This window comes from Indicator indicator, chromosome 8, assembly GCF_027791375.1.
Source record: "Indicator indicator isolate 239-I01 chromosome 8, UM_Iind_1.1, whole genome shotgun sequence".
NCBI classification, from domain to species: Eukaryota; Metazoa; Chordata; class Aves; order Piciformes; family Indicatoridae; genus Indicator; species Indicator indicator.
The window spans coordinates 5599901-5671989 of NC_072017.1; the positions used below are offsets into that span (position 1 = coordinate 5599901).

Below are 72089 nucleotides of genomic sequence, written 5' to 3' on the forward strand. Positions count from 1 at the left end.
CAAAGGAAAACTCTTGGCAATGGTTATCACCACCCACAAACAATGCTGCTGCGTGTGGGAGAGGAGTTTGTGACACGCAGCCTTTTGCAGCTGAACACCACACATGACTCTCCAGTGGCCCTGCAAGAAAAATCCTTTCTGAAAGGGAGTCTCTTGTGACTATGAAATGAAGCATCTTTAGGAATGGAGACATATTCTGCATATCCAAAAATCTTCCCTCAAACATGGTGCTTGACCACCTTATTTCTGATCCCTAATGCCATACAAAAAACACCACAGGTTTTCAAGTTCCTCCACTTTATCCCCATGCTTCTTGCATTTTTGTCTTATCTTTCCAAACATAAATGTGTTGTTTTGGGGTTTTTTTTCCCCAATTAGAACTAGCTCTTTCCATAACTGGATAAATCACCAGTTTTCATCAATATTAGTGATATAAAGCAGGACTTCAGTCAACCAGACAGTAAGTTAAATCCTTTCTAAATTAAAGTGAATGATACCTTGCTGGGATTGTCAAGCTACAGTTATCAGCATCTGAGGGAAGTGGGATGGTTTAGTCTGGGGAACAGGAGGCTGAAGGGAGACCTTATTGCTCTCTACAACTCCCTGAAAGGAGGCTGCAGTGAGATGGGTGTTGGTCTCTTCTCCCTAGTAAAAAGTGATGGAAGGAGAAGAAATGGCCTCAAGTTGCACCAAGGGAGGTTTAAGTTGGATACTAGAAGAAACTTCTTGACTGAAAGGGTTCTCCAACACTAGAATGGGCTCCCCAGGGAGGGGGTTGAATCCCCATCCCTGAAGGTGTTTAAAAGCCAGAGATGTGGTGCTAAGGGCCATGGTTTAGCACCAGACATGGTAAATAATGGTTGGACTCAATGATCTTAAAGGTCTTTTCTAAACAAAATGATTCTATGACTCTATTATGCAAGTCTAATACATAAACCCAGGAAATTCTCCATACTCTTGGCTATACACAGCTATGCAACCCACCTGTCTTTCTTTCACAGAATCACAGAATCAGCCAGGTTGGAAGAGACCTCCAAGATCATCAAGTCCAACCCATCACCCAACCCTATCTAATCAACCAGACCATGGCACTAAGTGCCTCATCCAGGCTTTGCTTAAACACCTCCAGGGACACTGACCCCACCACCTCCCTGGGCAGCCCATTCCAATGTGCAATCTCTCTTTCTGTGAAGAACTTCTTTCTAAGCTCAAGCCTAAACTTCCCCCTTGCACAGCTTGAGCCTGTGTCCTCTTGTTCTGTTGCTGGTTGCCTGGAGGAAGAGACCAATCCCCACCTGGCTGCAACCTCCCTTTAGGTAGGTGTAGACAGCAATGAGGTCTCCCCTGAGCCTCCTCTTCTCCAAGCTTAACACCCCCAGCTCCCTCAGACTCTCCTCATAAGGTTTGTGCTCCAGATGCCTCACCAGCTTTGTTGCCCTCTCTGGGCACACTCGAGCAACTCAACATCTTTCTTCATGTCATCCTTAGAACTGGATCAGGACTCATAACCCAAACTGGTGACAGTGCCAGTGGTGCCTCTGAGCCAGGCAGGAGCAGCACATACCCTGTACTGAGGAAGGAACTGCACTCTTTGGGAGTGGCAGGTGATGGGATGAAAGGCACCACTGCCAGTGGAGGATGGAGTATCAAAAAACCCAGCCTGGCTATCCTAGATGAGTGCCTGCCTCTGCACAGAACCTGTGCTGTCAGCATCACAGTGAGTGGTACAAACAGATGGACACAACCTTTGCTTTGCATCCATAAAACACTCTTAGATGCACTTGAATTCAGAAACATAGCAAACCAACTGCCTAACACCAGTGTTGCTGCTTACCTTTACAGCAGACATGAAATTGCTTGAATTAACAGAACACAACCTTTGCCAGCTATGTAACATTTTACTGAATAATTACAACTTCCAGACATTTTACAGCAAGTGCAATCACAAAAGGAAAGAACACAGGCAGAAAACTATTTAAATGCCTACACCTCCCAAATCAAATTACTTTCCCCCATACTAATATGAAGCGAAGCAAGACAGAGAAGGAAAAAGCCAATAAACCACAGAGTAAGGAGGGGAAATACATTAAAAGGATGCATGAAAAAAAAAATGTATTTCAACTTTCAGACTCTTCTTTCAAAGTTCTACCACCACTGAAAACACTCACAGCTGACTTTCAAGGTTTAGGACAATTTTTGGCAATAGCCAAAATGCCTTCTAAATGCTTTAGGTATTTTCAAATGCTTCCTCTCTCAAATAGTTCTTCAGGATCTTTAATTTGAAGAGAAACTTAACAATTAAAAGAAAAAAAAAAAAAAAACAAAAAACAACAACCCTGTATATTATATCATTTATGCAACTTTTTTTTTCCTCCTGTCTTCCGATTTGAAACAGCTGGGGTTAAAATCAGGGCCTTCAAAATCAGGGCCTTTCAGATCTTGAAACCTCTAAACTTGTCAACACGGTCTAAATTTAAGTTAAAAAGAAAAAAAAAATTACCCTACACTGTGGGGCTGTATTCCACTATTTTAACATAAGACACCTTCTCCATGTAACAGCACTCTGAACGTTGGCAACACTAAAATTTGACCAAGCTTACTGCAAGTAGAACACTTAAAAATTAACCAAGACCTTTTATTTTCATTGGTGGCTTTGATTTACACAGAAAAGGAAAACAAAACAAACCAAAACAAAGAGATTGTCCCAAAAAGCCTCATGTAATATGTATTAATAACAGGCTCACAGGATGTTAGGGGTTAGAAGGGACCTCTGAAGACCTTCCAGTCTAACCCCCCTGCCAGAGCAGGACCAGAGAATCCAGCACAGGTCACACAGGAACACATCCAGATGGGGCTGGAAAGTCTCCACAGAAGAAGACTCCACAACCTCTCTGGGGAGCCTGTTCCAGTGCTCTGGGACCCTCCCAGTGAAGAAGTTCCTCCTCATGTTGAGGTGGAACCTCCTATGCTGGAGTTGATATCCATATTAACTGCAAAGAAGCAGTGTCTGGGTGGAGCTGGCAGCAGCAAAGTGCCAGTGTGGTGCAGAGCTGGTGACCAAAGGCTCTGCAGAGCCCTTTGGGAGCACAAGAGGGTCCCCCACAGGCAAGGCTCTCCTGATGCACAACCCACCCCCGTGCCCGCTGGGGCTGCCTTACATCTGTCCGTGGCATGTTTTAAAAGTGCACATCCTTTGCACATCACATTTTTCATGTTTTCTTTGCCTCCTCTTCAGAATGTGAAGGTCTGACCAGAAATCTCACTTAGCCACAGGCATTTTAAGCAGCTTGAAAAATATGGACTAACATTCATCAAAGATGAATGGCAATAATTCTGCAGACCTTCAACATCACATCTCTTTGGGTTTTTTTTTCCCACTCCTAACACCTTCAGTATGCAGCCTCAAATAATTTCCTGGCTGAAAGGATCAATTAATATTCCCTTTAATTCACTCTAGCTCCCGTTTACCATAATTAAAATTACTCACTCTCCACTCACCAAATACATACTTCCCCCACCAAAGCCCCAGGCTGAGATTACACCATCACCCTTAGCCTACAAGATTAGGTTTTCAGAGGGCACACGGGTTTATACCTGCAAGACTGAATATTGCATTAGCAAAGGGTTAAATGGAGGCACTGATTTTCATTACAGGGAAAGAAAGATGAGATTGTCCTGGGAGGGGGAGGGAGGAATCACTTATCTGAATATTCCTAGCAGAATGTCATACTACACAGTTTTATGCCTTGTAATTGAGTATCATTCCTTACTGTTCTTTTCCCTTCCCAACGATCACTTCTTATCTCTGGCCACATTTTTTAGACTGTGTTCATCTTTTCCCATTCCCAAGTCCTCAAGGATTTTTTTTCCTTGTCTTTTCTTTTTACCACACACTTTGTGATAGTTTCCTTTCTTCTGCTTCAGCAAATCCTGATTGACTGCACTTTCTATGGCCCATACAACTGTTTCAAGCTCCTGAGACACTTCATCTCCCTCAAAGAACATGCATTTCAAAAATCTGACTGGTGTGCTTTTCCAAGCCTGGATTCCAATTTCTTTTCACAAGTTAATAAAGATATAGTCCACTTCTGATCTTAATTATTTGTCTATCACTAACAAGAAAGGAAAAATTACTTAAGCTAAGCAACCCCTCCACAATAAAAAACAAACCAACAAAAAATAAAGTCTTTTGGGTACCCCTTGACTTCTCATTTACATTAAGCAAGTAAACTGCAAGAGAGATGTTAGTTGTACTCTCTATTCAGAGCTAACAATGAGAGCAGAAGCAGCACAATACTTCAGCTAGGAGAGGGGGGGGGGGAATGAGCACATTGTCATTTTCCATTCACTGCTGCGATGTAAGCCTTGAGGCATGCACAGAAGTTCAGGTTTTGTACAGGAGTCAATATTAATCAATTGTTCTATTCTACCAAGCCCAAATGCCTGAAGAACACATGACCGTGAAATGAAATACTTTTCTTTCAAATCTTAAACAATACGCTTCTGGGGACTCTTTTGTGAGAAACACATCTAAAATCAACTTTAGAAAAAGGATTGCTTAATTGAGGACTTGCAAAAAACTGCCACACTCTTGATACACAAAAGCCTAAGAAAACCTCTTTGCAGGAAGTCTGTGTTCAATGCTCTCGTCATTAGCAGAGGTACTTCCATAATGCAGCATTTCTGCTTTGCTACAGAAAAAAAGGTAAGTCAGCTAAAATCATCACAAAGTAAGGAGAACACAGAACTGCAATCAGTGTATTGTCTAGACAAAACATATCTAAACCTCTTCCCTGTACTCCCCCCTTATCAAGCTGGGGCCAGTAGAAATCTTTCAATAAAAACCCCAGTCTCCAGACACAGCTAAAACTCAGCAACTGCCAGAATCAGAAGACTCTGGTAGTTTTGGCTGACAGGATTTGTAACATTCAAACCAGCAAACACTCTTGTCACCTATCAATGAACAAAGCAGTGGAAAATCCAGAGACCCAGAGTAGCCCTCCTGTTGAAAACCTAAGATGCTCATAATGGCTTTCTCCTCTAGAAGTAAGAGTTACTAGAAAAGTATTAAATATCTGTGTGCTCATTCAAGAAAGAAGAAAAGTAGAGGCTAAAAAGCCTTCAGCCTGAGTAAGAATTACTGAGGATAAAGGATGCAACTTGTCCTTAAAAAAAAAAAAAAAAAAAACAAAACAAGTTTTTTTTTCCTGTTCCCCAAGTCCATGCTGCTTCTAGACCAGAATGCAGAGCAAACAGCCCACAAAAATATTTACCACTATAATATGCTTAATAAATGCTTTACAAAGTGGAGGGGGAGAGGAAGGGGAAACCACATCAAATACTGAATCCCACAGTCTATAAAGGAGACAATTTAGACTTGAAATGGGTTCATTGGGGGGAAAAAAAAGATCATCACTTGAGAATTTTATCTTTCCCAGAAAACCAAATTCTACAGGAAAACAAAGATGATTAGTACACAGCCAGCTTTGACTTAAAAACACAAAGAGCACTCAGTACATTGGAATACTAAGAGAATTTTTTCTTTTTCCAAACATGGGATATTTTACAGAATTGTGAGACACTGTGCAACACATCAGCAAACTTTCACAAAGCAGAGGGCAGCAGTACTTTGGAGAACACCATCTGAAAAAAATAAAACCAGCAAGGCCAGCTTACAAAAATAAATTATTTTAAAAGATCACATCTTAATGGGGGAAAAAAAATAAAAATAAAAATCCTAGAATATAACTTTGTTAGCTAAATCCTCACTCCTTCAAATTGATCTAAAAGAAACATCATGTAATTGCATTTGTGATAAAGACCAAAAAAAATAAGTAATAAATCCACTCCTCCACACTTCAGTAAGTTTTTGGGGTTTTAATTCAGAGAATTCTATCATGTGAATGTATCTGCTAAACAGTTTTCCCCCCAAAATCCTGAAACAAAAGTAAACTAAGTACTGGACCCACATCACCTCAAGTTTTAAGAAAAAAAGAAGCAGTAAAACTTTCCAAATTGTTCAAAGCAAACTGTAACAGGTATTAAAATGGAACAGCTTGGAATCACTTTTCATTTCCAGCCTGACAGGCTCAATGAAGCAATATTCTCATCCAACTTACAAGGTGCTGCCCAAACCAGTCTGCCTGCCTTTTGGTGATGCATCACCATCCAGGGTGTTTGTAAAATTGGAACTGAGTCCTCAGACTGTGTACCCAAAAACCATTCAAGTTCTGGCTTCTTCAATTTACCATCCTTTGATGCTATTATCAATAATGTAGCTGGGAGACAAGAATCTGAATCTTGTCCTGGAAGACAAACAAAAGGTGTGTGGATGAGTGTGCTGCTGACTCAATAAGGAAATTAAAACTCATAGGAATTACATCTTTGATGAAGAAGAAAACATTTTTACAGGCTTATGGAGCAGATGTCCTGTAAGAATATAAACTCAGGCCTCCTCTTACCAAGACATGGGAACACTTTGGTGTTGAGGTAACATTTACTAACCTCTCAGTGGAGTTTCTGCCCTGCAAAGTGCATGTTAATACTGCTCATTCATCAGTAACTCCAGCATACAAACCCCTTGGATCACACTGGCTGTCTCCACTAACCTCTCCAGTAAGAACATTCTCCCAGTTTCACATCTCTCCAGGTTTGTAAGATTTTTTTGGAATAATGTGTTTGTTAAAGTGTTTATCCAAATTCAGAATCCATATAAATGTCCCAAGAAGGAGGGAAAAGGTTAGGCATTAACAGATTCCAGTGCTCTGAAGAAGACTAACAGCAGAGATGAGATGAAGTTTACATGGAGGGAAGAGGTGGAAGGTAAATGACTCATAATGTGCTAAAATATGTCTTATTTACTTGGTACAGCACACCTCCAAATTACCTGTAAACTGCATTTTGAATCATCAAGCTTAAATACACTAGTTCTAGGAGAAAAGCAGCTGAAGTAAGCCTTCTCTTGGATTACCCATAAAAAGCTAATGTGCTATGAAGAAGCCACCAGTGAACAGGGATGATGGACCAAGGTGGGTGAGGAGGTCTCTTCAGTACAACTACTGTCTGTGAAGTCCATCTGTAACTAAACTCTGGAATGTTTTTCTACTTAAAATGACCACCACAGTCATAGAATGCTATGGGTAGGAAGGGGCCTCTAGAGGTCATCTAGTCCAACCCCCTGCAGTCATCAGGGACATCCCCAACTAGATTAGGTTGCTCAGAGCCCCATCAAGCCTGACCTTGAATGTCTCCAGGGATGGGGCCTCCACCACCTCCCTGGGCAACCTGTTCCAGCGTTCCACCACCCTCAGAGAAAAGAACTTCTTCCTAATATCCAACCTAAATCTACCCTGCTCTAGTTTAAAACTATTGCCCCTTGTCCTATTGCTCCAGTAAATAGTCTCTCCCCAGCTTTCCTGTAGCCCCCCCCCAAGTACCAGAAGGCCACTAGAAGGTCTTCCTGGAGCCTTCTCTTCTCCAGGCTGAACAACCCCAACTCTCTTCTCAGTCTTTGTGGAGAGGTGCTCCAGCCCTCTGATCACTTTTGTGGCCCTCCTTTGACTGCCTCCATCAGGTCCATGTCCTTCTTGTGCTGAGGACCCAAAGTGCTTTGCTGTTGTCAGAAGGCATGCCATCTTTAAAACCTCACGATTCACTGGTAAGTGACACTTGGTATGAAAAAGAAAAAAAAAAAACATCCTAAAAAAGTTGTTAGGTCAAATGTGGACATCCTGGTCTCCACAACTGTTAGTTCCTGCAATGCTGATGGTTTAGTTTTAAACTGATTTTTGAAGACTTGCGTGTCAGACCAACATTTCTTCTTCAGCAAGTCAGTCACTATTCAACAGCTGAGTCACTAGGAGGGTCCTAGGAACACCTCTCACCCATGAGCAACTCTCATTTTACTGGAATGTGCTGAAGTGCAGTTATTTCACTTCTCTTTCAACCTGCATGATCAATACTTGTGGCATTATTAACAAAGGCTGGGTCTCAAAGAATCTGGTACAGCTTGGGTGGCCTGCTGCAGAAAGCCTTGAGGCTGATTATGGACAGTGCTAGAACCTCACATTTCAAAGTTAAAACCTCTAAGCTCTTATCTTAGGATTGTTGAGGAGCACTGAGAGAATGACTTTACTCTCCCAAACAAGTAAGGTCAATTCCTAAATAAAACACAAAGTAAACAGCTCAGAATTCAGGTAACAGATAATACCTACAGGTAAATAAATTAAAAATACAATGTATCCATTTGTTTAATTATAAATAGTTCTAATACATCTTTTACTATTGAAACTCCCAACTACATCTCTTGTACATTCTAGCAAAGACCATATCTGACCATACAGCCTATTAGAAGTATAAAAAGCCAAAAATCCCAGTAACTTTTTAATAAGCACTGACATAAATATCTCCCAGATTACATCTGAAGATACTTACAATTAAGAGAATGAGTGTCAAAATAAGGGGGAAAAAAAAAAGAACAAAATTTAAACAGAGGAAGTTCACTGAAATCTCTACACAGTAATTTCTTCACAGAAATTGAACTCTGGCTAACCACATACAGCTGACTGCACCGAAGAGGAAAAAAAAAAACCCACTTCTTATTTTTCTGAAGTGCAGTTGGTAATCACAAGGGTGGCAAAAAGCAGGTTTCCAGGTACTTCAGAGAAGGCCAGTGCCCATTTGAAAGAATTTCTCATAGAAAAGAAAAACTGTGAAACAATCACACAGCAGAAACATTACAATTAGTTTAAGGTTGGCAGGTTCCACTGGAACAAACTCTTCCTAGCTAATCTTAATATCTCCCAAGAACCTTTAATGGTATCTTGAAAGAAATTAAAGAAGTGCAAACTGACTGCAAAGGGACACAAATGGGAAAAAAAAATACAAAACTAAGTGTGTTTTCTATTTTCAGGCAGCTCTATTTGCCTAACCAAGCCTCAAGTCTTAAGTTCTGAATTGCAGTAAATACACTCAGGCAGACTCTCCTGTGGGATTTCAGCCAAGTAGCTTTTCAAAACTGATTCTGCCATGGACATTTTTGTCTGTCAGTCTAAGTCCTTCTCCAGAACCAGCAGCAGTGCTAACAGTCCAGGAAGCCTACAGCAAAAGTAAGCGAGGTATGGTGCTGTGGTCACTGCCCTCTCAGAAGCTTTTCAGCCCTTGACATGACTTCCTTCCAACCTGAAGATTTCTTCTGCCATGTCTATAGTATCTCCAAATCCACATGACGAACATCAGGATTTCGTTGCTGAAACAAAAGTGAGAGAAAAGAAAGACTTTGATTGAAAACATTTAAGATTTTTGCACAGGGATATAAATAATGTCTTTTAAGGCATGATGTTGGCAACTGGGTCACAAATCCCCTTTTCTGGTAGCACAGGGACTGCTTTAAAATGAGGAACAGCTTCAAACAACACTGACTGCACTGTAGGGATTTTTTGAAGGCTGTCATCTTTTTATCTGGCAAATACTTTTCAACCTCACAGACAAATTAGTTCTTATGCTTTATAATTATGATGCAGCTCTCTTGATGTTAACAAGGCAGTTAGTTTTCACATAAACTGTCCAATAACTCACTTGAAGAAAGTTGTAACAGATTCTTTCCTGAAATGATTTGTTCTATGCCATTGAAGCTCTTTATAAAGATTCAGAATACTGCTTCTACTAAGAAATATGCATTTTCTGATACTGCAGAAATACATTCTCATCGTTAGATGGATTGCATAATCCATGAGAGGTTTACTGAAAGTGTCACTGACTTCAAAGTCATCCAGCATGTGAATCAGACTAGCAGATTTAGTACATACAGCATATTCAATACAACCACTGAAATCCCTGCCTATACCAAAAACCAGTATTCATGTTTATAACATCATTAGTCATGAGCCTGCTCTTCAAACAAAACTAGAAAAAAAATGGATCTGCTGGTGCAACTGAACTCAAAAATAGCATTTTCATTTTTTAAGCAGTACCACTAGACTAAAATTAGAATATTTATCAAATAGAATTGTTGCAGCCACTGCTCTGAGGGCAGCTGCTGAATGCATGCAGAGTGCATGATTCCACAGCTGACCAATTCCTTAGGACACTGCCTAGAGCAAAACAGTAACGTTTCACATGTGCCAAGAACAGCCTCAGGCTGGCACCCCTGGATTGGAACATGCTGCAGAAGCCACCTCCTTGGCATGCTGGCACCTCCTATTGGGAAAAGATTTTAGCTTAGATATGTGGTTGGATTTTACTGGTTAAGAGATTGGTAACAAATTGTATATCAACAGCCTCTCTGAGCAATAGTTACCTGGGGTTAGGGACTTAGGTCAGTAAGGGCTTGGGGGGTTTAGGGCTGCTAGGGACTTCTGTTAGTTAGCTGCTGCTTCTGGCTAGGGCTTTGGTTTAGGGATGCTGCTAGGGACTTCTGTTAGCTCTTCATCTGTTAAGGGTTTCCAGAACTACTTCTGTAAGTGGGACTCTGAGACTCTGGAGTACTGTGTCCAGGTCTGGAGCCCTCAATATAGGAAGGACATGGACCTGATGGAGAGGGTCCAGAGGAAGGCCACAAAAATGATCAGGGGGTTGGAGCAGCTCCGCTACAAAGACAGACTGAGGGAGCTGGGGGTGTTCAGCCTGGAGAAGAGGAGGCTCTGAGCAGCCTGCCAGGACCTGAAGGGGGCTACAGGAAGGATGGGGAGAGACTGCTTACAAGGGCCTGCGGTGACAAGACAAGGAGCAATGGCTTCAAGCTAGAGCAGAGCAGATTTAGATTGGATATCAGGAAGAAGTTCTTCACTATGAGGGTGGTGGAACACTGGAACAGGTTGCCCAGGGAGGTGGTTGAGCCTCCTTCCCTGGAGATATTCAAGGTGAGGCTTGACAAGGCCCTGGGCAACCTGATCTAGTTGGGGATGTCCCTGCTGACTGTGGGGAAGTCAGACTGGATGAGCTTCGGAGGTCCCTTCTGGCCTGAACCATTCTGTGATTCTATGACTCTGTAATGCTAGGGATTCTACAACACTATAATAAAGGATTTCTGGGAGGACTTCTGAGATTCTCTGCTCTCTGCATTTCTGGAATCTCATTGCTATACAGCAACAGGGTTTGTGCCTTCATTCAACACCCAATGGCACCTCGTTAGAAGGGGTCTACAACCACCTTCAGCTCCCCCAGATCAGGGGAGTGATATATAATAAGCAAGGACAGATGTTTTCTTGAGCAGTGTCTCATGACCAGACTGTTTCTCTGGCAGTCAGTACATGCTTATGTATTCATTTCAGAAAATTCAAGATTAACAGCTTCAACAACATGATAGAATTAAAACTCTCCTTTGTTGCATCCACCAAAGGGTATTTAAATCACAGAATGAAAACCAGAAGTAATTCTAAGAAAGTTATGATAGGTTTATAAGAGAAGTAAACCTTGCACTGCTTCAAGAAGAGTAAAAAATGTTGAGTGAAGCCTTCATCACACACTGATATACTTCATACAGTGCTAACTAGCAAATACAAACCCAGAACTGACTGTTGCTTCTTCACAACCAAAACTGAATTCAACAGCCTGCAAATAACCTGACAATCTGAGAACAGAGTAACAAAGACATAACTGGGTCTCATTTGACAAAATATTATTCTACAGTGGTAAAAACAGGACAAAATACCTAACAAATGGATCAATGGCAAAGCAAGGGTTTGCTGCAGGTCAGAATTTAATTAATGATACCATAGCAAGAAAATCTGCAGTAGAATTATTAACCTCTTCCCCTCTAACATATTTACAAACAAAATCCCAAAAGGCAGATGCAGTGATTGTGTTTCAAATCTATGACAAAGTAAGGATTCCCTAATGAGCAGCTGCTTTTACCTTTAGGTCCTTCTCAAGTCTGTCTACTTCAGCTCCTAGAGTGTCAATGATATTCTCACCATGTTTAAGCATGAAAGCTTCTAATTCTTCAAGGGTTTTCACTTGCTGAATTTCCTAGGAAGAAATCAAATTTAAGAAGTTGAGAGGAGGGAAAGAAAAGAAATTAGTATTACTACAGAGGGTCCTGACATATTTCAAGTTGGTAAATGGAAACCAAAAACCTAAACCCTTTCATTTCGAAACATCACCTCTTCTTCTGTCTCCAAGACACAAGAGTTCAATGAAAAGAGCTGACTTACCTCTTACATCTGCCCTTCTTCTATAATGGATTTCCTCCTTTATTTTCCAAATAAGCATAGAGAATTTTATCTTCTAGAAGTTTCTGGAGTATCCCTTGCTCACAGCACAGCCGAGCAGGGTACTCCTGTTTATTCTTCCCTCAGTTTCATACATTCTTGCTATTCTGTTGCACTGCTCAGTCTGGGCACTACATTACCACCTCATCTGAAAATCTAGGAGGACTACTATGAATGCTGCTGTAAATCCCACCCCATGCCCTGCTCAGCCCAGAAGTGGCACTATTTCAGCATCACATATGATTGATGCACAGGGTGGCTATGGATGTCCCCTCCATAGAGGTGTTCAAAGCCAGGCTGGATATGGCCTTGAGCAACCTCATCTAGTGGAAGGTGTCCCTGCAAATGGCAGGGGATTGGAACTAAATGATCTTTAAGGTCCCTTCCAACCCAAATCTTTCTATGATTCTATGAACCCATGTACGTGCTAACACAAAAATATCTGCAACCTTTCAAAACGAAGAAGTGTCTCACCACCCTTGCCTGCTTGAAAATCTTGGGTTCAGACACACTTGAAATTGGACAGTAAAGATCAAATACCAGAAGTTAAAAAGTTATTCTTTTTTTTAAACATACTTGTAGCAGCTGATCAATGTCTTGTTTTTCCAGGTAAGAACGAGTAACAACCCGTCCATCAAAGTCTACTTCTGCCTTGAATCTCACTTTGCTCATTCCCATGTCTGTGGCTTTAACATCATGAATTGCTCTGAAACACACAATTTTGAAAGAAAAATGCACAACAGCATAAAACAAGTAACTATCCTGTAATTTGAGAAGGCCACTGCTTTGCATTAACACACCCTCATTTTGCCACCATGCACTCCCATTAAATACTGATTTATATTTAACTGGTTAGAGCAGCTCCACAACTATCTGCTATACCTACACATCTATAAATGGCTCCCTGCATACACATGGCACTACTTAAACTTTCAGTACCCTCAAGTCTGAGGTAAGGAATAATAATGTATTGTCAATTACTGCAAGCACACATTGCTATTCTAGAAGTGTCCTTTCCTAGGTAACTGCAATTTGGAAAGGCATGACCCCTTGGAAAGTTTGCTATTCAACTACATTTCACATAGGAACAAGTTAAGGAAAGTGTGCTTTCTATTCAGGTAGATTTGATATAGGAAGAAGTTAAGGATAGTGTGTTTTGAACTCATTTTTTTATCATATGAGGACAGACTGAGAGAGTTGGGGCTGTTCAGTCTGGAGAAGAGAAGGCTCTGAGCAGACCTTCTTGTGGCCTCCCAGTATCTGAAGGGGGCTACAAGAAAGCTGGGGAGGGACTTTTTAGGGTGTCAGGAGTGATAGGACTAGGGGGAATGGAAAAAAAAAACTAGAAATGGGTAGATTCAGATTGGATGTTAGAAAGAAATTCTTCCCCGTGAGGGTGGTGAGACACTGGAACAGGTTGCCCAGGGAGGTGGTGGAAGCCTCATCCCTGGAGGTTTTTAAGGCCAGGCTGGATGTGGTTGTGAGCAACCTGCTGTAGTGTGAGGTGTCCCTGCCCATGGCAGGGGGGTTGGAACTGGATGATCCTTGAGGTCCCTTCCAACCCTAACAATTCTATGATTCTATTAATCATCACTAATCACAACACAGCAACCAGCTGTTTGAAAATGCTGGAAACATGTATAACTTAAAGGTTCATAACAGATACTAGAACATGAATATTGCAATATCTTTATCATTTGGGTCTTTGAAGACCTCTGTCTTCCTATAGCATAGCTTTGTTCCAGTTTGTTAAATAAACTCTAGTGTGAACATAGGTAATAGACAAAAAGCTCAATGTATTTCAGAGATAAGAAGATATGAAGGAAACCCAGGACCAAGACATACTGGGTATGAAATAAAGATAAAATAAAATCATAACATATAAAAGCAAAATAAATTTTAAACAACATAATCAAACCCAAGCCCAACAAAAAGCAAACCATACAATAAAATACTGTAGGGGGTTTCCTAATTAGATGAGCAAAAATTTGTTTTATCTTCAAAGCCAAGCAGAATTTGTAATTGTCACTGAGAGTAAGTTTCCACATTTTCTGTCAAGGCCAGGAAAAAAGTGGTGACTAAAATATGGGACATAAACACAAAGGAGTTCCAATTTTTTTTAATTATTTCCACTGACAATTCCAAAGCAAAACAAGTATCTGACGTCAGTTATAAAACATTTGGCTTTACTAACAGAAAAATGCAATCTTGACACGAAATTTTTACTCTCCAATGAAGCTCCCTGGATGGACACTGCTAAACTTCCCCCCCCCCGCCATTCATTTTACCAAGTTGTTAAGTTTAAAAATGCTCTGGAATTGCACATGCCTTTTGTCTTAAGAAAATTTAACTCTTCCCAACTAGGAATGTTTCTTCTCATCTGGATGATTATAAATGAGAACCAACTTCAGAAGTGGTGCAGGAAGAAAGTGGAGGGCACGTATTTTAGAAGAGTGAAGAAGAGCTGACAAAGAACAGGATGCAGAAATTTAACATGAACAGGCACAGGAAATGTTCCTGGAGTATTTCTTGTAATATTCAGGGTAGAGGAGGGGTAAGCATATTAAAAAGAACTAGAACATGAACTAAATATAGACACACTAAAAAATACATCTTAGTAAACATTAAAGCAGATTTTAAAAAATACACACATCAGCTTACTGGTAGCAAGAAGGAATTTCCAACTCCAACCACATTTTCACAGCTATTCTGTGGGAAGCTACCAGATCAAAACAGTATTAATTGGAGTAACCTAACTGGCATCAAATCTCTTCCTCACACAAGAGGGTATTTGGGATAATGGATGTGGTTCAGTGAGGGTTACTGAAGAGAATCTGCATCTACCTGACTCAAAAATGTTGATGATATATCAAGTGCCTATCAGAGCTAAGCAAGAAGGTAGCAAGAGATATTTGAGATTCTCATTAAGCAGCAACCTGATAAAATTCATTGGAATGATGCACATTCTGTAAGTGTGAAGAAGAAAATTCTACCATACTGCTTATAATCTGTCCACTGAGTCAGGCAGAGAAAAATCACTAATAATTCAAAAATACAAATGTGCATGGAAAAAGGCAAGCTACAAAGCCTGCTCTTGGAATCTTCTGGATGGCTAGTAGACACCATCAATGCAAACTAGGGAAAAGAGCAAGTTTCACATTAAAGATTAATTTGTCAGAGGACATCAAGTTACTGGTTTCAAGTCTCATCAGCTGTAATAATTTTTTTCCTCTCCAAACCAGAATGACAGATTTTCCAGTAGCACAATTCCCCAAAAGCTGTTACAGTGAAGGAAAAATTAAAGATGGAACTGTCACTAAGAATAGTTTATGCCTAGGGATCCATGATCACGTTCCTCAGGACAGACTGCACCACATCCACTATTCAGACTAACCTGATGCCACCACACCACAGAGTTCAGCTACTGGCATGTGAAAAATTTTTAACACAGTTCTATTCCAAAATATAAATCTTCTCTAGCTCCTGGAATGAAGGACCTGTTGTTCAGACCTGCTGCTTGCAACAGAGATGATGCAGTGTTTGGTTTCTTCCGAGTGTTCTGGTATTAACTAATGGGCTTGGGGTTTTTTCCCTGCCCTACAGAACCTAGTAATGATTATGAATTTTTTAAGAAGCACTAAAATATTCCAGTTGATTTATACAGAAGTATATTCCTGAATAAAGATTAGAAGAAAACAAAGAGTGTTTTGCCCCTAAATCAAGGTTAATAGTGTTAAAGCCAAAATAGCTTCTTAAAAAAGCACTTAAACATGACTTCAGAATTACAAAGAGCTATAAGTTTATTTCACTACAAATTGTACACTGCTAAAGAGAAATTACCATTGAATTTGTTCTGTCAGCATCTAACACACAGAATCTATTACATCATAATACCACTGCAGCCATTCTCTGCCAACTGCTACAGTAATTCCAGACACTGAATACTAACAGTGATAGAATTTAAATATTTAAGTGCTAATAAACTATAAAAGCAGCATTAGAGTATCATTTAAGCGTGTGCAGCTTATGCATTTGAGTATAGTTCTAAGTTTGTGATGGCTTTCTCATTAAGTCATTGTCAACTCCTGTAAGTCATGTAAACTGTTGAAAGATATTTCCAGTTTTATTTCAGCTGTGGAACATGAGAGGTACAAGCATTCACTTACTGTAAATATTAGCACGGAAATAGGGTTTAGTAATAATTAAGATTCTAAAACCTCAATACAGAAGAGCCCACCCTGAAAGTAATCAATCTCACCACATTTCCCTTATTTAAAGTGCTTGCACTGTTTTTGCTAAATGCTATTTTCTTGCTTTTTTGCTGTCCTTAGTAGAGATTGAGCTGTAGAGGTTCTTACCTCACTACAGGATCGCTTTCCAGTAACTCCGTGAGTCGCTGCAGCTGCTCAGGTTGAATGGATCGACCCAGCAGGGCTTCAGTGTTGGTGTAGATGAGAAATGCTGACACAGTTCCTAGCAAAGTCCCAACACCTAGAGACCCCACGCTGTCATAGTAAGGGTTTCCTAAACAGGACACGTCAAATTAGTACCACAGAGCACTTCTCAAATCAGACATCTGAATTATCTGCTAACAGTATATGGTTTGAGAAGTTTTTTAGGTTTTGATTTTTGGTGGGATTTTTCTTTTGGTTTGGTGGTGTTTTGTTTTAAGGCACTGCCAATTGTTTCCTACTGAGGAACAAAATAAAGCTAGAAGAAAACAAGTTTTCAGGTCCCTCCTGAATCAATTGCCATACATATCACCCTGCCTGAATGAGTTAGGTTTGCCACACTGTGGAGCAGCAGCTACTGTAACCTGAAGACAATGCTAATATTGCTACGTAGCAAAAGGAAGGAAGAGAACTGCTTTGTCCTCCTCACATGCCCATGGAGCTGCACACCACTGAACAAGGAAGCTCCAGTTATGTAATCCCACCATGGTACAAAGTGATTTAGGTAGCTGTCTACAATAAATACAACTTTAGTGAAAAATACCTTTGTTTGTATGACAAAATAGCTCTAAAGGAAGTTAAGACCCTTCTGCATGTACTTGTTCATGCTTAACCCCATCAATCACAAATGGGAGAACAAACCAAAAAAAAACCCAAAAGAACAAAACCCAAACACACTACTTTTAAGTATTTTTAACTCAGATTAAAGAACAGCATAAGCCTCCAGAAGCTCACACAGTATACAAGTATCAGAAAAATAGCAGAGATGCATTTCAGCCACAGAATCACAGAATGACAGGGGTTAGAAGGGACCTCTGGAGATCATCTAGTCCAACCCCCCCTGCTAGAACAGGCTGTCCAGGTAGGTTTTGAATGATTCCACTGATGGAGACACCACAACCTTTCTGGGCAGCCTGTTTCAGTGCTCCACCACCCTTAACATAAAGAAGTTCCTCCTCATGTTTAGGCAGAAATTCCTATGCTCAATTTTGTGCCTATTACCTCTTGTCCTGTCACTGAAAAAAGACTGGCCCCATGCTTCTGACATCCACCCTTTAAGTATTGATAAGCATTAACAAGATCCCCCCTCAGTCTTCTTTTCTCCAGACTAAAAAGCCCCACGTCCCTCAGCCTCTCTTTCTCTTCAAGTGATGTTCTAGTCCTAAATGCTCTGTGTTGGTATCATGCAAGGGAGGAAAGTCACAGCCTGCTTGCCTTGGTTAGAGGCAGAATTTTACCTGTTAAAGATGTCAGACCCATACAGGTAGCAGCTACGGCCACGCTCAGAACTGCTGCAGCATCCTCCAGTAACACCACATTTGTGCTAGGATCACGACTCTGCACAACTGTGTACATAACATACCAAAAAATGACATTGCTTTGGGAAGCTTGGCTTCACTGCACTGTGCACAGTACTTCAACTATGCTAACATCAGCAACTGAAACATTTTTGGAAGTATATAGGTGTAAATTGCGTTTTTGCATATGCACACACTTCATAAACTGGCCCTGTTGCCAACTGTGGAAGCTACTGCAAAATGTTTAATAAATTCAAAGGGACATTCCCCTGAAAAATGCAAGTAGTTTAGTACAAGGATCTAAGTAGTGCTCCTTACAGCAACAACAGGTTTTCACTTCCTTCGTAAAATGTATTTGTTGCTAGACCAGAAAACAAATTGATAAAGCAAGGTAAAGGGAAAACAGACAAAACTGTTTCTATCATTATGCAAATGTTGGTCAATAGATTCTGGCTGGAATGACAACACAGCTTACAGCTATCACAACACATACCATATTGATAAAATGACAGCCCCTTGGCTCGAGCACTCCTGCGAATTTCGTTGATAGCAACCAGAAGAGTAGCTGAAACAACACCAAAGTAGCTGCTGAAGATCATCAGAGGCAAAAAGACTTGTTCCCATTTTGAAAAGAGGAAGCAACTGATCATCAAGAAAGCTCTGATTATGACAAAGCATAATAAAGTTACCTTCTTTTCTATATGTTGTCTCCCATGCAAATCAGAACAGTCACATGCACTGAGAGTTTAATAGCAAAAAGGCATTCTGTGGGTACTTTCCAAATGATGTGTTCTTCAAATTATTATAGAGTCAGGTAAGAAAAAAGGTCTCCCCACTTCTTTGTTTACAACACAAGTATTTTCAACAGAGCTCAAAACTTAACTGTGTAAGCAAGGCCCAATTATGACTGTAATTACATCAGAGTCTTGATGAACACTTCAACAGAAATATCTCTTAAAACTGCATACCTCCTTCAGACACCAGTGACCCTGCTAAAATGCAGTATGCCTGTGTGGGAAAAAAGTCTCAATTAGTACGTTACATGCATGTTTGGACAGATCTTTTCCATCACAGATTATCCCAATGTAGCATTCCAGAACCTCATTACCCACTGTGCTGTGCAGCTGTCCCTAAACCAAAGGCAACCAACAATTATGCCATCAGTCATAGAACAGGAAAGAACCACCTCCTGGAAGGTTTGAAGGGAAGATGCAGGGTTTAAAGAACAGGGGTTTACTACAACATCAGCTACAGCTTAACATGAACTGTTAAGAGCAGGTCTAGAGGAGGGCCACATAGATGATCAGAGGGCTGAAACACCTCTCCTATGAAGAAAGCCTGGCAGAGTTGGTATTGTTCAGCCTGGAGATGAGAAGGCTCTGAGCAGACCTCCTAGCAGCAGAGATGGAGAGGGGCTTTTTACAATGGCATGTAGTGACAGGATGAGGAGTAATGGCTTCAAACTAGAAGATGACAGATTTAGATTAGATGTTAGGAAGAAAATCTGCCCCATGAGGGTGGTGAATCACTGAAATGTTGCCCAGAGAAGCTCCAGAGGCTCCAAGCCTGCAAGTGGTCAAAGCCAGGTTGGATGGGGCCCTGAGCAACCTGGTCTAGTAGGAGGTGTCCCTGCCCATGGTTGATGACCTTTCAGGTCCCTGCCAACTCAAACCATTTTATGATTCCATGATATTTATTTTTTTTTTTATAAAAACATTCTCATTGAGGATAATTAAGAGTTAATTGTGTTTGGATTCAAACTGACTCAAAAAGTGAATTTCAGACTGTGCCATTAACTTTCTATTAAGTCACAAGCATCAGATACAATATCCAACAAGATTAGCTTACCCAGAGGAGAGATTCTATAGGATGAGGCTGGAGTAAACCTATGATCCCATGATACCAAGAAAGTCCTGCACCCATCATGAAAATACCAACCCCACTGATCAGGGAGGCAATATAGCGCATGTTTGTGAAACCATACCTAAATGGAAACAAGCACAGTGATTTAGGAAAATAAAATCCTCTATCTCTAGAAACATAGCTTCTACAAGGCTTTTTCCATTGATTTTTTTTTCTTTTATGTCTTAAATTATTATCCTATGACTGGGTATCTGTTTAAGACAAAGCTGCTAAATTCAACCTAATCCAAGTGGAAAAGGCAGCCAGTCTACGTATTTTTTAACATTCATTTCAAGGAAATAAAGTCTGTGACATCTTTACAGAGTCCAGCTAACTGCAGACATCCAACACCTGCAGGTTTTGCAAGCAGTGGGAAGAGACAAAGCATTATTAGAAGTGTGCCTTTATTCCTTTGTTTCTGGTACTAACTGCTACTACAAACAGTGAACTTCTTTAGCAACCTTAAAAAAAACAATTACACAAAAGTCTATATGGAAGAAAAAGGGGGGAAATGTGAGAGAGGGGAAGAAGATACAATGAATAACTTAAACACACTTAAGATTAACATATTTTTTAAATTACCTGTCACTCTTAATGAAAAAAGCTCTAATTTTATAAGTTAGACACATTTTGAACTAGTACTGACAGTATGAACGACTTGCCCAAATGTGTTAACTGAAGAGCAAATCAATACCAAACAATATCACAGAGAGTATAGCTTCCAACTTTCATGAAACTGTAAGAATTTATTAATAATATCCATAATACTCAGATAGAAACAAGGAGTAGTTTAAAACAAACACATCTCCTTATGATACAAGTAGCTGCCTTGCAGAAAAGCACTTTGAAAACAGGAAGAGTATTTTTTAATTTAAAAAAAAACCCTTGTCATTCAGAGGAGCATTGTTTAAAAACAAACCAAATCCATACATTTGAAGAGGTAGAAAAGCCCAGAATAACTTAGAGAACTAATGTCAATTAAAATACTACACAGCACAAAGCATACCAAAGGAAAAGAAATAAAGAGAGGAAAAAAAAAGTCATTAAATACAAACATGCATCAAGACCACTCAAACTATGACTCCCTCAATTGGGAAGAAATCCCTCTTTTTGTTTACCTATTATAAAATCAGAAGCAATACATTTCAGGAATGGAAGGAAAGAAGAGATTAAAAGAAGGTGATGATGCATAAACAAGAACTGATCTTACTCCTACATATAATTACCAAAATGATTATTTACTCAAAAAGCTTACGGATGACTAGGGTCAGGCGTCCTTGCAGACTGACTGATGCCCAAAGCTAGCAAGGCCTATTTAAGACAAAAGGAAAAAAAAACACTGGTTAATAAAATGACCAATACAAACAAATAAAACCCAAAAATACCAAACCGAAACAAAAAAATTAGAAACCTTGTATATTAACTGAACTCTAAAGATGCTGATCTAAACGTATGTTTTGTTACAGATATTTGACTAGATCTGGCATATAATCCTCAAAATCTGTCATCTAAATCTACCACTCTCAAGATATTTATTAATTATACCCATCTATATAATATATAGATATATGTATATATATTTTTTTATATATATATTTATTTATACATTTAAATTGCAGATACATTATATAGATAATTTGCAGATTATATAGATAATTTGCAGATTATATAGATAATTTGCAGATACATTATATAGAGACTTTAAATGTAGTATGCCATTGCCAAAGTACTGATGTTACACTGCAGCTTCTTTCAGCAGTGAACTTTGTATTCTCCAATCCAAAAGTAAAAATGTTTTGAAGGAAAAAAAAAAAAATCTGTTGCTATCTAAATAGCCTATATGGAATATATTTAATTGAGTATGTATCAAATAAGTATGTCTTCATTTACAGTTTGATGAAAATTATATGTAACAGCAACATTACTTTGTAAGTGAGATTTGTGTTTGCTCTGGGAAGCTAAAAGAATACACACACAGAGGAAAGGGTACATCTTCCCAGTGCATGCACACTGAGCACATCACACTCTGGGCTGGCACTGTCATTTGAATGACTGAAAAGAGAAATTTACCAATGAAGTAAAACACTAAAAAACTCTCTCTCAGATGAAACTGTCTATTAAAAAATCACTTCTGTTTTCCTTTACTGTATGCTTTACTTTAGTAAAAGTACCAGGGCTTTTCCTCCTCCTGGGAAGCCTGTAAACCACACAAAAAAGAGTACAAACATGATCACAGGTATTGAACACGAAGAGCACTGGAAATACACAAACCAGCAGAGTCTGGGAGTCATTTTTAGTAAGAGTGGTGGCTAATCAACTTGGATTTTTTAGGCTTCTCTACAACACTGATGTTAGCTGTGAGCAAACTTTGTAAAGAAAAAGTATTTTGTAGAATCATAGAATGGTCTGGGTTGGAAAGGACCTCCAAAGGTCAGCTAGTCCAAACCCCTCTGCAGTAAGCAGAGGCATCCTCAACTAGATCAGGTTGCCCAGAGCAATTTTGCCAGGTGTTCCAGTCCTCCTAAACAAAATGCTGTTTTCATTTCTTGACATTATAGTCAAACCAGGGGACACTGAGAGATTGAATTACTGCTTCCAAGTATAATACAACTGTTACAAGTATGTGTTTTTACTCCTGAATAATTATTACAAATGCTAATTTAAAATGACTTTTAAAATACTCACCTGATTACATGTATCTGCTAAAGAATGTATGGCTTCTGAAAACATACTTGCAGAACCCGTGTAAACCCAAGCAAGTAGCTTAAAGAAAAAATTCAACCCATTTCTGAAAAGAAAAAGAAAAAGAAAGCTAAAGAACAAGAGAATATTTTAGCTTCAGTATTTTCAGCAAAACCACAAGTTCTGTATAATCATGCATTACCTGACAGTAAATGCTGAAACCAAACATTCAGTTTAATCTTCAGCTGCCTGTACAGACCACAAAGGCATACAGATGTTCTACCTGGTTACTGTTAAAAAGTCCTTTCAGCTAAATTTGATATATAAAGATAACAATTTTTGACAAATTTTATAACTGCTAAGCAGTGCTGAATAAGTCACACTTCCTGAGAACTACCATCACAATTACCCAGAGCAACTAATTGCCTACCAGTGGGTGAATAAAATCTTTAAGCATTTCCTTCTCTCTTTCTTCAATCCTTTTTGCCTTGTTTACATCCCCCTCCAAATACTGGAGTGCAAGGTTCCCCACTTCAGTCACAGGTTGGGCAACTCCCAGTAGGATACAAATGTTAAGACTAGGCTGTAAAAATTATCTATGGCATGTTTCCATTAAGATGTCCAGTGTGACTTCTCTTTTTTAGGTTTTTCAAGCATGAGGTAGTAGCACTGATTTCTACACCTCTTTCCATCCAAGGATCTGAATGTGATTTACTATTTTTAATTTAGTTTTTATTACCTCATGAGATGGTGAAGTATCACTGTAACTTACAGGTGGGAATTAAATACATAAGTTAGGGGCTAACCAAGAAGAAAGAAAAGTTGCTGTAATACTAAACCACAATTTAAACTCCTTGTGCTAACTAAGTTCTTCCAACTCTTCTTTGGCACAGGAAGAAAATTAAATAAATTATAGTGGGATCCATGAGCACAGTCTCTTGACTTCTGTATTGTTCTTCTCAATGTTGTATTAATAAATTGACTAAAAATATTCAGATCTATTATGAATCTATAGAAAAACATCTCCTGTTTAAGCTGTAGATTTGAGAACACATTTCACATCTAATTCCAAAGAAGCAGTAACATTACCACCATCCTCCACCACTAGTACTTAAAAAAAAAAAATTACATGCCATGCAAACTTTGCATTGTTTCTAAGCTAAAATATTAACATTACAGTGAAATCCCCTATGGGGAGAGGCTGAGGGCTGGGTCTGCTCAGCCTGGAGAAGAGAAGGCTCTGGCAAGACCTCAGAGCAGCCTTCCAGTACCTGAAGGGAGTCTGCAAGGTAGCTGGGAAGAGACTTTTTACAAGGGCTTGTAGTGATAGGACAAGTGGGAATGGATTGAAGCTTGAAGAGGGAAGATTTAGACTGGAGATTAGGAAGAAATTCTTTAGAGTAAGGGTGGTGAGACACTGGAACAGGTTGCCCAGGGAGGTTGTGGATGCCTCCTCCCTGGAGCTTTCAAGGCCACACTGGATGAGGCCTTGAGCAATCTGGTCTAGTGGAAGGTGTCCCCATCCATAGCAGGGGGGCTGGAATTAGATCATTTTCAAGGTCCCTTCCAACCCAAAGCATTCTATGAGTCTTTGAAATCACTTCAACAATGCCAGCCTTTGAAGAATATTTTGTAAATAATGGACCATTCCTTCTGATAAAAAAAAAAACATTATCTTCCTGTATTTCTCTAACAGAGCTTCAAAGTTCTTCCTCACACACAGAATTGTATTAACAGCAGAGTGTGCCAGTACAGCTGGTCTATACCCTCACACACAGAAATGTAAAGAACTCTGGTTTTTGACTGAATCATGTTTCATCCTTCCTGGGGAAGCCTGAGGTTTATAAAAAGCCTACCAGACTGGAGAAGGTAAGACAGATTGGCCTTTATTGACCCAAAACCATAAGTCACTAAAATGATGTCAGGAAGGGCCACAAAGAAAGGAGCACTGACAATGGCCTTGCCCTAAATCTCTGAAAAATCATTGGGTATTTTAAGGCCACAAGATCCTTTAACTTCTAAAAAAGCTCCAACAAAAGATGACTGAGCAACACAAGAGGCTCTACAATCTTCTGCTGGCCTGACTAACAGGCATTCATCTATAAAAGCACCTGATCATCCACAAGCTATTTATGAAGTGAAGAGTGTGCAATATTAATAGCCCTGTTTACAGAGCAGGAGAGGCCTGTTTTCTCTCAATTACTGTAATAACTTGAAAAACATAAAACAACTGCTGGTAGGGATGTTAAGTAGGAAGCTCTGAGTAGTTACTAGTAGAATACTCAATAATGGAAGGAGATTTTCAATTAAACAAACTTTGTGGTTTCTCTGGCCAAGCAAAAAGCATACTGTTTCCTAGGAGAACACAAGGAGTCACTTCCTGCTCAAAATGTTTTCTGTGTCAAAATCAGAATTTCCCTGTTTCTAATTTGCTCACTTATAGTGTCTTAAAAAAATAAATACCTTTTACAAAATCAAATTTATTTTACAAATCCCTAAGTTTTATTGCAAGTGAATTTTCATCACCATTTCCTGACAGAAACTTAACACACTTTGTGTATTCCATTCCAGATAGTCTGTATTCATTCACTTTAAATCAGGATCATTAGTTTAGCTTTGTTTCACTCAAAGTTGTAAGACATGAAAGGCAAAAACCTCTTAAAACACCTTATTTTCAGACATGGAGGAAAAGAGATGAATAAAGGCAGAAGGAGAAAAGTTAATTCTTCTCTACTGGTTGTACTGGTTGTTTAAAAGGGCTGAAAATCCTCCTATAAAGAAGGAGCAAGAAAAAGGATAATCTTGAATTCCCTGCCTCTTCGTGTCCTTCAAAATTTTAGTTTTCACTTCAGTAACTGTTTATTTGGATTAACTTCAAGGTCTCTGCTCTTCTCTGAGCAGAGATATATTCTATCCCTGACCTCTATATATCAATGAATGCATTTACCTGAACTGTGTCCCATCCGCAATGAATAAATAAATTATTAACTTCAGTCACAGATATGTTTAACTTGAATATAAAGACTGTTCTCATTTCCAGGATAATACAAACAAATTGTTTTATACTTGCATAAACAAAACATCTATTTTTTTTCCCCAAACTTACATGCAAATAGCTACCATTACCACCTTCCCTGGTCCCTTGAAAAACATAGCTGCTGCACTGGAGCGTGGCTACAGAAAGAAAGAAGAGATCATTAAAACAACCAAGTCTTGAAGAACTTCCTTTACAAATCATTAAATACAAAGTCTGCATTGCCCTGTGTTGCAAAAGTGAAGTTTGCTAATTTATTAATGAATGCTCACCCAAACTACAGTTCAGTCTTAAAACATTTCTAGCTATGAATGGCTATAAAAAAAGGATAAACAACCAACAAAGCCCCCAGCAGAGGCCACTGCAGCCACAAGGACAGGAGCCAGCTGTGCTGCAGGAAGACGAAATCATTCTACTATAGCAGAGCTTCTGGACCTAGGGAATAGGTCTGCTTAAGAAAAGACAAAGAGGCACAACAGGGCACAGAGCAAGTGTCAGTTTGCTGGGTTTTTTGCCTTAAACGAGCTATTTCATTTCTTCAAATTCAAAATATATTTACTATACATGTTCATAGGCTATAGATGCAATCATAAATACACCCACAATGCTGTTAATAAGAAAGCAATTCCCTAAAAAAAACACCAATCTCACTGCCACAGTAGGAACCCATTTAAACTGGCAATTGTAACATTGACCACTGCATTACAACCAGAGATGGATCTGGTGTTTTACAGTGCAAGTAAATCTAATAATATTCAGCTAGTTCAGCTTAAGCAACTGTTTTTACAACTTCTTATTTCAAAAGGTGTCATCTCATGGCATTTTTCTAGCCAAAACCTATAAACCATCTCTTACCTTAGTATTTCCAAAGAACTCCTTGTATTCCCACAACAGCCTTTGGTTTCTAAATAGATCTGCAATACAAAATTGTTACCATGAATATAAACTAGTAACCACTAGCTTCAGGAATTGAAGCCTTAATTTTTTTTTAATGCAGCAGCCAACTTCTAGTCAGAGCTATCTTTGTGGAAAAAAAAAATTCCTCTCCTGGTATTGTTAATTAGTAACATATATTGTTATATACCAAAGATACCAAATACAGTCTGTTATGATCCTACTTCTATCAACAAAAGATGATACAACAGAGGGGAAAAAATTCAAAATACACTGCCCCAAATCCAGGCACTCTACTGCTTCTAAACTACAAAGGAGAGGGCAGAAGGACATTTCAAAGCAATCTTGTTTTTAACATCAGTATTTTTCCATCCCCTACTGATGTTCAGGAAGTTCAAAACAAAGGTTGTTTAGTACAGTATCTAAAAGCTGTAGTGCTAGATTCTCCCCTATAAAGTTATACAAAATACATTGTTCACAATAATTGAGAAGTTTAAAATAGCCAGTGGAGTACAAGCAGAGTCTCTAAAAAAAGGAACTTTGAGTATATAATGTCTCACGATGCTGTTAGGACTGAGGGGTTTTAATCTCACTTTTTGGATTATGTCCAGGAATTATTCTGTTGGTCACAAAAAAAAAAAAAAATTGAAGCAACTTACTGCATCCTCAGTACAAATACACTTACAGGGATTTTAAAAAGTGTCTGCAGCTCAAACCTTTTTATGAGGAGGGTGTGCCAGTGTTTCAAAAACCATTAAAAAAGACCTCTAATTTTAAGGTGCATAACTGGAACAAGCACCCTGAAGCTATATTGCCTCTCTTGCAGTTTTAACTGACTAGGCAAACCAAAATCCATTACAAACTACTGATTTGACTCCACCTATTGTTGACAATACCAGTAAGTATGACAATAATTTTAAGCGAGATGGTCAAGGTAAGCAGAACTCATTTCAGAGGGAAAATAAACAGCATGGTATCAAGATTTGAATTGGTTTAAAGTCTTTTCAAAATTCTCAATGAAAACATCCAAGACCACTGAAAATGTTAATTAGAATCTAATAACTGAAAGCCCATCAGAAAACAAAGTATGACTACAGATCTCAACTGAATGTACATTATTGCTGTATTGCAGAGACAATAAATGTAGCAATACCATATCTGCCTAGATGGCTGTGTGTTACTCTAACACTGTGCTAGAAAACCTTACTGGTACTGGTTAACTCCAAATTTGCATGGTCTCCAGGAAATAACATGCTATGTTGTGTGATCCAGTGGATTTCTAACAGTTGTGCTTTGTTGTTCACATTTGAAGTTATTTGAAAGCTTTATACTCACTTTCTCTGTACTTGATCTCTGCCTCTTTACGCCGCTTTCTCTCTCTAGCAAGAGCCTCTGGACTCCCCCAGACTTCAAGAGACCTGCACAGAGGAAAAGTAACTTAACAGTGGGTCTATTTATACAACTTCTCTTCAGCTTGACTACATAACAGATGCCTTTCCTAAAAGCAGAACACCACATTGTTCTGGTAAGAAGCCATACAGACTACTTTACAGAATTAAGAGCTGGGAAAGAGGGGTCTAAGGGAAAGCACTCAGTTTTTGGACACATGAAACATACCCTACAATATTATGTACACCATGCAATTAGTATAATAATGAGGATACAAAGGCCTGTAGGGATAGGACAAGGGACAGTGGCTTCAAACTAGAGAAAGGCAGATTTAGATTGGATGTTAGGAACAGGTTCTTTACCAATAGGATAGTGCAATACTGGAACAAGTTGCCTGGGGAAGTGGTTGGGGCCCCATCCCTGGAGATATTCAAAGTGAGGCTCAACAGGGCTCTGGGCAATCTGATCTAGATGAGGATGCCCCTAATTACTGCAGAGGGGGTTGGACTAGATGACCTATGGAGGTCCCTTCCAAGCCAGGCTGTTTTGTGATTCTATGATTCTACGATATAAAAAGCGTTGAGACAGAAAATGGAAAACTAATGCCCTTTCACATTATGAACTTGACCTGTAAAGGCTTTTCCCCTCTCTCAGATAATCCATTTTAAATGATCCAAACTTTTTCCTTCATAAAAACATTCTTACTTTGCCTCGACATCTGATCTCAGGTACACGGTGAAAGTCTCAGTGTCATCATGGGGGCTTCGCCGTTTAATTTTCCTCAGCTGGTCTAAATCACTAAGGGAAGTGAACAAACAGTTTAGTGCAAAAAAAAGTGAGTAGTATTCTAATTTTACTTTTATGTCTGGATGATCTTCCATCACAATTTTGGTATTACTAATTTGCAGTACAAAAAATAACTTGTTCACTCAGGTCAAACAAGAACAGAAATGCAACATGAAGCAAGCAACCTCTAGGATGCTACTGAAAACCATCCTGCTTTCCACACTTAAAAGTCTAAATCATGTCCTTACACTATGAAATACTATACATGGAAGACAAACTAATAAACATTGAATAATGACAATACAGCAAAATTTCACCTAGTTAGTTCTCTGCACAACAAGCCAGTTATCATAAGAATATGGCAGAAGACTAAGCATAATTTGTCACTGGACTTTCAGCAAAGACCAAGCCTGGTCACATACATTGTTATGTAAAAACTGGGGAGGAACAGTGACAGCATGAAAAGATATCAATAAAGCTGCAATGCCTTTAGACTTAATATAGGTCACATACATTACAGGCATGAAATCTGACAAGACACCTCAACTACAGCACTACTCAGTAAGACCTGCTGGTAGGCACAGCATATAGTAAAAGGCAGTAAATGTGAATCAAGTAACAATAGTAGGTTCCAATCGACCAGATGATATTTTCTTCCAAATTACAGCCTATAATACAAAGTTTCCACAGTTCTTTAAGAGGTGTCACCATGAAACCCTTATGATCCCAAAATGCTGAAGGCAGAGTTATTTTCCCCTGTAACTATCTGCCTTAGAGGGGGACTCCCAGAACTAGATTTTTGGTCACATAAAGTACAAATAAATTGCTTTAAGAAGCAAGCATGGAAACATAAGTCTATGGAAACATAAGTCTATGGAAACATAAGTGCAAATTTCTTATTAATGCAATACTAAACAAGAATTAACTTCTGCCACTTATGATTATGTATTCCACAAAGGTATTTAAAAACACATTGCTGTGTGAAATCACTCTACAATCACAATTACTTTTGAAGCACATAGGAACAAACAAATATTCACACTTCAAATTTCGAGTCAAATCCATCATACCTGGATTTAAGACAAAACTCATTTATTGCTCTGACTCCAGTGATGAAATTATTCTGTGTGTATTTTGGTCCATACTCTCTTTTTTTCAGAACTGCTTTCACTTAAAAACAGAAATGGATAAGCAAATTAAGTCACTCATGGATACTACAGTAGAAACTTCAAGAGGTAATTCAGGTTAGTGTCATATCATGATATCTTCAGGTGGAGATGTGAAAAAACAGTGCTTGCCCGTGAGATAGAAGTCTTATAGTAAACACAAACAAATGTTCTTCAGTGTGGAAACGAGCAAGAGCACAATGATTTAACACCAAAAATGCTACCTGCTCTCATTCAGGGTTCTTAGACACACTTAACTCTCACTGTCAGCTATTTCTCCAATCCTGATGTCAGAGACTGGGTTTGGCTACCAAGACAGCATTCAAGTACAGCCATTTGGAAACCCTTACTCCAGCAACTGAAATGGAAACACAGTGCTCTGTTTCCTTTTTCCCCAGTACTTTACCAATTACCTTCTGCAGATAAAATTTTTGACCTTTGCAGCCCACAGAGAAGTAAGACAGACTGCATACGTTGCTTTTCTCTTCTAGGACTTTTAAAATCAGCACACTTCATATTGGGCATTTATAACAATTAAAAAGATGCCTTCTTTATTTATGATGCTTTGCATGTCTGGAAGATTTATTACTATCACATCAGGTTTTTGTGCACAAGGGAAAGAACACCACACATATTTAAAAGGATAAAAGGAATTTTAAATGTATTCCCTTATTTCCTCATTTTCTATACATACATAGCTTCATCTTATTTCAAATGTAAGTCATTATACACTCACTTCCATTATAAACATTATGCTTATCAGAAGAAGAGCTACAATTGCTGAAGGGCATCTCATTAAAGAACACAAGAACTGAAAACAAAAATTCCTCAGGTGGGAAGACTGATAAACACCACATGAAGTTCCTGCATTTGACAGGATTGATATAATTTCTGTAATTAGTCCTTAATTTCTCCTTAAGTCACAAGATATTTACAGAAACTAAGACATTTAAAGACTTTGAGAATTTTCCCCAGGGTTCTACATTTGTCTTATTTCTGAGTTTTGAAAGCTACAAGGTAAAGTACACTGCTTAGCACTCAACAATGCACTACACTACCACTACACACAGCAATATTGGATATAATCTAACTTCTGTCACCTAGTTTGACCTTACAAAAATGTTTACACACAATCATCCCACAATTTTCCTCACCAAAGGTGACAAAAAAATTAGAGATTTCCTAAAAACAGTTCATAATTTACTAAGTTTAGAACAAAATTAACATTTTTTATAAGAAGAATGCTTCCCATCCTTACTTTTTTAAAACAGATATATATATCCAAAGTACATTAACCTTGGCAAACGTGTAAAATTGGTGAAAAATGTGGAGGAAAAACATGTATCAGTCTGGTATTTCCAAGAGAAGGATGAAGCCAAATAAAACATTTGAAATAGCCGATTTTTTAAATTAATGATCCTTTGAAAATGTTACAGCCTTACTAATACTTAGATCAGTAAGTTTCTAAGTCACAGCAGAATCTGAAGACTAGAATCCCACTTTCTAAACACTATCAAACTCTCATATAAACACTCTTGTTTGCAGAGTATAAACACTCTGTATTCCAGAGACAAAACTCTCTTCGCTGACAGATAAAACAATCTAATTTCTCCTATCTGCCTTGTAGGTTCCCCCTGCAGGCATACACTAAGTGACAACAGACTCAAAGAAACTGACACAAAGGATGTAGACAAAAGTGTAAAGAAAATATAGACAGAGAGACACCACCTCATCTTACTAACAAGTATTATTTCATGTTTATTTAAATTTAGGAAAAGAAAGGAAGGCATTTTGATACAGTTTATAACCTGCTGAGTCACTTTCACTCCAGAGATTTTTTTTTAGATCTTTTTTTATTTCTACAGAGTCTAAAGAAAAATGGCAATTTCTGTTTTGATAATAGTTCTTTCCATACATAAAAGATTAGGAGTGATCAAAAGCACAGGAGGTTTCAATAGTGCCACTCTCACTATAATAGAAACTATCAGAAGGATGGACTGAAATCAAGTCATGATCAATTAAAACCAAGAAAGAACATTATGCTATTTTATCCACTTTTATTACACTTCTCTGATGTAATTGGTCATTTTCCTTAAGTCAAGACTGTTTTGTTTGTGACATTAATAGCTTGAGAGATCTCCCTGTCCTTATTTCAACCCAAAACCCTTTGTTATATTTTTGCTCCTGTTTAGTTGAGGAGGAGAGTGACTGAGAAGCTTTGGTGGGCACCTGGCATCCAGCAAGGGTCAACCCACCACATTTCTACAGGCACAAACAGGAACATTACAGAACTCAGATTAGGCAGTTCATGTGGTCAACATATATTTAGAAGCAACACTGATTAGATTAACTCAGCAATAAGAAGGAACAGACAAAGACCTAGAACAAGGAACAGGGGAAGATCAAATATTTAGCTCAGCCACACTAAGTCTGAGATGGTGAATGCCTAAAAACAGGACAGACTGTGATAACAGATGAGAAAACAAATCAGTCTTTTCCTGACAAACTCTTAGCTTTTAAATGAAACTATTAAAAACAGACACAGAAGACAAATTGAAAGGAATAACCCTGTACCTGATTTTTCAGGAGTGGTTCTCAAAACAGCTCTGTATACAAGTGTGCTTTAAAATGTTATTCACAACTTGTTACACAATTGGAGAGGAACCACAGTTTCCTTAGCCAGATCTCTTCTGACTATTAGCAGCCAGCAGTGAAGATTCAATAGAGGAAGCACACCTTTACCTTTCACTTGAATGGGCTCTTTCATTGAAGGCTGCTTTTGCCCTGCACCTCTCGTATCTTGTCCTGCAGAACAAAAACAAAGCTCAATGTGAAAATGGAAGCACTTCCCTTTCTTTTTTAGCACAGAGTTCGGTGGACATAAAACAGGAATATGTCTTGATACTGCTTTCCACCCTGACAAAGAAATATTTTTTGCCAGATTTACAACATCTAACTCTCCAATTTCAAAGACAGAAGGAGTCAAAAAATAAATATCAAAAGATGGTATTTAATATAGCATTGATCAATAAACACCTAGCAGCTTGCAGAAGCACACAAACCTGCAATATACTTAAGAGAGCATTCTGAATTTTTGCAAAATTTTAGCGGTGTTCCTCCAGTCTGGGGCAAGTTGCATGCAAAATTTTAGATGAGTAAATATAATGAATTCTGTATAGTTATGGGTGCTGATTACCAGAGGCTCATAGAGATTTCAAGATATAATTCAATTTTAAGGGACTGAAGCTTTTGCATTTATAAAAGCTATCTCCTCGAAATACTGAGTATTTAAACTAAAATCCACAACTCTTGCGTCACAAGCTGGAGCTAGAAGGAAAACAAAGTATTTCATATTGTTTTGAAATCTGAGGATATGACTCAAAAAGCCCAATGTAACGTAATTTACAGTACTGTTAAGTGAATCTGAGTATTTGGAAAACAACTAATTCCAGTAATTTCACTGAGAAATTAGAAGTACTACTTCAAAATACAGATGTTGCATTCTTATCTCACACATCTCAACAGAGCTTTTGAACAAAAACCTTCTGATTCTAACAAGTCAAACCAAAACACTCTTTCATGCCCTAACGTTCTCTTACACTGGAGGTTTGCCACTCATCTAGTCATCAACAAAATTAAAACTGATCTTATTGAAAGGGATATATATAACAATACATAAAAGTTGCAGATGTTTCAAGCAGGTTTGTCTTAACTCATGAGAACCTCATAGCTTAGCATGCTACTCAAATTACTCAGAGGTCCTGAAGCTTGGACTACATAACTATCTTTCATCAGGCAATAAGTTACTGTCACAACAGCAGCTGAAGACTAAAGCTAACACTTTTCCAACAAAGTATATTTGGCTTGTAACACAAATTTATGAAACTGATCTTATTTCACAACAAACAAAGCTGGATCATAGATCACTGGCATTACAGTAAGAGTCATGCCTACTTGACTTGAATACAAAAGTTAAACAACCCTTGGTTGCTCCTTCCTTTTCTTACCTGGTTTAAAACACCAGGCAGCTATCTATCAATATTCATTATAAAAAGCTTCAGCTAAGATTGCTCAGCAAAAACTGAGGAATAGCTTGCTTCTTTTCAGAAACTGTGTGCAGCCATTTATGTCATTAGAAGAAATATCACCAACACTATTTAAAAAAAGATTGGGCCACAAGATTGGGGTGTGGAGGGAGGGGAGGTATAAAAATATCAAGACTTATACCTATGCATACAGACATATGAACATCAATTACTGTCTCAGCCTACAGACTGGACAAAAATCACAGGGCATCAGAGAGTGGAAAAAAAAATTACAGATTATTCAGCGCACAATTGCTGATTTTCAGACAAGCAGAGGTTGATATGACAGAACTTTCAAGTTGAACACAGGATTGTCAATATCACATTAACAGGAAAATAATTTTTTCCAAGTTTACTGATAAAGAAAGGGAGATCTATTATTTGCTAATATTTAAGTTAAAGGAAAAGAAATGTCAATCCTTACAAACAGTGTATTACTTTTTCAGAATTCTATCAAAATATCTTTTTTTTTTTTTTATATATAAACAGTAGTAACATGTCCATAATGTATAAGAACATACCACCCTGGGCCCCAGAAAACACTACTTATATGAAAGGTTTAACAATATGGATCCCAAACCAAATTTCAAAGGAACTGTGCATCCATGCACAGTACCTCTAGGCTGCAATTTCACCTACGCTTGCAGACCTCAGCCCCCACGTACAGCAAAAATCTCATGGTGCCAATATGGTGCAGTTCTACTCAAGGCTTACCATGATTCAACACTATGCTGCCACAAAGGACTGCACCTCTCCTCCAACCATTTCAGAGACAGGAAGCAGGATCAGTTTACTGATCCAGCCTACCTCTGCAAACAAAAAACGCAATTCATTTTTCACAAAACAAGCCTAAACATCAGTAATGCCAGCACAAGAGAGAGAGTAATCAGACTGGGGTGGAAGAAGGTGGGAACACCGCTTCTGATGACAGTCAACAATTATATAAACTTAAGGCAATCCTGAAAGCAATAGTGCTAGGCTGTTTTGACACATCTGATTTTTATCACCAATAACTGCACACTAAGAACCCATAAGATACCAAGAACTACAACTGGCTCCACAGCCTTTCACTTTATTCTGCAAGAAGGTTGCCCTCTAGCAACCATCTTCAGCTCAAGTCTTTCCAAGAAGCATCAACGGACTTAAGTATTATCCTCTTCTACAATTCAACCATAGACTTAAAAAATAACATCCAATTGTTACACTAACATCTAAGATCCACTTTTGTACTTCAAAACATCAGAAAAGTAAACCCTTGACTGGCTACAATTAATAACTTTTATGGGCTACTGCAAGCCTCAGTAACTTACAATTCACTGAAGAAAGAATAAATATCTGCTAACCTGATATTGAAGAGAAGGAAATTTTCTTTAGTAGATCACTGAATTTTAGACAAATGGACACAGAAAGAGAACTTTCAAAAGAGAACTTCCATTTTTGAAAGCATCTCTTATCTCCTAAGTGTGGTAGCCTTACAAATAAGCATCTGTGAAGTCCTACACTTAATAAGCAGAAAAAAAAAAGAGGATGCTACAATGGAGCAAGAAGACAGTTCTGAATTTCACAAGCACTTAACTAGCACAAGATTGACAATCAAACAGCAAGGAGGGTCTGGTTATGCCCATTTTATCAAGCGTTTAACGTGAATACTGCAGTTCTGACAAATGTCAGATAAAACAGCTCTAGCAAATGAAAGAGCTTAGCCTACTTTACCAGTCATCTATGGCCTGACCTGCAGAAGTCACAGTACTAAATATTTACACTTAATTATCTTTATCACTAATTCATTTCACACAACAAACCTGAAATACCACAAAAAGAATTCAAGTAAGCAAGGAAAGTGGTGAAAGACAAGTAATGCATTCCCCTTCTTATCCCTTAGCTCACCTAATCCCTTCTGACATCCACATTTTATCATCACCACATTAAATTTGATTACTCTCTGAATTTAAATCCTTTCAATACTGTAATGGCAAAGAATTAAGTTTCAGCATTCCTTTCTTCTTCTGCATTTGAAATTTATATATAGATGCCCACAAGCAAAAAATGCTAAGAAATCTGCAGCCATAATATCACACAGTTGGGGAAAGGTTATCAATTTTTAAAGACATACAGTTCTTATATTTATATAAATACTCTTCATTTTAGTTTAGTGCTACCTGTTCCAGCTTTATTTGGGGTTTCTTCAGGGGTTGATCCATTTGTGTCTTCTGATCCAAGATCTTTTTTCTGACCATTGGATGTATAAACTCTCACTTGTCTTATCAACTGCACAGGCAGACGATTGCATGGTAGAATATAAGACAGACTCCCACTTTTCACTAAAGCTTGCCATCCTAACAGGGGAGTTAAAAAAAAAAGAAAAAGATGATTCAGGAAACCATTTTGGAAAGAAAAAGAAGGGAAAGTGGTCCAGTTACACTAGTATGTATTACTGAAAGTCAGCTTTTTAGTACTGATCTGTGCTTACTTTATTCGTTCTTTGGAATTATAAAATTGGAGTACATAGCATGCTTTCACTGCCTCCCTTCAAACATCCACTTTTAAACTTCATTCTAGCATTAGGGTTTTATCTTCATACAATACTAAAGACCTCTAGATGATCTTAAAGGAAAAAAAAACAACCAAACAAAACCTCAATGCATAGCTATTTGATAAGAGTGTCTTGCTAATACATTAAATTCTGTTCTAGTTATACTTCCACAGTAAAAAACAACTATTGACAAAAGGACAAATACAGATCACTACAAAACCACCTAGCCATTAGCCAGGGCATTCACTTTGTAAACACTGTACAAGCCACACCTTGCCAAGTAAAACAGAACTCTGTACATTACAAATCAAGAGCAACCCATTACAGAAATTACATAGAAGAGCACACATTTAAATCGTGTTACATAGAAGAATCTTAAATGCTGCAACATCCATAGCAGGCAAACTGCAAGACAAACATCTTAAAAAAGCCTACCCTGCACAAGCACTCTTCAATTTCAAAAGACAAGCCAAAAGTTGAGTTGTATGCATGCAGTAAGGGTCAACCTGCATTAGCACCAAATTTCTTTTGGCCACCATAAATGCTTCTGTAGATATACAGCTCCTCCAACCAGAAATGCAATAGGCAAAGCGGCTCCCTTAGAAAGCACTCATTGAAAGAATAACTACATTTCAAAGTGATAATAGATTAAGTAGTGCTGGTAAATCAAGTTATTCAAAGTATGACTAACCATATATGAATAATGCACCTCTCACAAGATGACAGTCTTTTAGAAAACCTATTTATTCCACAAAAGTCTCAACAGCTTTCATTCTAGTCCTCTACAGTACATGTGCATGCACCAATCTGAACCTTACAGAAGAACCACTGAACCAAACCAAGGTCAGGTAAGCTCTTATTGACTATTAGCCATTGCTGATGTGACCAAAAAAAAACCCCAAAACCCAGGAAAATCAACACCTCAGTGAACTTACTGATTACAACTCATAAAACGCTACAGTAAATATATGGCCCAAGATGAGCAGTGTTGTTTCCTAAGCTTTGGTGAGCAGCTGGAAAAGGGGAACTTAAATCAGCACGTTCAAAAGATTTTTTTTCCTGCTAATCCACGCACACACAACAAACCATTAAAGAAAAGCATACTTGCTGCCATTCAACCACAGGTGTTTATATGAAAAGGGACAAAACTGGTCAGAATTGCACTGTTTGGGATCTGTGGCCTAAAGGAAAAACCTCACCCCTCTGACCAACTGAACAGAATTTCATGGGATCCGTGCTCTGAAGCCAGGGGCTCACTCCTCAGCCCAACACCAGTCCTGCAAGACCACGCTTCGTTTTATCTATTAACTGCAAATTTCATCCCAAGCAGGGCATGACGTATCAGTTTTACGTAAGACCGGGGCTAACAGGGCAGCAGGCCTACAGCGGGTGTATGCCAACACCCGCGGGAAGGTTGCTCTCTGCTCCTCAGCATACACTTCGCCTACCAAGGCAGCTACGACTTGAGGAATTTCCTCTTTTTTAAAAGTCGGTTGTCGGTTGGCAGCCTGCGCCCCCGGCCCCGAGATGCCCCAGAGCCGGGGTCAGTGTCACTACCTTAAGCCTGATTAACGGCTTCCTACGAGACTCGACCGGAGAAAACGGGGGTCCGCCAGCCTGGGAGAGCCCAGTCTTGCCCAGTCCGCGCCGGGGTGCTCCCGGCAGCCCGCCGGGCCCTGAGGGACTCACCGTGGCAGGCGCGGGGTAGCGGCGGCGCCTGGCACCGCAGGTACAGGCGGTAGAGGCCGCGGCAGCCCCGCCGCTGGGCTGCCAGGGCCGGCATCATGGCGGCGACCGGAGCCCAGCCGCTGCCCGCCGCACGCCAGCGGCCGGCGAGCGGGCTGCGATTCGCATCGGAGAACCCCGGCGCTGCTGCGACGCGGCCCCGCTGGCCCCGGGCGGCAGCTCGTACCAGGGAGGCCGGCGGTGGGCGGCGCCGCGGCACCCGGATGTGCGGAGGGACTTGGAGGGCGGGAGCGACACCTCTACTGCCTCCCCCGCCCCTCCTGCTGCGTCTGCGCGGAGCGGCCGCCGAGGCAGGGCCGAGCCTCAGCTCAGCCCCGTGGCCGCGCCCGACCCCGGGCTGGAGTTTAAAAACCGGCTTGGCCCTATCTGCCTTCTGCCAGGCGTGCAGCCAGGCTGCGCCTGAGGGACTCGTCGGGAGCGCCTCTTGCTCAGGAGCTGCTCTAATAAAGAGGTAATATATTCCAGCAACAAATGAGAGGACACACTCTCAACCTGTGCAGGGGGAAGTTTAGGCTTGATCTTAGAAAAAAGTTCTTCACAGAAAGAGAAATTGGCCATTGGAAGGGGCGGCTCAGGGAGGCGGTGGGGTCGATGTACCTGGAGGTGTTTAAGAGACTGGATGAGGCACTTAGTGCCATGGTCTGGTTGATTAGACAGGGGTGGATGATCGGTTGGACTTGATGCTCTTGGAGGTCTCTTCCAACCTGGTTGATTCTGTACATACAATGCTAAACTTGGCAGCATAGGTAAAAAAGCCTAATAAGGGATTTAAAGTACATTAAAACACCTATGCTAAAATCGTAAGTTTTTTTTGTGACAGTGCTCTCCCCTACCCTAAGTTCTCCCCTAAAATGTGCTTCCCGAATCTGTGCTGGTAAAGTGAGATTAAATAAAATTAAAAAAAAAAAAAAAACACACAACCAAACCAAAAAACCCCCACACCTTTCTCCAAAAAGTGCCCTGCAAGTCAAGACGGTTAGGATGTCATCCTGAATCCACCCTGGGCCTGCTCTGATATCTTTCCTTCAGTCTGGCTTAAGATCACATATGTAATTAGTGCCACTGGCAACAGTTTACACGCTTCTTAAAAAAAAATCTATTATTATTTGAGCAATTTAAAGTTTTTCCTCAATAGCTGTGATATTACACACCTTAAAAAATGTCTCCGGCTCCCTTGCCTTCATTTGCACGCTGGGAAGAACACAGGAGCTCTCCAGAAGTTAGCATGGCAGGGAATTTGGATAATTAATGTACCTGATAGCCCACAAAGCATTTGATCACTGAGGAGAATGATTACCCTGCCTGTCTTTAACATCCCTAATTAGACTTTTAAACAAGGTTTGCAGGCACGTAACTTCTTCACCAGCCAGTTAGTAATTAGCATTGCCAACCTTCAGTTTTCCTAGGTTGAAAATGGAGGTAAAACACTTGCATAAAATAATTATCACCCACTTTCCCAGTAGTCCAATCACAGCCATACCAGGTCAATCAGGACTGTTGCAACAGATGCTGCATCATTAGGTACCAGAAGTACAGCAATGGAGTTAAGTACAGAATTCACTGAAAGCTGCAGCAAAGGTGAGGGCAGTTCACCAGTCTAACATGCAGCTGATGTTTTGCTGGCTGCTATTTTGCCAAGAGACTAACAGTAAAGAAAAGAAATGTGAGGTTAACAAAGTCCATTTTCCCTACATAAAACTGTTTGAAAGGCTATAGAAATTCTTGAAACATTTGTAATTCCTGAAGAGTCTCTGCTATACTCTTGGAAGAAATGCTAACTGCTTCATCGCTTCTGAAAACAGGTTTATCATTTCCTAGCCAAAACCAAATGGAATTACTAAACTATTTCATATTCTATCATCCATCTGAACTAAGTCAGTTTGCCTTGTCTGGTTGTGTTGTAAAAATGAAAGAGGAAGGAAAATAATAAAGCTGGATACCATGGACATAGTGGGACATAATACCCCAGTGGCAGTCCACCAGGACCTAAGGGCTCTGTATGAAACTTTCTATTGCTTAACACAGAAACCTGGGGAAGGAGACAAGCAAAAGAGCACCAATAACAGCCTCTTCAGCATGGGATAGCTGAATACAATAATTGACAATAAATTGCTATGCCTCACAGCAGGTAGCTGCACCATCATAGGACAAAAACATCAAATCCTTATTCATGAGCATCATGACCATTATCAATCACTAGCAATGACTGGGGAAACACCCTAAATGACAGGGAACAGTTTATATATCTTAACACATCCAAACCTTATTATTAACAACTGTTTGCTCATGGCAAAGGCTACTACATATAGCCACAGCAAATAAGTGAGGTCTTCTCATTCAGTACAATTGGAATTGCATCTACTTTAAATCCTTATTAATTGAAATCAGTCTGGTTTAAAGAAAAAGAACATCTCATTGCCATTCAAGTTCCTAAACTATGGCCTGATTTTAAAAAAAAAAGGAAAGAAAAAGTATTTTTTAATATACGCCATGCTTGTACAGAGGCTTCCGTGCCATCCAAGCCTCTGGCTAGGGAACAGAGGTTGTTCATATACCTGTTGTGTGAAGTTCTTGAGATGTTGTTCAGAAGAGGGTATGGATACCATTTTAGGGGTATTTCCTCAGGCATCCTTTTGCAAAAGCTCTAGGATATTGTTGTATAAAGCATATTACCATGCCAGTTAAAACTTAGGTTAAGTTGCTTTACCAGGTCTTCAGGAAGAACAGGGATTGCATGGGTACAACCTTTCAGCCTTTTAAGATGTAGAAACTGTCTTTTGGAGACAAGAAGTTTCTTGATCTGTAAGCAGTTCTAAGTAAAGACAGGCATCTGGACTGAAATATAGACTGTTGGAAACTTTTTCCTCATTCCTGTTTATTTAGAAGAAATAACTAATTAGATTACTCAGGCTACAACAGTACCTAATGATGAAATTCTCCAATATTGTTGCTAGCAAGAAATCTGTGATACATAAACGCTAATATAAATGATTTTAGTGTTTCTTATGTGAAAAATGGTGTAATATAAAGCAAATTTCATTAGCTTTGAATTTGACTTTCATTAAATGTTTCAAGTTCATGCAGTGGAGGAGACTTGCAATGTCCCCAGATCAGTGGCAAGAACTGAAGTAACAACTTAATGTAGTTTAAATTACTCTTTGGGATTCCAGCAACACCCTGCCTTGTGTGCTTTTTATAGAGCATAGCAAAGTTTTCACAAGGGACAGTTTGGATTTTATACCTTTTATGGTCCCACACCTATGCTGTTATCAAGAAAATACATACTGATACTTAAAAAACAAAAATGTTTGAATACATGAAGCAGCCAGAGGTTCTAAACGGCTTTTAAGTTTTCCAGGTAGAATATTTTAAGTAACAGAAAAATATAAAATGCTTCCTGGCAGGCAGGTGCACGAGAGGAATGATTCTTCCAAAGCACAAAACAGTGAATGTACAGAAGTCTGTGTAACACCACTGAGTCATGTAGGTCTATAAAGTTATTCCACAGTCACTGGCCAAAGATCAACTTAAACTAGAAGCAAGTATCTTTGATTTCCAGCACATGGGTAAGTGTTTTTCATTAGTCACATCCAGTTCATTCACCTGTACACCAGCAGAGCCACCTTCAGTTTCTTGAACCGAGTACAGCACTCAACCAGCCCCCTCAGCCCCAGCAGCAGCCAGGCAGCTAGTCACCCTCTGCTGCTACTGAAGAAAAATAGTTGAAAACTCTTTAAAACAGTATTAGCTATATCAGACATAAGGCACTGAAAGAACTGGCCCCTCCTTGGAGGTGTTCAAGGCCAGGTTGGATAAGACCTGATGCAGGAAGCTTCTTCTAGTCCTGCTCCTATTCCTGTCTGCATGTTACTGCAGAGTAAGAGAAGTTCATAGATTAATAGAATGGTTTAGGTTGGAAGTGACCTTACAGATCATCTAGTTCCAATCCCCTTGCCATGGGCAGGGACACCTTCCACTAGACCAGGTTGCTCAAGGCCTCAATTCATGAACAAACAAGGTTGTCTTGCAATGGTCCTGACAAACTACCTCCAGTTCAAACTGTAACCAAAACCAAACTCTAAGCATGACATCTGATAGTAAATTGATCCATGTCTTTGCACACAATCACACAAACATCAAGACATCAGGACATGCCCCTAGAATGCCACTATGAAAATGCAGCAAATCAACAGAGAAAGAGAAAAACTTTTAAACAAACAAAACCCCCCAAACCAAACAACCACGAAGCCCAGCAGTAATTATAGACCATAGTAACTGTTTTATTTCTCTAATTTTCCACTACAGCAGCTTCAAATATAATGGACAAGCACACATAATTCCACTGCAGCTGTTTTCCATTGTAAATAATCCAAGACCAGCCTGTCAGTTCTTGTACAGTATGAAAGCACCTGAAAACGCTTACCAACAGTATTTTAATAGAGACTAGATTAGAAATAACTTAGAAAGCTTCAGTACTGTCCAGATGATACTGAAGGCATAAAACTGAATGGCGAATTGGGGTTTGTGAAAGCAACAGAGCACCCAGCAGGATTTCCATACTTCTTATCCAGAGCTGAACTCTTCTGCCTTCTTGTTATTTTTGTCCCCATTCTTCTTCCTCCTCTTCCATTTCTGCTTTTGTGAAAACTATACCTGACATTGCAAATAATCCAAGTCTGCACCTTTGTAATTTCTGATCCTCAGTCCAATTTTCCTGAGACACCTCAAGCAAATGAGATTTCATCCAACATATTCTTGCTCTTCACATTGGCAAAGGTGCACGAGTGAACATTCACAGGAACACAGCAAATGGAAATACCACAATCTGCACTTCTCAAGGAAACCAGCTTCCTCACTCCAGGCAGGAATCTATTATAGACTCTTGCAACACCTCACCCATTTCATGTATCATGGTCAGGCACATGGAAACTGGGATAAAGGGAGACGAACTCAAATTAACCATCACTTACTTTCAAGAGCAAAGTTTTTCACATCTCCTTAGGATACAATCCACACTACTGCTTCTACAAAGTCACAGCTGTATGGGGCTATCCAGGTGTGGTAAAATAAAGCCCCTCTGGTAGGCACTGGGGTTGAAAACAAGTCAGTGCCATCACAAATAAGCTAAGCCTAGCCAATAAGGCTAACATAGGGTCACATTATTAACACTGGTTTACACTTCTGCTTACTAGTTGCAAAACAAAGTACTATACTGATATAATTTCCAAGTAATCAAGCACTAGCTACAGTTCATTTTCAGTTCAGCTGTGGCATGTAATCATAGTCACACAGTAACCTATTTTAAGATGAAAGGGACAGGAGTCCTGCCAAAACACAGCTGTACAGCCAGCTTTCTCTATTGACACCTGCACTGAAAATAAGGCAGAAAACTGAGCACATAGGTAATATTTTTATCACAGAATCATTGAGGCTGGAATAGACCTCTGAGATCATCAAGTCCAGCCTATAGCATAACACCACAACATTGACTAGACCATGTCCACAGGACTTGGTGCTACCTGTGCACGGTGTAAAGCAGAATAGTTCCAATGACTTAAAGACAGGGATGATCTGGGTTTAGTTTTGGTGTAGAGTCTAATCTTCCTTTTTCTCTAGAAAAAATAAATGGCAAGCCACAGCAGCTCACTGCATCCTGCACTATTCTAAATACACACAAAATACAACAAAACAAAGAAAACAAACCACCCAACAACCAACACACAGCTAGAACATTTAACATAGAAAGCTATTGGTCAGTAACTTATAACTTGAGACCTGAATTATACAAGTGGTGGTTTGCAACACAATGCTGGTCATATTTTAAATCCAGAAAACAAACAAAAAAACACAACAAAAAACAAAACCCAACAAACTTCCACAACTTGATTTCAAGAACATCAACAAAACCGTAGCTGTATCAATACAGAAAATTTAATTTGTTTCAAAGTAAATATTTGACATACAAAGCACATACAATGGAAAAGGGTCACAATAAATTACAAATGGAGATACTTGCTCATTCACTGAGAAAAGCCCTTGATATTTCCAATTCTGGACCATCAGATTTATCATTCTTGCTGATTTAAGCACGGCACTAAACAAATATGGATCCCAGTGCTTTCTTTCACAGGTACTGGCATGGATAATTTACTGCAGTGATCCAATTTGAAAATCAGTAGGGACCAGTAAATGGCTGCATAAAAGAAAGAGCGAATGAGGTGCTTTTTCCTTAGTGTCAGCAGCCTGTGATTATGATGTTTATTAGATTTTCTTGAAAGGGCTTCACATTTTCTCAAATATGCAGGAGAACTATATTTCCCCTCTGAGCCTTTACATTAGCATTTTGTGCCTCAGTCCTTGAATACAAGCAAAAGATGAATTTTTCATTTCATTTTAGAAGTTTGTACCATCTGGATGGCACAGATCTAAGCAATGAAACTCCCTCACCTGCACAATACCTGCTATTATCACAGAGCAGGCTTCTGCAGAGAAGTTAATAAGTAATGCTGACATTTTATGAAAAAGATACTTTTGAATCCACATTTGAGATTAAACTCAATTACATTACCCACACTGATAATGCATCTTTAAAATAAAGGATTGCTCAAGGTTCTGTCCTTAAAAGGTGATTTTAAAACAGCAAGGCCTGACTCTTCCTGTGTCTTTTAAGAAAATTATAGCACAAGGAAAGTTACAGTTTGAAGTCACAGCAACCAATTTCAGTATGTATGCATAGTTTAACCACAAACACTTGCACTGCAGCAATTAAAAATTCTAGACCATTACAACAGCCCAGCACAACACCTAGCATGTAAGTGCCTTTTCTGTTATTTCTCCTCACCAGAGAGGTTAAGATACCAGAGACCATACTAGCCTTTGCACACAGAAGAGCTTTACAGGAGCAAGCTCAATGGTCTTTGCTAATCTTATTCTCAGCACCATAAAATGAAGTACTTTTTCAAACTGTTTAAGCAGCAGTTTGTATCATTTGTGGAAACAGGAGCAAGAAGTTCTATGTGGTGTAGGAACAAACCACAGTTCCACCTGGATGCTTGCCCAACTCTATTTAACCTACTTCCTGCTCTGCCAGAGCTCTTACATTGCTTCAGGCCAAGCGATCTTTCCTTCCATGCCTCAGTTCCCATCTATACAACAGGCAAGAACTGTACTTCCTCAATTAACAAGACCTGTAAATGTTGCAGTACCAATGCCTACTGATAAAAAGGTCCAACAGACTGTACAAAATAATGAGCTACATTTGTTTCAATTAACAAGACCTGCAAATGTTGCAATACCACTGCCTACTGACAAAAAGGTCCAACACAGACTCTACAAAATAATGAGCTACGTTATTTGTTCCGAGAGTATTGTCACATATATAGTTAGCAGCTCAAAGACTGCTGGAATAAATAGTGGCTCATGATAATAATGTATTTTAAAAAAAAATCCTCAAAATGTGGAACAAAATATTAACAGATATTGCTCCCCTTGAACATTCAAAGAGAGCAAAATATAAACTGACAGAATAAAGGTAGCAAAAGTGTAAAATCAAAGACAATAAAGGAAAAGATGGATGCATTAGTGAATGAGTCTGTGTGCAAGAAATCCAAACTGGCATTAGCAGCTCCAACAGACCCAGCGAGTGCTGATGCTTGATTTATCTACAGGTGAGAACATGCAAGTCTTAGGCTGGAGCATCATACCTGCAGCAAGCTTGTGCTCAGCAAGGGGTAGGTCTACCCACAGAATCTCTGCAATGGTGTCTTAAGAAAACCAAGACAATAAAAGCAATCAGCAGTATGATTTATAGTAGTGGAAACCATTACCATGTTAGACAACTTTTCCATTGCAAAATTTCTCTACTACCACAGGCTTTTCACAGGCTCTGCATCATGGCTACCTGTTGACAGCACAACAGCATGAACATACAGGGGTTTTTTTGCACATGACACAACCAGCATTTCATGTGTTTAATTGTTAGTACAGAAACAGTCACAAACTCTGATAAGGAAGCAGGCACAAGCACTGAACAATTCTGCCAGCATCGTGGAAACTCATAGTGTTACCACTTAGGGAGCCTAAAGGCTCCAGCAGAAAACAATTGATGCAGAGTACAGGTCTGTTACCTTATTTATTTTGGTTGGAAGCTATCCTTACTGCATTTTTCCTTGTTTTCTTGGCAGATCAGAGAGGTTAAGTTGTACAAAACTATGAGTAAAATCCAAGCCTTGTTTGTCAAGCACCTCCTTGCAAACACAATACACTACTTAGCCAAACCAAATCAAATCCTACTTGTGAAACATCTTCCTTCTATCCATTTTTAAGACTTAGTAAGCTCTACTTCAGGCACATATAAGCTTTACTCTATAGCACTGTCTTCCAACTCTCTACTCAAAGAAATCTCACTTACTCCCTTTAATCTTCCTTGTCCATTCACAGAGTTGGATCTCAAGACCTCAGTTACAGTTGCAATACATCAAATCCCACTTAAGACTTCTAATTTAATAACAGCATAAAATTAAATGAACAGGAGACTGCTGCAGTCTTGGACTACAAAAGTTTCCTCAGATGTATCATATTGTTTTGCTTATAGTATTTATTTGCCTCCACTCCCAATATGGGGGACCAAGTCAAATGATCAAATTAATTACAGTGGTGCAAAGAGCTGAGCAAAGGCTGATGTCACCACTCAGAAAAAGACATCATGTAACATGAAAGAGGGTCTAGAACAGTGCTGAAAATATGAAATGGTAATAAGTAGGTCTAGGTTTCTGCTCTGAATCAATACCATTGTTACAGTGCTTATTCTTGGGTTAAATTTTGAAGGGATGGGTCTAAATTTCTGCCCTTCAGAAGGCAAAAATTCCTCACAAAGTGATTTAGAAACACACCAGCCATTATGTCTCAACTCAGCAGCAGCAGCAGTAGCAGCAATATAAGAACATAGACACAGGACAGCATTCTGCTCAACTTCCAGGTTCAAGCATCAGTATGTTGTGTTAGAGAAAATAAGCTTGGAGAGCCTAGCAAGTTACATTTAACACTCCTTTTATTGCAGTAGAAATTTTAGTTTTTATAAAATCCTCAAATTACAGGATATATATATATAGTCAATCTCGTTGCAAATCTTTAGCAGCTGTAGAGCATTACTGCATGCAGTTGCTTCTGCAGTGTGCAAGTGTTCTATAAATAGCTAATCGTGTTCAGAGAGCAAGACAAGTAGTCAAAGAATAACATATTCAGTTACCAATTGGTTCATCAGTACCAAGAGGTTGAGCAAAAAAAAAAAAAAAAAAAAAAAAAAAGGAAGTTTATAAATACATGGCTTTGATCTAACAAACTAATACATCTGGAAATTCTGAATGATATCCACATCACAAAATAAAGAGAACTCAGTTACAGGAAAATACTTTGCTTCAAGACTGGTTTGGGAGTGTTTCACAGATTTCTCCAACCAAGGAAGAACAGTCAAGTGCAGTGCTAGAGAGGTTTACAAAAGGCCAGTGAAACCCATTTAACTTTATGCAGTTAGAACACTAAAATTAAAGAAGATCCTTGAATTTATGGAAAGAAGTTGTGTTCACCCAGATGAATATTCTTTTTCCATGACATACCTTTCAGCATAATCAGCACTTGATGCAATATTCACTGCTGTAGTCACAGCACTGGCTTCAGGTAAGTCATCAGATGAATTTACACAAAAAAAAAATCCTACACCCATTTGTTTCAGAAGTTGCCTAAACAGGTGCAATCCTTTATGCAAATTTTCCATTACAATTAGAGTCTCAGAAACTGGAAGAACAATTTATATAGAGCTAGCTACAGATTCATTTTCTAAGAAGCTGTCATGCTTGAGTTACTGCAGTCTCACATCTGTGTAGACACAAGAACAAACCTGCAATGATTCTGCAAAAGTTACTTCAGTTACATCAATTAGTTCTCTCAAGAGATGGCTAAAAATTTAAACACTGCATCTTTGTCTGAAAAGCCTACAGGTCAGTAATTTGGCTTGGTAAAACATCTCATTATGACAAGTTAACTGCACAGAGTTTTCCATGATCAGAATCTTGAGATTACTTCCAATAACATAAGACATGTTACAAGGTAGAAACTTCAAAGAAATCTTTTTAAGTAGTAGTAATAAAAACAGCTGGTCCTTCACAAAGGTCTTAACTGTGTCAGCTTGACTGAGTTTAACAACAGAGATCAGATTGTGAAGTGGGCAATATTGTTACATTGAGCGTAGTAATTTAGACAGAATGGTTCTACAGATACATGCAGTAAGCAGAATACTGTGCAGTGTGTACTGCATAGGTATGTGTACCAACTGCTGTCAACTGCAGACATCCTACAGTAGCTGTAGTTCCAACTAACATAAACCTACTGAGCACAGACTTCTCAAAAGTTTTAATCAAGCTCAAACAATCCTTGATTCCTAAAGAAACCAAAACTGTATGACTGGGTAGGTTTTGGATCAGATGCAGTTACTTTTTTTCCCCCCACCAATTAGCAATGCAGCACAGTAATTTTAAGTTTCCATGACTTGCTTTTGATATGCTAAATTTCATAATATCTCCAAGAAAAGCATATACACATTTTTATACAGCCTGAAGTGAGATCAGTGTAAAACCAGGAATTCTTAGTCATCAGCAGAAGTGCCAGCTGCTCATAATGTTCACAAAACACAAGTGCCTGAAATTTGGCTATGCAACAGTTGGTGCCAATCTGCTTATAAAGGAAATGCTGCTGAGGCATAGTCGTCTTACAAAAACAGGGCATGAGGGCTTCATTATTAAGTGTTCAACAACAATTCTCAGCTCAGTGAAGAGAGTCCTGAAAAAAATCAAATTTAAACAGTTTTAAAATCTTACAGGAAGTATCAGAACTAAGTATTGTATAAATCTTTATCCTTCACTTTTTATTCAGGAACCCCACACTCACTCTAAGAGTTAGCAACTTCTTTAGATCAGCTTAGTGCTGCACACTTGCAAGAGCTTCAAAATTCCTGTCCTTCAACCATTAACATAATTAACTTTAGTTCAGCAGCCTCCAGCTGAGGACAGATAAAAGAACAGCAGAAAAATTCCACCTTCAAGCAAAAAAGGACAATTTAAAAAACCCACAACAGCCACTATTAAAAAAAAAATTAATGCTTTATCAGAAATCATGTAAGGAGTTGGGAAGCAACTCTGTGTTTGCACTGCTTCTTGCCAGAATGCAAGAACTCTGCACTCTAGAAGCAACTATTAGAAGACAGACATGAAAAATAAACCCCACACCACCAGCTTCCCTTAAAACTACATGAATGCCAGCAGAAAAATCTTGGATAAGACAGTTCTTTTGAAAATTACCTTTACTATTGCACAATAAAATTATTTTTAGTTATCAAAGTAGTAAAGCACCTTCATAGACTTTTTTTGGTTGTTAAAAAAATAATTAAATAGTAATGTTTTTAAAACCCACAAAACAAACAGGAAAAAAAACAAATATGTACTATGATGGAACAACTGATTTCTTACAGATGATTAAGTTTGATTCTCTGATCTGTCCTTGCATACCATGGCAGCCAAAGCCACTTCCTTGGTACATTAGTAAATCATTTTCTAATCAAGTAGTGATAGGACTCAAAAGTGTGTTCACAAAATCTTACACTGTGCAACACTTGTCATGAGAAAAAAAAAAATCTGAGAAAACACTGAACTGAGCAAATCCTCATAGAAATATTTGTGGTTTCAAAGTTCAATACAATAACATTGGTTGGATCGACTTCCAAACAAAGTCAGTAAGGCTCTAATTCAATTATAATTAACCTGAGTTATGAGTTTAACTAAAGGAAATAATGAACATCCTTAAGGTCATCCACAGGGCTATTTCTTTTGTGAAGGTTACACAAGTTCCTAAGTGCCTGTTCATGTTAAGACTTAGCCTCAGATAGGCTTGGAATCTAAAAATAAGGCTATCTTTCTGTTGCAAAACAAATACAGACTTTCCCAAAGCACAGTTTTAATTACACAAGCTTCTTCTGAAAGCTTAAAAGGATGTTACAGAAAAGTCCTGTTAGATGAAAGAACTGTAACCTTGAACTGGCAAGTCTTTCTTTAAACATCCAGATGTATCCCACATTCCCTACCATTTGCAGAGTTAGTATTGTGAGTTACACATCCATTTGAGAATGGAAAAACTTGAATGGCTAAACACCCTGCAGCTGAACTTTCAAGATCAATGTAGTGCTTACCGACAGTATGGATTTCGCCGAGAGGAGTAGCGTAATGTGAGAAACCTGTAGTAAATGAATGGCTGCAGCAGACTCCCTTGGCCACTGAAAGAGAACACAGAAGTGAAGCTTAACACTGACAAAAAAACAAACAGATGAACAACAATAAACAAAACAAAATCATTTGGGCTTTTCCCAATAAAAGAAAACTGTTTGGGCTCAAAAAATGCTAGATTGGGGTCACATTGGTTTGGATAATCTAGACCTGAGGGGGAAAAAAGTCTATAACCATACCCTTACAAAAGCAAAGACATTATAAAATAAAACTGCTCAATGAAGCAGTTAAGTGCTGTTCTTGCACTGATTTTATATTTATGAAGTTGTTTTTTTACACTGCATCCCTTCTGTGCTTCTTTGTGTACCAGCAGAAGTGATCACAGAACGTTAAGTGTTGAAAGGGACCTCCCGAGATCATGTCCAACCGTCCTACCAAAGTACCCAGGATGGGCCACACAGGAATGCATCCAGGTGGGTTTTGATAGTCTCCAGAGCTGGTGGACACCTGTCCGGTATTAAGATAAACCTGCTAGGCAAGCACAGAAATTGATTGACAATGCAGCTCTAACTGCAGTGCTTTGAATACCTGGACTGTATTTTCAGTATCTTTTGCAAAACTTTTCAGAACACACTGGGACTATTGCAGATGTATTGAGATATTAATACCAAGCTGCTATCTGTTTCAGCTACACTGAAATTAGGTTTTGATCCTTAACAAAGCTGCTGTTTCACAGGAGAGTGCTGTAAAACAGTAAAAGGGTAGCATACAAACCATACACAGCAAAGCACAGAAATGCTGTGAGTTTAATTTTAATGACTAAAGATTCTTCGTATAGCACAATCTTAGTTCTGTTTGAACATGGCAGTTCCAATAACCAGAGCTGCTTCTTAAAGTATGAGCAGTTTTAAATGAAGTGGGATCCTTCAAGAAGGCCACTCAAGAGAAATGCTCTCACTGTGCTATGATTTGCACATAACAAAAGGTGTAATTCCCTCTTCAAACTGACCCAGGCTTCAGTGACTGACAGGTTATTTGCCTATATGACTTCAGTAGGATTCCAACATGCATATGCTCAAGATATCCAAAATTAACTCAACCAGCTGCACAGCAGGCAAATTAAACAGAATATGGGGGAAAAAAAAAAAAAAAAGAGATAAGGGTCACTGGTCAAAAGTAACACAGGACAGGACATAACCTACTCCTCCTTCCACACTATTAGCAAAATGAAATTTCATGCCACTTAAATTTCTGGAATCTAATACTGAAAAATAAGGGTTGACTTTCAATGAAGCTGCAGATATTAGTATTCTGTTATACATGCTAAAATTAAACTTGCTCAGCAGTGTAAGAGAATGTAAGTTACAGGCCTGTTTAATTTGACCCAGTGTCAGCCATGCTCTGAAAGGGAAGGGGTTTTGGTGCTCAGTCTTATCAGAATGAACGCTTTTTGATTTTGTGACACCAACTTAACTCTCCGAACAAAATAAATTTAACTCCAAGTACAAGCCTTGGTCAGCCAGAACCACATAGATAGAGATCTATGACCCAGAGAGAACTTAAATTGTAACCTTGTGCAGAAAATATCTAATTCTGAAAATATCTAAGATAATTCTTACCTGAAGAGCATAAAAACTGTAGCTGGCATCAGGAAGATTTCATTGCAAGCAATGAATTTTAGAATATTCTGTTGATTAGCATTCAGTTTCTCCAAAAGATTTCTCAGAAAGGGCAGACTGTTTGAACTTCGTGCCTTTAAAGAAGAGTACCAGAAAACATACACGTTACAACTGCCTTCTCTAGCACAAAAACATAAATACTAAAAATTCTCATTTATGACTCATTTGATCATTTTAAAACTAAATCCTTTAAAGGTATTTAGATCAGTATCCCAAAAAAACCTACCAGAAGCTTTGAACTCTTTGTAATTAGAGCCCCATTAAAAACATGAGGCATTGCAATTCCCTCACCCACCCATTTGACATCTACGTGCACAGAGATGGCAACCAGCCTTATTCTGTCTACTGGGAGGAAGTACCTATCATAGCAAGACAGCCCAGGTAGGAACACCAAAGGCTGGAGTTACGTTAAGCTGCACAAGCAGTTCATTGAGCAGCAGATCCAGCTGCTTGCTAGCCTTACTCTGCAGTTTGTTCTGTTATGCTTCTACTAAAATAGAACAGTAAATTTCACAGGCTGTGGTTTAGCTTGAAAAAAACATGTCTTAAGTTTCAACTTAACTGTTAGACAGCTTTGCTTCCTTCAAAGAACAGCATTTGAGGAAAAATAGTAAATGTCAACTTCAACATATCCAGTTGTAACAGCAGGGGGTCCAAGCCCCAAAAGAGACTTCTCAGATCCTGCATGCTGAGATCCCATACTGCAGTTTCACCCTAGGTCTTCTAAGCGTAGCTAAAGGAAACCACAGCTGCAACACAAACCTGCTTACAAACCCCACAAATACCAACAGTATTAATTGTATCATACATCATATCATACTTACATCAAGAACCTTCTTTGTGTATGTGGCAGCATGAAGCAAAGAGAACAGCAGAACTGGAAAGATACTCACTGAAGCAAGTGATAAGGAGAATTAGAGGCTGCACAAGTGCTTCATTTCATGGTGTTATGCTACATGCACATCTTAGCTTGATGGCTCTTTGCAAGAGATGGGTTGGAATGACTTATACTGGACTAAGAGATGTGTATGGCTAACATCTACATTTATAGTTCTTCCCTTTGCTTCTTACACCTCTTTGCTATGCATTTTTATTAACTTTGAAATGTGTATGCAAGTATGCAAAAATACAACATACACCTTTACACACCACTGCACGTCCACTGAAATGCACAAAGACCCAAGTGAGTTTAATACTTAGATCTACCAAATACATGTCGTAATGTTTGGGTGCTTTTATTAAGAGATGCTAGAAAATGTATTTCTTTACCAAAGAACATGCAGCTGCCAGCCACTCAGATTTTAGAGAGCAAGAACATAAAATCTCTCTGGCAGAGGAATGTCTTAAGAGCAGAACAGGAAGCAGATACAAAGTGACACAAAGAAAAGTCAGTTCTTGCATCTCACCTTTGACAAGCCACAGGGGTCTTTTTTGCAGACTTGCTCTGTTCAATAACTTATCTGAAATAAGTCTCCCTATATGAAATCTGTCCTGCTTACAGTGAGGAGTCACATACAAACTCTGTAGTGGTAATAAAGTATCTAAAAGTATCACTTGAGGCTGATCATAAAAATCCACCAAGCTTCACTCTTAGAAAAAGAAACTCTAAGCAGCCAAAGACTACAGTACACTAGTTCCAGAGGTGATTCACCTAAATATGGGTCAATCAACATAAGCCTCTCCTATTTGACATGAAGTATGTTCTATAAATAGCAAACATTCCAGTTTAAGCTTGTTTTTCAAATCATAGCACAGGTGATGAAAAGAATCAAGTCTTTCAGATATTTAAAACCATTACCAGGATGACACACGTAAAGGATACTTGTAACTGGGTATGAATTCACAAAGATAAGAGAGTACAACAGGTAGTGGCAGCTGTCCTCCAGCAAAGCCTGAGCCAGGAACGCCCTGCTAAGCTGAAAGTGTGGTAGCCTTTGGTGTAGTCGGAGGGCGCTAGTTAGAGCATTTGCCAGCAAGGCACGCTGATAAAAGCTCGCTGCTTCATGCAACCTGCAAATCAGCAGAGGAGATGTTACCATATGAACCAAGCCCCTGCTCAGAAGTCTTCCCCCCCTTGAGGATTGCATCACAATCGCACAACGCCTGAAGTATTTCTATTATGGTACATAAGCATAAGCCAAATACAACTCAACAACTGGTAATACTGACTTACTGCAGCTGCATCAACTCAATATGTGACTCCATAACTAATCATAAAAACATGCATGTGCCACTACTTTACAGTTGCTCGTTTTTCAGACACATACAAAAGGGTATTTTTACCCATCTAAACCTGTAACTGTTCTGACAAAAAGCATCCAAGTAAACTGAATAATAGAAATTTACCCTTAATCTAAAAGGGTTTTAAACCAATCCGAAACCTCTAACTGTTCTGACACAAAAGCACCTGAGTAAACGGAATAACAGAACCTCACATGAAAAACAACTCTGTGAAAAGGGAGCATAATTACTTTGTGAATTTTTAATGCTATTTTACAGTATTACAATACATACCCTAGAAGAGGCAGGACAAATAAAGCTGAGCAGTAAACTGTGAACAAGCGGGAAATCCACATTGCAGTATCCAACTTGTTAGCCATCAGAAATTGCTACATTAGAGGAAGAAAAGAAAAAAAAACAACAACCCCCACAGAAGTTGGTATCTTGATATTTGCATACAATGAACATTCTTCCCTCCTACATTAAATTGCAAATCTTTCTGCAGCCTTGAAGAGAAGCAAATTATAGCTTGAAGTGAAGAGCAACTTTTTGTTCTGTAGTACTTTACTCATAAGATGTTACCAACCAGGTTAAAAATAGCTAAGCTTCCTCAGAATCAAAACGATCCTTTGTATACTACAACCAAATACAGTGATAATATCTATACAGGCAGTATTTCTACACAAACCAACATCACTGTACAGCCAGCTTCAAAAACATCATCATGCATGCTCTTTAGACCTGATTTTTGCATCTATTGCTTCAAGGTTTCTTTCAGATGACACTGCACACACCTGGAGCTAAATCTCTACAATTTTTACTGAGGAAAAAAAAACAAAACAAAACACAACACCAAGTAGTCAGGTAAAGTTAGCATAATAACATCTGAAAGAAAGCAGCATCATTTTGACCTGTATATTCTTGGCCTCAAAAAAAGCAAACAATCTTTTAATGGTAATCTAGCTCTTGTTGAGCTGTCCTTAACTACAGCCTTCTTCACTCCTGATATTGGTTCTACTGAAACACAGCATGTTTGGTCTATTAGGTGCCTTAAAGTCAAAACATCAGCTTTCTTTCCTAGAATCATTGAATGGTTTGGAAGATACCCAAAACATCATTTAGTTCTATCCTCCCTGCCATATGCAGACACCTCCTACTCGACTAGGTTGCTCAAGGTCTCATCCAGCCTGGCTTTGAACACTTCCAGGGCTGGGAGCTTCCACATCTTCTCTGTGGAACCTCTTCCAGTGCCTCACCACCCTCATAATGAAGTATTTCTTCCTAAGAGCTAATCTAAATCCAGCTTCTTCCACTTTGAAGCCATTATCCTTCATCCTGTCACTTCCCACCTTTGTCCCTCTCCACCTCTCCTGTAGCCCTCTTCAAATACTGGAAAGCTGCTAGAAGGTCTACCCAGAGCCTTCTCTTCATCTGAAAGGGATCAAAAAATTTTCCCAAACTTGAACCAGTTTTTGAAGTCTGCTCTTTTCCTTTGTGGTTTGGGACTGTTTTTATGACCACGATCAAAAGTTATCCTAATTAACCTGCAAACATCTTCATATTTTTCACACCCATTCATACTGTCTTACTTGTACAATATAACTACACTCATACAGTTGATGCCACACAGAATTAGTGTTGATGGAAGCATTTTCAAGAACGACAGCGCAGCAACAGCACGTTTTCAATCAGAAAGTGGAAGAGTCGCTTCCCCCTGCTCGTACCCGAGCAGGCAGGCGGCCATACTGCGATTCTAACATGACCCCACACACACACACCAACAGCACAAGGGGCGCCCACGCTGCTAGAGAACCGCCGTGGCCGTCCCAGGACTCTCACGCCTACCCCGCAAGAGTCGAGCCAGCACCGCGGCCTACTCGCCCCCAGCCCCACGACCGGACACTACTTACGACGGCTCCGCCGCCAGCCCCGCCTTGCATAGGCCCATTCTGTGTGGAGTCCGCCATGGCCGCACCTGCGGAGAGATGAAGCGCCTCAGCTGAGGTTGGAACAGAGGAGACCGCGGCAAGTTACCGCCACCTCCTGAGCTGTGGCTGTGGCTCCGGGCCCGGCCGCCGCGACCTACCGCAGAATCCGCAAGCGGTAACGACCCACGCACCACTGCCACACGCTCTCGGATGTGCCCAGACGTCACCTCCTGTGAGCCGCGGGGCCTGCCGGGTAATGTAGGCCGTGTGATTCACGCTTCCGCCCGCGCCTGGTGGCGTCAGAGCGCCGCGTTGGGACTGCTTGCGCAGCGGGTCCGGCAATGCCTGGCGGAGCGGGGCTGTAGAGGAGGAGGAAGCGGCGGCGTGGCCCTTCCTCCTCGGCAGCGGCCCTTCCTCTTCGGCAGCGGCCCCTCCTCTGCGGCAAGGCTCTTGGCTGGCCGCTGGCGCCCTGCTGCCTCCAGCAGGCCCGCGGTCTGCTGCGCAGCTCTCCCTGGAGGGTCTGTATAGGAGGAGTTAAGTGCTGTGGCAGTTAACAGCGACAGTATTAGTGCCCGATTCGGCCCTAGTCTGGGGATTGTTCGCTCGCTGAGAGCTAAGCAGTCTTCTCAGAGCTATTTAGCGAGGCAGCAGACATTGTACTATGTCAGCAACGTAAATAAGAATCATACGGTCACAGCTCCCAGACATGCTGGTCTCCAGTTACCCAATGCTGCGGTAGCACAGGGGTGTCGCACAAAAATGATGCAATGTGCAAATGAAATATGCCAGCTCGGGCTGTGTCCGTGTGTTTTGGTGGTAATAAAACGGGTCTCTTCAAAGCTCTGCATACCCAAGCATTCATACTGCGAGTGGTATTACATTAAAACGAAGCTGCTTTGGGGTAGTTTCTGAACTCTCGGATCAATAATCATTAAACCTTAAAGCTTAAGGAGCTTTAATCAAGTACAGGTGCATCAGCGATGTTGACAGGAGGACCAAACTGGATGGCACAAACCATCCTGTTCACTCTGCAACATGCGGAGAAGACTGAGAGGGGATTTAATAAATGTTTGTAAACACCTGAGGGCTGGGGGACAAGAGGGAGGGGACAGGCTCTGCTCAGTTTCGCCCTGTGATAGGACAAGGGTAATAGATAGAAACTCCAGCACAGGAGATTCCACATCAACGTGAGGACGAACTTCTTCACTGTGAGGGTCACAGAGCACTGGAGCAGTCTGTCCAGAGAGGTTGTGGAGTCTCCTTCTCTGGAGACTTTCAAGACCCATCTAGATGCCTTCCCGTGCACTAGATTCTATGGTCCTGCTCTGGCAGGGGAGTCAGACTCGATGATCTTCAGAGGTCCCTTCCAACATCCTAACATCCTGTGAGCCTGTGACCATGTCGTATACACTATTTGCAAGGTTTTGGAAAAGGTTAATTCTCCATTAATCTGACCCTTGTCATAATATTGACTTGTTTTGTTTTTAATTCTGCGTGCTATGCAAACACGTCACTGTTCTCACCTGGAAGTCTGTAAATCTAGTATAATTTGGCTGAAGTCGTCTCAACGTGAAAGAAAACAAAAGTGAGAGCCTCAAGACTTTTGACTTTCAGCTCCTGTAGCCTCATGTGGTTTGTATGCCTGAGTTTCTCTCAAGGATGTGCAGCAGGTTCCCCCTTCTGGCAGCATAGGTTCCAGGACAGCAAGTCATCTGCTCCAGTTTCTAATCATTCCCAGATGCTTTAAATTACTTTTTAGCAGATAAAAAAAAAAAAAAATTGGTAACAAAATCAAATAATCAAATATGTGAACATACTTTTGTTGGAATCAACACCCACAATCAGTCTCTTTTCTGACTTCTGATGATTAAGCTTGAAGATTGATTGGAAGAGAATCAGGAAGGTATCAGGAGAAAGTGTAAGAAAGTATGTTGGTGGGAAAGGAGTAAAGGAGGAGTCAACTGATAGGGTTTCTAATACAAGAACAATTACAAGTAAAGTAAGGCTTTAGGCTAATTGACACTTTTTAAACTGGAGATGCAGAACGTGGTTTTCAACTTCTTTTCCCAAACAGTCATCTCTTGCCAAAGTGACCATGAAGTAGGCACAAGAACTGCCTGCTATTTCAGGACCATTTTTTCTACAGATGAAGGAGTCTCTAGCAAGAAGCACTAGAGAATTAGGGCTCTCAGTGTACCTGTTGGGTGTTCTCCAATGTGTAATATATATTTATGCTCAACAAACATTAAAGATTGGAACATAACCCCAGTAAATTACGTTTAACCATCACCAGGTTGCTTTATTACAAAAGAAAATACTAATATATCCAGGAGGTTTATTTGGATGCAGCTGAAATCTGGAAATACACATCAAAGACCACCAGATGTTTAACTCTGCCAACCTGAAATGCCACAAGGGGGAAAAAAAAACCCAACAAACTACTGATCGATCTTCAAGATTATATATTTCTTAAATGAACTGAGGATGAGAAATCCATGTCTTTATCAGGAATGTTTATTTGTTTATTAACATTTTTAGCTTAAGAAGGACTGAATACACATGCATGCAAAACATTAATTTCTAGAGTCTGGGTTTCTGTCTATCAGTCCTAACACAGAAGTTTGTATTTTCGGTTAGCAGAAGTTGGCTTTCACAGATTTGCCTTCATTTCATTTGAATAGAATGTTGAAGCATTGTTAATGGCTTTAAAAGTCCCATACTTTGTAAGAAATATCACTCTTGGCCCTTTACAACCAAGAAATCCCCTTTGGTTTAACATCAGTTTTTCTGTTCCTGAGTTTCCCCTTCACTTTTCTTCTGCACCTGTTCTCCCTTCTTGTTTGATAAAGTCTCTCTTGCTGAGTAGCTTGGACCCTGCAACTATTCACTTGAACTTGAGAAAAGACATTAAATTATATCTTTAGAAATCAAGTGTCAGATATTGGCTTCTTCCTTTCTCAATTCTCCTCTGCTATAATATTGCTGATTGAGCAGAAAAGAGGAGCAGGAATTGATTCCTGTGTTGTTAATGATTTGGTTTCCAACAGTTATAAGGGGATTCTTCCAGACCAGGATGGCACCAGTTTGCTTTCATTGGTGATTGATAGTTCAGATATTTAGAAGAATATCATTGTAATTGCTGAGGACTTGGCTACCTCATTAGAAACAAAGTCCCATTTCTTCTCTGTGACAGTCCAACACCATCAGCACAGACATATCTGAAATTGTAACAAGCACATCTCTCTGTTTCCCCTCAGAAAATACCACAGAATTACTGATAGTGACAATACCTGAGATCACAGCTCTCCTAGTGAAAAAAAAATATATAGTTGTAAAGGGATCTATTTTAACCTTTGGGGCCCAAACATATACACCTACTTGCACTAACCCACTTTGAAGTCTCAGGAAAGAAAAAAAAAGAAACATCTTAGTATACTGTCAGTAAAATACATCATGTATTTTAGAAATACATAAAAGAATATACATAAAAGAATATACATAAAAGAAATACATAAAAGAAATACATAAAAGAAAATATGCAGTTGTTTAGCTCTGGCTGAGACTCTCCAGACACAGTGGAAATTTACCAATGATTACAACGTCACTATTAGTTTAGATGGTCAGTGAAGACTTTGGGTCACAAAGGTTAGTAGTTTGTAGGCACTGTGGGTCCAGCCTTGTTTAACATCTTCAACAACGACTTGGATGAAGGGATCATCAGCAAGTTTGCTGGTGATACCAAACTGGGAGGGTTAGCTGGCTCACCAGAAGGCTGTGCTGCCTTTCAGGGAGATCTGGACAGGCTGGAGAGCTGGGCAAAGGGGAACCTAATGAAGTTCGACAAGGATAAGTGTAGAGTCCTGTGCCTGGGGAGGAGCAACACCGTGCACCAGTACAGATCATGGGTTGACCTGCTGGAAAGCAGCTCCATGGAGAAAGACCTTGGAGTTCTGGTGGACAGTGTGTTATCCATGGGACAGCAATGTGCCCTCGTGGCCAAGAAGGCCAGTGGTATCCTGTCATGCATTAAGAAAAATGTGGCCAGGAGGTCTTCTACTTCCCCTCTACTTTGCCCTGGTGAAACCACATCTGGAGTACTGTGTTCAATTCTGGGCTCCCCAGTTGAAGAGAAACAGGGACATACTAGAGAGAGTCCAACAGAGGCTACAAGGATGATGAAGGGACTGAAACACTTGCCTGAGGAGGAAAGGCTGAGAAATATGGGGCTGTTTAGTCTGGAGAAGAGAGGGCTGAGAGGAAATCTTATGAATGTTTGCAAATGTCTCAAGTGTGGGTGTCAAGAAAAAGGGGACAGTCTCTTTTCAGTGGTGCCCTGTGATAGGATGAGCAGCAATTGACACTGACTGGAACACAGAAGCTCTACCTCAGCATGAGGAGAAACTTCTTTACCGTGTGCGTGACAGAGCACTGGAGCAGGCTTGCCCAGAGAGGTTGTGGAGTTTCCATCTCTGGAGACTTTCCAGACCCATCTGGATGTGTTCCTGTGTGACCTGCCCTAGGTGATCCTCCTTTGTCAAGATGATCTCCACAATCAGGTCCCTTCCAACCCCTATCACTCTATGATTCTATGATCACTGGGCTAGAAATGGAATCCACAACTCCTGAACCCTCACTGCCATTTTCCTTCTTACTCATTATGTGTTTTCAAATGAAATCATAAGCAAAACTCCATCTGTAATATGAAGCTAGTTTGAATATCCAACAAAGAAGGATGCTTTTGTGGTGTTTCAAATGAATTGCTGAGAACCTCATCACAGACACTATGGAAACAACATTATAAACAATGGTTATTAATAAATAAATGTTGACAGCCACAATAAATATTTTATAGAACTAGTATTTTGCATTACTGCTTGGTGTGAATTTGAGCTTTCTCTTGTCTTTTTAATAGCAACACCAGCAGAAGCATGCAATCTCTTGTGGGCTCCAGTGGCTTCCATTCTCAATCACTGTAACTGAAGCTAATGTAGCATTGTTTAGATGGTGTCCACCACCTTGCAGCACGGAGCACTTGAAGTTCAGAGAATGATTTATCTGTTTTGTCCTTCCTGATTTGAAAGAAGGGACTGTTGCCAACATCTGTATACTCTTTTCATTTATTTCAAATAAAAGAGAGAACATTCCTCCAAGGACTGCAGATCCCCATAGCCAAACTAGCTCCATTATTTGTATCAGTAGTGTATAACGCAAAGCTAAAATAAGTTTTTATGCAAAGTTGTAATGAACAATTTGGTTCTTGTTTGTGGTTATCTCAAGCTGGCTGTCCAAATCTCAAGAGACAATAAAGGACATCGGGTCAATGCCTGTTACATTTTTCACAAAAAGAAACAGAAGTCTTCTGTCTCTCTCTACCAGATTGCTTTGTGATTTTTGCTCGATGGGCTGCAGCAATATCAGACATGGTCTTCTTTCCCCTCACAGCTGGAGTTTCCATTTACTCATCTTTCCTGGAAGGATTACTCTTTTAATCACCAAGTGCCTGCTGAAGCAGTAAAAAAGAGAAACCACAACCTTTTTGAAGAGGTGCAGAATAGAAAGCTATTCATTTCAGTTGCTTTCTGTGTCAGCATTTCCATCATTTCCAGCATTTTGGTATATCCCTGCATTATTATTGGTGAGACCCTGGAATGGGTTGTCCAGGGAGGTGGTTGAGGCCCTATCCCTGGAGGTGTTTAAGGCCAGGCTGGATGAGGCTCTGGCCACCCTGATGTAGTGTGAGGTGTCCCTGCCCATGGCAGTGGGGTTGGAACTGGCTGATCCTTGTGGTCCCTTCCAACCCTGACTGGTTCTATGATTCTATGATTAAGATACACAGAAGATGTGAGTGAAAACTTAAAATGGAACAAAGGGCTGTGATAAATTTATATATATGTATCTTTTAAAGGAGTAACTTCTTTACTTTGAGCATGACAGAGGACTGGAACAGTCTGCCTGGAGAGATTTTGGAGTCTTCTTCTCTGGAGACTTTCAAAACCCTCCTGGACGTGTTCCTGTGCAACCTGATCTAGGCAAGCCTGCGTTAGCAGGAGGTTGGACTAGATGATTTCCAGAGGTACCATTCAACCCCTACCATTCTATGAACACCTAAGTAGTAAAGCTTTTGTTTGTTTGTTTGTTTGTTTGTTTAAAGATTGAAGGTATGGAACGAGGCTTAGCATGTGACTGACTGAGAGAACCTCTGTATTGTATTTGCAAAGTCCAGCCCATTAAAAACATGACAAATACTGGAAACTTAAGAATGGAAATAAATGTGGGCAAGTGTTCTTTTCATAAATGCGAGGAAGGTTAAGAAGATTTTAAGCATTCTGCAGCAAGAGACCATATCAGCAAATGGAGGAACAGAGTGAATTATAGATGGGAACTTTCGACTACCTGTACTGCCTGATTAGCAGTACAGCAGCAAGAAAGATTGATAAGCATCCTCTTGCAAGCTTGAAGTATCTGGAGGTGTATTGATCAATGCTGAGTTGTTAGTAAAAGGCTTCTTTTCTCCCACAACAGACTACAACAAGGGAAGAAGAAGAGAACAAGGGACAAAACCCCAAAGCTGTGATCTTTCCCAAGAAGTTCAGTTCATGATGCAAGGCAAGTTAGCTGTATGAATGCATAGAAATTGTTCTCTTTCTGAAATGTTGTCCTGTATGAACTGAGGGAAAAAAAGCCACTGAGTTTGGCAACAGTACCATTTGACACTATACTGCCCTAACATTTAAAGACTAATCACACTATAATTGTGGTCTAGCATTTTCCTACATTTCTGCCACTCATTTGGTGTAAGCAGATGTTTGTAGATCAATAATGAGGGTTACAAGATGTATAAAGCTGAATGAAACTGAGCCATCAAGAAATTTTCTGCTTTTATCTGGAGGTAACTCAAGCCAAAGACTTCCCTCAATGTGCTAACTGCAGGGGGGTTGGACTAGATGACCTTTGGAGGTCCTTTCCAACTCAAACCATTCTATGATTCTATGATGTGTACCAGTCAGGATGTGGGGAATCCCACTCCACTGACATGCAAAACTTTTCTCACAACTATAGCAAGTGTAGAGGCTTCACTTTTTTTTTTGCTCTCTGCACCCTCATAGATTCCTCTGCTTTCATCCACAAGCATCTTTAGACGTTTTTTTCATGTCTGTCAGTATCATCTGCACTCTTAAGACCATTATAAAAGGCAGTAAGTGTTTTACAGGTGCTTGTAGAAATCCTTATTAAAACTAGAGGAGGCTTCAGAAAGAAGCTGTTGATTTTAGATAGTTTTTACACAATCCAACAAGCTTCCTGACCTGGGTAGGTTCCAGTGGTCTCATTTATTGTATTATACAAATTCTTGATCTTTTACCACATACTCCAGGTATCACTTTTCATTGCAGACAAGCACTGAAAGCAGTAACTTCCTGCATTCTTTCTGAGATCCCATTCAGAAATGCAGTCACAGGAAACTGGATGGATGATTACATGGTGGGGATATGTGGAAATAGTTTGGAATTTTCCTATTAAATTGCTCAAACACAGCAGACTGACATCTTTTATTCATTGCTGTTTATTTGTTCACAGCCTATCCAATGCCAAACATAGGTGGCAAACACTCCAAGGGTTACAGTTTATATGATTAATCCTTCTTCTTTTGTTGTTGGTTTGGTTTGGTTTGGTTTATTCTAGATAATTTGATTAGATGAATCTTGGTTTATAATCATTGCCCAAAAAAAGTATATGCATATTTTTATCTAACTGGTCTTTGTGGCCATTGGTAATCAATAAGAGTTTAGAACTTAGAAAAGATAAAGAATACATGGAAAGACAATCAGGTTAATTAGATTTGTCCTTCCAAACAGTCCTAGGTAAAGTCCATCCATTTAAATCTGATCTAATCATGTGCTGAAGTGGCGTGAAATTGAATGAAATCAAGCTGCCCATATCCCAGGAAATGTTCTTACTGAGATGTAAAAATCCTCAAGGATACCAATTAGTCAGATAGTCTACTGATAAGTCAAGGATAAATTTCTCACTCAGTCATACTGCTTCAAATTTATCTATTGACCATGGTGACTGGTAATAGAAGAGTATTCTTTGAGGCTCATAACTTCTTATTGAGTTCAGCCTTCCATGTTATGATTTTTGCAGGAAAGAGCTATCTTACATTTCTTCTTTGACAGTGTTGGTTGCTTATATATAGCCACTAGTGATTACTTTATTGGGAAGGTAAAATACAAAGAGGTTAGGGTTCAAGGGAGATATCTGGTCTTATAGAAAGGAAATTGTAAGCAATCTAGAGAAGGTCACAAGTCAAATGAAGAGCTGGACAGAGAGCAAGATTATTGACATGGGTGACAGCTTCTGAAATCTAATAGTCAGTGGTGTATCAGTCAGTGGCATGGGAAGAGAAGCACAGGGAATTCAGGGCATGTCTGCACTCACTGGTAGCTTCTTCACTGAGGCTTAAGGAGACTTCTGGTGAGTTGTGCCCTTTTTTCTTACTAATAGGAATATAGGTGAGTTGTACACTTTGGAGAAGTAAACAAATGTCCTTGATCTCATTTTCCTAATTAAAATATACAAGAGAGATTAAAAAAAAATCCTATTTGTCATATTTAAGATTATATTACATTTTCTCCAGGACCATTGCTTTTCTGGCACCTTTGTTTTAATCTTCATGGATGACATTAGGAAGAGGGTCTGTATTACAAGCCTTGAAATATCAAAAAGTCTATCAAGCTTCTCATGTGATTCCTTCAGGATTCCTTCAGAGTAATTTTCCTGCAGCAAGGAACAATGTGCAGGTGTAAAGTTGAAAATAGCTCTAAAAAAGGTTAAAATAACACTGGAAAACCGTTCTGGAAGTTCACCTGATGCAACAAAATTCAGTGACTTCTTGGGTAATTAATATCCTGTTAAAGATGCTTAAAGGAAGAGGACCCCACCTGTGCTCAGTGTAAGTCCTCTGACAGACCGTTTGGAAGGCAGAGGCTATGAGATGTCTTCAGCAGGTAAATACAAAATGAGTGAAGTAGGAAAGAGATGAAGTTGTTTGACCACTAAGAGTCGTTCATGCCGAGGATTTTAAGCAGCATTCCAGGATTCAGACTGGCAGGGTGTATAGAAAGAAAGAAAATGGGAAAACAAGATGAAAAGGGAAATGTGCGATTTTAGCACAAGTAGAAAAAAAATCAGAGAAACAGGTAAGGGAGTAGAAGGTTGGAGTACAAGAAGAAGGCTGTAGCAGGTGGTGGGCTTTGTGAAAGGAATGTGCTTGAGAAACAGCAGATGAACAGTAAGAAATGGAGAGTAATTTACATGAAGCTGTATATTGCTAAAGGTAGTGGAATCTGTATCTGTGGAGATCTTCAAGACTCAGATATGGTCCTGGTTCAAGGGGGAGTTTGGACCACCTGGTCCCTAGGATTCCCTTCTATTCAATATTTGTATGAATCTGTGAAAAGTGAGGATCTTCAGCAGCAAAACTGAAGAAACTGGAATAACTAGTGATGGGTTATGATCCTTTGTCAGGATAACAAGTATCTGAAAAAAATACTGAGAGTGCTGCCATATTAAAATTCTAAATAATGTGGTTTTGTTTTTTGTTGTTTTTTTTTCACAACAAAGGTGTTTCACCATCATGAGGTTTCGTTCCAACAGGTGGAAATTAAAACACGTTGTGATTTTTATTTTTCTTCTTTTTATAGTCTCAGAAATATACTCAGCAATTTCTGAGGAAAATCAGTTTTGCAAGACGTCTGGGGGGGCAGGGGGAAAAGAATCTCTGAGGTTCTGTGATGGAAATGAGATGCCATAACGGAGCTCATAGTCAAATGATTGAAGTTTCCCTAAAATCTTGGCCTCCCCCCACCTTGGAGATGGAAACAAAAGCCTCTTAAAAGTCACCAAGCAGAGAAAGGTCAGTGCTGCCTCCAAGCACAAGGTAAAATCTTGCCTTTTTTTCTGAATTTCCAAACATCAACCTCTCAGACTTCACTGAATCTTTCCAAACATTAAGTATCAGTCTTTGGCCTCCTTTTGGACCAAGCAGAAAAAAGTCAGTGCTGTCTCCAAGCAGAAGGTAACATCTTGTCTTTTTTTTTTCTGAATTTCCAAACACCAATCTTTCAGATTTCACTGAATCTTTCCAAACATTGAGTGTCAGTCTTTGGCCTCCTTTTGCACCTATTTCAGGCACCATGCAAGCCAAGCAAGTCAGAACCTTGTTCACCAGCTGCATTCCCAACATCAGCCTTTCCTCAGTACCATACTGATGCTTTGAACCTAAGGGTACAGCTAAGCTAACAGTCTGAAATCTGAACAGAGACCAGGTCATGGAGCTTGCACTTTTGATATCCACAGGGACTTTTGGCCAGGACACCAATTATTAACGTGGTACCAACTTTCATGGCCAAGATAAGGATGCCCTCAGAACTGTAGAATGCAAAACATAGTAACCATGACAGGTCTCGGCTGCCCAAATTAAATACTCTCCTGAAGATTCTTCCAGTGCACCTTTATTTGTGAAGACCTCATCTTAAAAGAAACAAATAATCATTTTTTTCCAGAACAAATACGAATATTGATAATATTTGCTAGTCTGATGACCCTTCTCTCCCGTACTGGGAGTGCACATACAACTTCTAACTATTAAATATGACCAGGCTATTTTGTAACAGTTTTAAACCAGAGGTGCCTCAGGCATAAACCACAAAAATTTAATTCTTTTCACCTGTGAGCATTCAGCAATAAAATGCAGTAAAATAAAACTTGTGTCAATCAAATGTTTATTTGTCTTGGCTTTGCATAGTGCCTATCTCAGGATTTGTCACTTAGCATTAAAACTGGAAAATAATCATTCAGAAGTCAAACACCCATGAGGTAAAAAAGAATGCAGATGAGAACATGTAGATCTGTCTTCTACCTTAACATCAGGTTGATGTTAAATTTATGAGGGAATCATCAAATTAGTGCATTCCTGGAGTATTTTCGCTTCTAGTTGGAATATAATTTAAAATAGGCATTCAATAATTGGGAAAAAACCCAAACCCATATTTATCATAGAATCATAGCATCATAGAATCATAGACTCATAGAATCATAGAGGGTAGGGCTTGGAAAAGGACCTCTGGATACCATTGACTCCAACTCTCCAGCATAAGAAAACAAATAATGATTTTTTTTCTTCTTTTATTGGTCACATATATGCCCATCTTACAATCATTTTGGTGGGAAAAAAACTTTAAGATCATCAACTCCAACCTTTATCTAACTCTATCAAGTCTGGTGCTAAACCATGTCCCTCAGCACCACATTTCTGTGTGTTTTAAACACCTCCCAGGATGGGAATTCAACCACTTCCTCTTATCCTATCAGTTGTTACTAGGGAGAAGAACTACCTGAAGGGAGGTTGTAGCCAGGAGGGGATTGGTCTCCAATCCCAGGCAACCAGCACCAGAACAAGAGGACACAGTCTCAAGCTGTGCCAGGGGAGGTTTAGGCTGGAGGTGAGGAGAAAGTTCTTCACAGAGAGAGTTGTTAGACGTTGGAATGTGCTGCCCAGGGAGGTGGTGGAGTCACCATCCCTGGAGGTGTTCAAGAATGGACTGGATGTGGCACTTGGTGCCATGGTTCAGTAGTCATGAGGTCTTGGGTGACAGGTTGGGCTTAATGATCCTTGAGGTCTTTTCCAACCTTATTGATTCTGTGATTCTGTGAACACTCTCCTGTCTCCACCTTCTTTCAGGGAGCTGTAGAGAGCAAGAGAACTTCGGCCACCTCTTCTCCAGACTAAACAACAATCATGAAGACAGAGATGCCTTTTCTAACCTCTTCTAAGGATTGTAATCTGTGTACCAGGTCATGGCCTGGAGAAGATGCAAAACTGCTGCAAAACTGCTAAAAATGAGAATGGAGGACCAACTAGTAGCTAAAGGGAAAAGCATGGTAGGTGTGGTGGATTGAAATTACCCTCCAGCTCAAATATGCTTTGACAAAAGAATGAGCTGTGGTTTCCCCCCTCTTCTGAAGATGCCATGTCTTGCTCTGCAAGAGACAGCAAGGTCAGAAGACAGATCTGTTTTCATTGTGTCCCAGTCAGTTCTGGAAAACCTCACAAGTGATTCTGTTGTGAACAGATGCAGTTCAAGTCTTCCTCTCACTAAACCCCAGGGAATGAACAAACTGGGGAGCACAACCTCAGTAAGGTAGCAAACTGATAGTAAACTTATTTCTGAAACAGGCTGTGGAATTCTAGAGTTATTAAGACCTCTTGCATAGTAAATAGGTGAAGGAACCTGGGTGAATTTTATTTCTGCAGCTCTCTCAGGATTCAGTTTAGTGGATATTTAGAACATTATGATCTGATCATTTGTATTCCATGCATGCTGGTATAGTAACTTCCTACCACACCTTTCAGGTAAATTAATTTATGTTAATCCAGATTTTTAAATACCCAGAAATTGAACTGTGTCTCTGCTCCTTGTCCTTGAAAGCTAAATGGGGCACTACATTCCCATGTTTTTCAGTCAACACAGCTACACTTGGTTGATATGACCCCACTTACTTCGGCTAGAGTTTCAGACTGCAAAAGCCCAGAAAGGAAAAAAAAAAAAAGATAACAACAAGATTTCTTTTCATCCAAGCAAGTGCAGCATTCAGCAAAGTCTCAATAGCCTCATTTGAGGCCTCTAGAGGTGGTGATAACAAAAGCAGTAAAGCACAGAACGATGATGATAGCAAAATAGTAGTGTTAAGTTCTGTTCATCATTTGTTGTATAATTATCTCATGAAATTTCAGTGGAGACCCTCGCACTAAGATTCTCCTTGTTCAAAGTATAAACCAATCTAACACTGCAGAAAAGGTCACTGGAAATGAATAGTGAATAATATTTGGGACAAGAAGGGCAGTTAGGAGCAGGATTTAATATATTGAAGGACTTTTTTCAGTGGTGCTGGCATCCGAGCATCTCTGGCATTTGCAGATGCAGAGTTGCATGATGTCTTGAAGGAATGGTATTTCTCAAAGACCAGCAAAGTTTACTAGGAACCAGAAATAGTGCTGGCAGGGGGAAGATTTCTTCTTAAACTCTTAAGGGAGCTTTCAGGCTATTTATCTGTTCTTTGGGAAATGGAACACTCGTGCCATCGAATCACGACTTCCTCAGATTCTGACAGACTGATAAAAGGGGCACATTGATACCCTGTGAATAGAAAGACAGTATTGCATTTGGGGTTTAATCTGTTCTCTGTGTCCTTTATATTCAACCCATAGTATTCAAAGATTGTTTTCATGAACCTAGCTTGTTCGTTCTGCTCTGGAGATGAGTGTGAGTAGTTTTCCTTTCCTATCTGAATATTGAGCTTCAAGCCATCTAAGTTTGAGAACTGCTTTAAACTGTATCTACCATATATATTATACACAAACAGAGACAGTGCTTCAATTTCTATCAGCTGCTAAAAGCTTTTTGAGTAATGCTATCAGCTGAGATCAGTTTGAGTAAAGGCATTGACATCTTGTATGAAAATAGAGCTTTATTATTATGAAGAATAAACTTCCTAAGGCTAATACCAAACACATAGGTGACTTGGGATTAATCTTGAGTTAGATCTTGCCTCTAGAGACCTACTGTGAAATCTTGGTTTAAAATCATGAGAGAAAATCAGTTTAGTGGTTTCATACTTGTTCCTTGTAGGTATTTGTCTAGGTAACAAGATCACCACACAATTCAGTGTGCTTATCAGTCTAAAAGTAAAAGCAACTAGAAAAGACAAATGTTATTTTTCTGGATGAAATAGAGTTTGAGTTACAATTTAAACTACAGCAAAACCCCATGGATGAGTAGGCTCAATTTCACCCTGGGCGAGGTTATGTTGAAGATATTATGTCCACCTTGGACCATGGTGGAAGGGTCCAAGGATACTAGATTCAAGTGGTGATCTCACACTGTCGTTTCTCATTGCACCAGAAACCTAAGGTAGCCAGGGTAAATCCTGAAGAATTTAAAGTGTGTAATAAGAAAACAATCAGAAAGTGAATTTGAGCAGTCATGGTAGATCCAGTACCTGAAGGGGACCTACAGGAAAGCTGGGGAGGGACTCTTTTCAAGGGCACATGGCAATAGGACAAGGGACAGTAGTTTTAAACTAGAGAAGGATAGTCTTAGATTGGACATTAGGAAGAAGTGAGAGAACACTGGAATGGGTTGCCCAAGGAGGTGGTGGAGCCCCCATTCCTGGAGACATTCAAAGTCAGGCTTGATGGAGCTCTGGGCAACCTGATCTAATTGGGGATGTCCCTGCTTACTGCATGGGGACTGGAGTTTTAAAGGTCCCTTCCAACTCAATGCATTCTATGATTCCATGATCATCCACACTGCAAGCTCCTACTTTGCTCCTTGTTTCTACTGTAGGTTGCTCCCATTAGCTTTCCCCAAAGCAGATCTGTAAAAGAGACAGAAAGCAGTGTGGACACAAGTTGTTTGATCATTTGGACTTAGTCATGCCACATAGTCCTCTTTGACTTAGCAGTATAAACTATCCAGCCTGTGTGTTAGCACCAAGACACTAACACACAGGCACCTCAACAGGCAAGGTTGTTGCCCAAGAAGCCATAGAGATTAATCAAACCCTATATTCTGGCCCTTTTTTTTGTCCCTGTCCATTCTCATACACTAGGCTCAGAGTGCCTTTATCTATGGGACGTTTGAACTCTGTCAACTCCATGCAGTTCCTGATGAATCTCAAATTAATTTCACAGCATAAGGGAAATTTCTTGCTCAAGATCCTAATTGCCCTTGATATCTTAATAATTACTGTGCTAACTAAAGATGCTCCTGCTCTGAGATTTTTTTTTTTTACAAAAGCTATAACCAAAGGAAATCTTGTTCATACCCCAAGCTCTCACTCCATCAGAATGGAATTAGTTTCTCCTGGATGTTTGACTACATGGTAGGAAGTTACTTGGTCAAACACTTTTACCTAATAACCTTTCAAAAGCCATTCAAAATGAGACAATCAGGATAAGAAGTCACTGCTGCTTTCAGGTATTTGTAAAAGACTCTATGAGAAAATGACTGTCAACATAAGTAAATAAAATGGGCCAGGGTCTGTTTTCTGGGTGTATGGATAAAATATTGAACCCCTGTCTGCCAGAACTAATTACTGGGAACAGCCCCAGGTAGTTATTTCCCCCCCAGATTATGTCCATCCCTAGGAATGGGCCCAAACCCAGCCAATAACCACTGCAACAATTGAATAGGTACGGGCAAATACAGGCCACTTAGGTATAAAAAAATATTCAAAATGTTACTCAAAACCAAATAAAATCCCAGGCAATTGCAGTGTTTAATCCTTACCATCACTCTGGCTATCGCCACACACAAAGAGCAGCCATATCCTGCCATCAAGCTGTCCACAAGCTCTTTTTATCAGAGAAAAACTGACACATGATCAGATATATTTCCCTAAGATGCTGCACAGTACACAGTCACTTAATTGCATTATGCCACTGGTCCTGGCTGTAAGCAATGAACCTGGCAAGGCAAGGTTCTGGGCTAACTGTCCTAATGGACCATTTCAGTTGTTTGTTTTCAAAATAAAACAACAACAACAAAACCCCCACAACCTTCTGCACTGTATACCAAGATTTAGGGTCCTCAGAGAAAGTTGCTAAGCTCAATATATTTATATCCTGCTCAAACAGCAGTAGACTTAACATGATAAGGCAGATTTTGGAAGCAAGGTAGAATATTCCACTCTTATATTCCAAATATTTGCATAGCTCTGTTCAAAACATCCATCTGTAACGTATTGCTGAGTGTGGC

General features: G+C 39.6%; 2 protein-coding genes across 2 annotated transcripts; both read right to left on the reverse strand.

Moving 5' to 3' along the window:
* Positions 1–8853: 8853 nt before the first annotated feature.
* SLC30A9 (solute carrier family 30 member 9) lies at positions 8854–38230 on the reverse strand. The gene is made up of 18 exons (XM_054383328.1): positions 38119–38230; positions 36056–36232; positions 32554–32616; positions 29716–29815; positions 28565–28657; positions 27806–27888; positions 26432–26490; positions 25649–25716; positions 22546–22648; positions 21116–21171; positions 19807–19942; positions 18927–18966; positions 18452–18523; positions 17899–18006; positions 16568–16733; positions 12786–12915; positions 11854–11967; positions 8854–9247 (listed from the first exon to the last, which is right to left on the reverse strand). The coding sequence occupies exons 1-18, from the start codon at positions 38213–38215 to the stop codon at positions 9203–9205; spliced, it is 1710 nt and encodes a 569-aa protein (XP_054239303.1). The 5' UTR covers positions 38216–38230; the 3' UTR covers positions 8854–9202.
* Positions 38231–48476: 10246 nt separating this feature from the next.
* Positions 48477–56456, reverse strand: TMEM33 (transmembrane protein 33). Its single transcript, XM_054382938.1, has 8 exons — positions 56430–56456; positions 56254–56318; positions 54638–54732; positions 53946–54133; positions 52948–53015; positions 52064–52197; positions 50411–50494; positions 48477–49008 (listed from the first exon to the last, which is right to left on the reverse strand). The coding sequence occupies exons 2-8, from the start codon at positions 56308–56310 to the stop codon at positions 48879–48881; spliced, it is 756 nt and encodes a 251-aa protein (XP_054238913.1). The 5' UTR covers positions 56311–56318; positions 56430–56456; the 3' UTR covers positions 48477–48878.
* Positions 56457–72089: the final 15633 nt, after the last annotated feature.

Bases quoted from the DNA above. Each gene is read 5' to 3' on its own strand.
- SLC30A9 (XM_054383328.1), bottom strand. From the start codon at position 38,215: ATGATGCCGGCCCTGGCAGCCCAGCGGCGGGGCTGCCGCGGCCTCTAC. The intron at 36,233-38,118 runs GTGAGTCCCTCA...CTCCCCTGTTAG, and splicing joins GCTACCCCGCGCCTGCCACG to GATGGCAAGCTTTAGTGAAA. The intron at 9,248-11,853 runs GTAAAAGCAGCT...CTTTTGTTTCAG, and splicing joins GACTTGAGAAGGACCTAAAG to CAACGAAATCCTGATGTTCG.
- TMEM33 (XM_054382938.1), bottom strand. From the start codon at position 56,310: ATGGCGGACTCCACACAGAATGGGCCTATGCAAGGCGGGGCTGGCGGC. The intron at 54,733-56,253 runs GTAAGTAGTGTC...CCTCTAATGTAG, and splicing joins GGGCTGGCGGCGGAGCCGTC to CAATTTCTGATGGCTAACAA. The intron at 52,198-52,947 runs GTAAGTATGATA...TCTTCTTTAAAG, and splicing joins ACACAAAGAAGGTTCTTGAT to GCACGAAGTTCAAACAGTCT.